This window comes from Bombina bombina, chromosome 9 (assembly GCF_027579735.1).
Source record: "Bombina bombina isolate aBomBom1 chromosome 9, aBomBom1.pri, whole genome shotgun sequence".
Lineage (NCBI taxonomy): Eukaryota > Metazoa > Chordata > Amphibia > Anura > Bombinatoridae > Bombina > Bombina bombina.
Window position 1 is genome coordinate 110153585 of NC_069507.1, and position 72089 is coordinate 110225673.

The 72089-nt window shown below is 36.7% G+C and overlaps 1 protein-coding gene across 1 annotated transcript; it reads left to right on the plus strand.

Moving 5' to 3' along the window:
- The first annotated feature begins 16159 nt into the window (after positions 1 to 16159).
- Positions 16160 to 34994, plus strand: RBP4 (retinol binding protein 4). The gene is made up of 6 exons (XM_053692319.1): positions 16160 to 16234; positions 17034 to 17181; positions 23314 to 23450; positions 27362 to 27468; positions 29366 to 29581; positions 34699 to 34994. The coding sequence occupies exons 2-6, from the start codon at positions 17065 to 17067 to the stop codon at positions 34710 to 34712; spliced, it is 591 nt and encodes a 196-aa protein (XP_053548294.1). The 5' UTR covers positions 16160 to 16234; positions 17034 to 17064; the 3' UTR covers positions 34713 to 34994.
- The last annotated feature ends 37095 nt before the right edge of the window (positions 34995 to 72089 follow it).

Below are 72089 nucleotides of genomic sequence, written 5' to 3' on the forward strand. Positions count from 1 at the left end.
ATAGCATAATAGCTTGTTCTATGGCTAGTTATCACCCAAGAAGCAGCCTCTTTTTGCCCAACATGTGTCTTTCACAGAGAAAAACTTTCCTGAAGCATATCAGTCTGATCCTGACTTTACAGTACAGTCCAGCCCCAAAATACCAGGCAATCCTTCTCTGAACGAGAGAAACAGCAAAACCCCGGACGTACGTTTCGGCCTATTGTGGGCCTCGTCAGTGAGGTGCAGCCATATCCCTCCAGGCACACTGAGCAACGGGTCCACGTCTGGATTCCCGCATCACACTTAGGGAGACTTCCCAAAATGTCATAATTTGCATAAATAAAAAGAGAGAAGCGCTCAACCTGGAAACGAACAATAGCATAATAGCTTGTTCTATGGTTAGTTACCACCCAAGAAGCAGCCTCTTTTTGCCCAACATGTGCCTTTCACAGAGAAAAACTTTCCTGAAGCATATCAGTCTGATCCTGACTTTACAGTCCAGTCCAGCCCTGAAATACCAGGCAATCCTTCTCTGAACGAGAGAAACAGCAAAACCCCAGACGTACGTTTCAGCCTATTGTGGGCCTCGTCAGTAAGGTGCAGCCATATCCCTCTAGGCACACTGAGCAACGGGTCCACGTCTGGATTCCCGCATCACACTTAGGGAGACTTCCCAAAATGTCATAATTTGCATAAATAAAAAGAGAGAAGCGCTCAACCTGGAAACGAACAATAGCATAATAGCTTGTTCTATGGTTAGTTACCACCCAAGAAGCAGCCTCTTTTTGCCCAACATGTGCCTTTCACAGAGAAAAACTTTCCTGAAGCATATCAGTTTGATCCTGACTTTACAGTACAGTCCAGCCCCGAAATACCAGGCAATCCTTCTCTGAACGAGAGGAACAGCAAAACCCCAGACGTACGTTTCGGCCTATTGTGGGCCTCGTCAGTGAGGTGCAGCCATATCCCTCTAGGCACACTGAGCAACGGGTCCACGTCTGGATTCCCGCATCACACTTAGGGAGACTTCCCAAAATGTCATAATTTGCATAAATAAAAAGAGAGAAGCGCTCAACCTGGAAACGAACAATAGCATAATAGCTTGTTCTATGGCTAGTTACCACCCAAGAAGCAGCCTCTTTTTGCCCAACATGTGCCTTTCACAGAGAAAAACTTTCCTGAAGCATATCAGTCTGATCCTGACTTTATAGTACAGTCCAGCCCCGAAATATCAGGCAATCCTTCTCTGAACGAGAGAAACAGCAAAACCCCAGACGTACGTTTCGGCCTATTGTGGGCCTCGTCAGTGAGGTGCAGCCATATCCCTCTAGACACACTGAGCAACGGGTCCACGTCTGGATTCCCGCATCACACTTAGGGAGACTTCCCAAAATGTCATAATTTGCATAAATAAAAAGAGAGAAGCGCTCAACCTGGAAACGAACAATAGCATAATAGCTTGTTCTATGGCTAGTTATCACCCAAGAAGCAGCCTCTTTTTGCCCAACATGTGCCTTTCACAGAGAAAAACTTTCCTGAAGCATATCAGTCTGATCCTGACTTTACAGTACAGTCCAGGCCCGAAATACCAGGCAATCCTTCTCTGAACGAGAGAAACAGCAAAACCCCGGACGTATGTTTCAGCCTATTGTGGACCTCGTCAGTGAGGTGCAGCCATATCCCTCTAGGCACACTGAGCAACGGGTCCACGTCTGGATTCCCGCATCACACTTAGGGAGACTTCCCAAAATGTCATAATTTGCATAAATAAAAAGAGAGAAGCGCTCAACCTGGAAACGAACAATAGCATAATAGCTTGTTCTATGGCTAGTTACCACCCAAGAAGCAGCCTCTTTTTGCCCAACATGTGCCTTTCACAGAGAAAAACTTTCCTGAAGCATATCAGTCTGATCCTGACTTTACAGTACAGTCCAGCCCCGAAATACCAGGCAATCCTTCTCTGAACGAGAGAAACAGCAAAACCCCAGACGTACGTTTCAGCCTATTGTGGGCCTCGTCAGTGAGGTGCAGCCATATCCCTCTAGGCACACTGAGCAACGGGTCCACGTCTGGATTCCCGCATCACACTTAGGGAGACTTCCCAAAATGTCATAATTTGCATAAATAAAAAGAGAGAAGCGCTCAACCTGGAAACGAACAATAGCATAATAGCTTGTTCTCTCTTTGTATGCAAATTATTATGACCCTGGGGAAGTCTCCCTATGGGTGATGGGGGAAACCAGACGTGGACTCCTTGCTCAGTGTGCTTAGAGGAATGTGGCTGCACCTCACTGACGAGGCCCATAGGAGGCCGAAACGATCGTCTGGGGTTGTCATGTTCTTTGTTCAGAGGAGAATTGCCTGGTATTTCAGGGCTGGACTGACCTTACTTAGCGGGATCAGACTGATATACTTCAGGAAAGTTTTCTTCTGTGTAAATCACACTGGTCTAAAAGAGGCTGCTTCTGGGTGGTAAATCGCCATAGAACAAGCCACTGAGCTGTTGTTCGTTCCTGGTAGAGCGCTTCTCTCTTTGTATGCAAATTATTATGACCCTGGGGAAGTCTCCCTATGGGTGATGGGGGAAACCAGACGTGGACTCCTTGCTCAGTGTGCTTAGAGGAATGTGGCTGCACCTCACTGATGAGGCCCATAGGAGGCCGAAACGATCGTCTGGGGTTGTCATGTTCCTTGTTCAGAGGAGAATTGCCTGGTATTTCAGGGCTGGACTGACCTTACTTGGCGGTATCAGACTGATATACTTCAGGAAAGTTTTCTTCTGTGAAAAGCACACTGGTCTAAAAGAGGCTGCTTCCGGGTGGTAAATCGCCATAGAACAAGCCACTGAGCTGTTGTTCGTTCCTGGTAGAGCGCTTCTCTCTTTGTATGCAAATTATTATGACCCTGGGGAAGTCTCCCTATGGGTGATGGGGGAAACCAGACGTGGACTCCTTGCTCAGTGTGCTTAGAGGAATGTGGCTGCACCTCACTGACGAGGCCCATAGGAGGCCGAGACGATCGTCTGGGGTTGTCATGTTCCTTGTTCAGAGGAGAATTCGTCAGTGAGGTGCAGCCATATCCCTCTAGGCACACTGAGCAACGGGTCCACGTCTGGATTCCCGCATCACACTTAGGGAGACTTCCCAAAATGTCATAATTTGCATAAATAAAAAGAGAGAAGCGCTCAACCTGGAAACGAACAATAGCATAATAGCTTGTTCTATGGCTAGTTATCACCCAAGAAGCAGCCTCTTTTTGCCCAACATGTGCCTTTCACAGAGAAAAACTTTCCTGAAGCATATCAGTCTGATCCTGACTTTACAGTACAGTCCAGCCCCGAAATACCAGGCAATCCTTCTCTGAACGAGAGAAACAGCAAAACCCCGGACGTACGTTTCGGCCTATTGTGGACCTCGTCAGTGAGGTGCAGCCATATCCCTCTAGGCACACTGAGCAACGGGTCCACGTCTGGATTCCCGCATCACACTTAGGGAGACTTCCCAAAATGTCATAATTTGCATAAATAAAAAGAGAGAAGCGCTCAACCTGGAAACGAACAATAGCATAATAGCTTGTTCTATGGCTAGTTACCACCCAAGAAGCAGCCTCTTTTTGCCCAACATGTGCCTTTCACAGAGAAAAACTTTCCTGAAGCATATCAGTCTGATCCTGACTTTACAGTACAGTCCAGCCCCGAAATACCAGGCAATCCTTCTCTGAACGAGAGAAACAGCAAAACCCCAGACGTACATTTCGGCCTATTGTGGGCCTCGTCAGTGAGGTGCAGCCATATCCCTCTAGGCACACTGAGCAACGGGTCCACGTCTGGATTCCCGCATCACACTTAGGGAGACTTCCCAAAATGTCATAATTTGCATAAATAAAAAGAGAGAAGCGCTCAACCTGGAAAGGAACAATAGCATAATAGCTTGTTCTCTCTTTGTATGCAAATTATTATGACCCTGGGAAAGTCTCCCTATGGGTGATGGGGGAAACCAGACGTGGACTCCTTGCTCAGTGTGCTTAGAGGAATGTGGCTGCACCTCACTGACGAGGCCCATAGGAGGCCGAAACGATCGTCTGGGGTTGTCATGTTCCTTGTTCAGAGGAGAATTGCCTGGTATTTCGGGGCTGGACTGACCTTACTTAGCGGGATCAGACTGATATACTTCAGGAAAGTTTTCTTCTGTGAAAAGCACACTGGTCTAAAAGAGGCTGCTTCTGGGTGGTAAATCGCCATAGAACAAGCCACTGAGCTGTTGTTCGTTCCTGGTAGAGCGCTTCTCTCTTTGTATGCAAATTATTATGACCCTGGGGAAGTCTCCCTATGGGTGATGGGGGAAACCAGACGTGGACTCCTTGCTCAGTGTGCTTAGAGGAATGTGGCTGCACCTCACTGATGAGGCCCATAGGAGGCCGAAACGATCGTCTGGGGTTGTCATGTTCCTTGTTCAGAGGAGAATTGCCTGGTATTTCAGGGCTGGACTGACCTTACTTGGCTGTATCAGACTGATATACTTCAGGAAAGTTTTCTTCTGTGAAAAGCACACTGGTCTAAAAGAGGCTGCTTCCGGGTGGTAAATCGCCATAGAACAAGCCACTGAGCTGTTGTTCGTTCCTGGTAGAGCGCTTCTCTCTTTGTATGCAAATTATTATGACCCTGGGGAAGTCTCCCTATGGGTGATGGGGGAAACCAGACGTGGACTCCTTGCTCAGTGTGCTTAGAGGAATGTGGCTGCACCTCACTGGCGAGGCCCATAGGAGGCCGAGACGATCGTCTGGGGTTGTCATGTTCCTTGTTCAGAGGAGAATTGCCTGGTATTTCGGGGCTGGACTGACCTTACTTGGCGGGATCAGACTGATATACTTCAGGAAAGTTTTCTTCTGTGAAAAGCACACTGGTCTAAAAGAGGCTGCTTCCGGGTGGTAAATCGCCATAGAACAAGCCACTGAGCTGTTGTTCGTTCCTGGTAGAGCGCTTCTCTCTTTGTATGCAAATTATTATGACCCTGGGGAAGTCTCCCTATGGGTGATGGGGAAAACCAGACGTGGACTCCTTGCTCAGTGTGCTTAGAGGAATGTGGCTGCACCTCACTGACGAGGCCCATAGGAGGCTGAAACGATCGTCTGGGGTTGTCATGTTCCTTGTTCAGAGGAGAATTGCCTGGTATTTCGGGGCTGGACTGACCTTACTTGGCGGGATCAGACTGATATACTTCAGGAAAGTTTTCTTCTGTGAAAAGCACACTGGTCTAAAAGAGGCTGCTTCCGGGTGGTAAATCGCCATAGAACAAGCCACTGAGCTGTTGTTCGTTCCTGGTAGAGTGCTTCTCTCTTTGTATGCAAGTTTATTTAATAGTCGCAATGTGGGTGGGCGGCAGATTAGGGGTTAATAAGTTTAATAAAGTGTTTGCGACACTGTAGGGTGGCGGTTTAGGGGTTAATATGTAGTTTATGGGTGTTAGTGTACTTTGTAACACTTAAGTTATGAGTTTTGTGAAACATTTTTGCTGCACAAAACTCCTAACTACTGCTCTCAGATGGCGGTAAGGATTGTGTCGGTATAAGCACAACCTGTAATACTAGCGCTATGAAAATCCCACGCAAAAAACTTAATTTTTTTGAGTGCGGAATGGACGTTGTGTTACAGGCTAAAATGCTTGCGGTATAGCTATACTGACACGACTCGTAATATGCGTTACTGGTTATTATGCTGGAATTGCCATTTTTTCAGCGTTAAAAGCCGTAACTCGAAACTCGTAATCTAGGTGATTCTTATTTGTGTTTGTGCTTTTTGGGATTTCATGCAAATGGAAGCTTACATTTGTATGCAATTGCTAAAATAGTTGTTATATTTAACATTGGTTGACCTTTTTTTTCGATATTACTTGTTTTTTTGTACTCCTTTAAAATATTTATTTAAAAAAAGGTGTGAATCATTATTACTAAATGTTATATAGTTAAAAGTAGAATACAAAATAAAAATTATGGCCCAGATTGCAAGTAGAATGGAAGGGTGCGCTATCAATATCGCAGGCCTGCACAAAGAATAGCGCACAATTTCCTTTTACAAGTCAATGTTAAAAAAAAAATACCAGAGAATGTTTAGTGCTCATATTACAAGTTGTGAGTCATGTGTTGAGTATGTAAAACATACTAAAATTAAGTATGATATATATAAATATATATATATATATATATATATATATATTATATATAAATATATATATATATTTATATATATATATATATATATATATATATATATATATATACAGTATATTGTGACAGTAAGTCTGGTTTGGTGATAGAGGGAGTATATATTAGACATTTTACTTTACCATTTTGCTAAGAAAGCCCAGGGAAGTGATTAGTGTTTTTAGTTGTGAATACCTTACAGCTGTTAAAGACAATTAAACTCAGGTGTGGCTCATGATTACTGCTCCAAGGGTTTAAAAGGGAAGCATTTCTCTAGGTAGATTACAGCCAGGCAGGAGGCCTGATATATAATGTGTTGTGAAAAATATGATGTACTAAACGTTTTGCTGAATTTCTGTTTGCTGTTACATTCTGTAAAGGACATTTGTATTGCTGCAGACAATGCAGACAGAGATTTGCTGTTTTGGAAGCTTGTGCAGAGACTGAATCTGTTCCTTTTGCCTTACCTGTGAACAAACGGTATGCTGCTGTTAAAGTCATCTTGCTATTTTGGAAGAAAATAAAGTTTTGAAAACTTTAACTGGATTGCCCTCTATTGCATTTAAACCCTAGAAGACAGTGGTTGCCAAAGGTTCTTGTTACATATGGTGGAGAAGGTGGGCCGCCACATTTTATGTCTGTGGGTTTTATCATTTGCAAACAGCATGGAGGAAGTTATTAAAGCACTGATTCAGTCTACCGCTGTGCAACAGGAGGCCAATAGAAAAGCTGCTGAAAACAGTGCAGCTCTGCAGCAGTTGGTGATGGCACAGGCGGAGAATGCTAGGATTATGGCAAAAACACAGAAAGAGAGTACTGAAGTGCTGGTGCAACAGATGGTCACATTTGAAGCAGAAACATTCAGGAAGGTTTGTGTTAGTTCCTAAACCGGATGGTACTTTACGATTTTGTAATGATTATCGTAAATTAAATTGTATTTCAAAATGTGATACCTACCCAATGCCTAGGGTTGATGAGTTAATAGAAAGACTAGGAAAAGCACGTTATTTAACAACAATTGATTTAACGAAAGGCTATTGGCAGGTACCCCTCACTGATCAGGCATAGGAGAAAACTGCTTTTTCAACTCTAGATGGAGTATACAGTTTTGCCATTTGGGTTACATGGTGCTCCTGCAACATTTCAGAGCATGATGGATAGAATTCTAAAGCCCCATGTTCGTTATGCTGCAGCATATCTTGATGATTTAATCATTTATAGTACAGATTGGGAATCACATCTCCCAAAAGTTCAGGCAGTTCTTGACTCCATTTTCTCTGCTGGCTTAACTGCGAATCCTTCAAAATGTACCATTGGTTTAGAGGAAGCGAAATACTTGGGATATACAATTGGGAGAGGATTAGTTAAGCCACAGACAACTAAAATAAAAGCCATACAAAACTGGCCCCAGCCCCTAACTAAGAAATAAGTTAGAGCTTTTTTGGGTTTGACTGGATATTATAAAAGGTTTATTCCAGATTTTGCTACAATAGCTGCTACTTTAACTGATCTTACATAGGCAAAATCACCAGTGATGGTTAAATGGTCTACAGAAGCAGACAAGGCATTTGAAAGATGTTTTGGTAACTCCAGATTTTTGTAAGGATTTTATAGTGCAGACTAATGCTTCTGATGTTGGTGTGGGGGCTGTTCTTTCCCAAGTGTATCAAGGGGAGGAGCATCCTGTATTATTTCTTAGTAGAAAATTAAACCAACAAGAGAAAAATGTCTCTATTGTTGAAAAAGAATGTTTAGCTATTAAGTGGGCTTTGGAGTCTCTTCGGTACTATTTGTTGGGGAGATAATTCGGGTTGATTACAGATCATGCTCCTCTCAAATGGATGAGTCAGAAGAAGGAGAGGAATGCAAGAGTGACTACATGGTTTCTTAGTCTGCAGCCTTTTCATTTCTTTGTTCAGCACAGAGCAGGTCTTTTGCAGGGCAATGCTGATTGTCTTTCAAGGGTACACTCTTTAATGTCTATGGTCGCTCACTCCACCAAGTGTAAGCTGGGGGGGGAGGAAGTGTGACAGAAAGTCTGGTTTGGTGATAGAGGGAGTATATATTAGACCAAGTTTAATACATTTCCCTTTACCATTTTGCTAAGAATCCCCAGGGAAGTGATTAGTGTTTTAGTTGTGAATACCTTACAGCTGTTAAAGACAATTAAACTCAGGTGTGGCTCATGATTACTGCTCCAAGGGTTTAAAAGGGAAGCATTTCTCTAGCTAAGTAGATTACAGCCAGGCAGGAGGCCTGATATGATGTGTTGTGAAAAATATGATGTACTAAACGTTTTGCTGGATTTCTGTTTGCTGTTACATTCTGCAAAGGACATTTGTATTGCTGCAGACAATGCAGACAGAGATTTGCTGTTTTGGAAGCTTGTGCAGAGACTGAATCGGTTCCTTTTGCCTTACCTGTAAACAAACTGTATGCTGCTGTTAAAGTCACCTTGCTTTTTTGGAAGAAAATAAAGTTTTGAAAACTTTAACTGGATTGTCCTCTATTGCATTTAAACCCTAGAAGACAGTGGTTGCCAAAGGTTCTTGCTACAATATACACACACACATACACACACACACATAGGCATTCAAAAGTTGGGGTCAGTTAGACATTTCCTTACTTATTATGAAAACATACATTAAATGAGTTTGAATTAGGACAAATAGTCATTGACAAGGTTGGAAATAATGCATTTTAAGTAAAATAATAATTGTGTCCTTCAGACTTTGCTTTCATCAAATAATCCTCCATATGCAGCAATTGCAAGCCTTTCACATTCTAGTAGACAATTTGTTGAGGTATTCTGAAAAAGATTTCACCCCATACTTTCTAAAGCACCTTCCACCTTGCGTTCAAACTGCTCCCACAATAGGGTTGAGATCTGGTGACTGTGTTGTCCACTCCATTAAAGGCAGAATACCAGCTGACAGCTTCTTCCCTAAATAGTTCTTGCATAGTTCTGAGCTGTGCTTTGGGTCATTGTCCTGTTGTAGGAGGAAATTGGATCCAATCAAGTACCGTCCACAGGGTATGTCATGGTTTTGCAAAATGGAGTGATAGCCTTCCTTCTTTAAGTTCCCTTTTACCCTGTATAAATCTCCCAGTTTTACCACCAACAAAGCATCCCCAGACCATCACATTGCCTCCACCATCCTTTACAGATGGCATCAATCACTCCTCCAGCACCTTTTCATTTGGTCTGTGTCTCACAAATGTTCTTCTTTGTGATCCAAACACGTCAAACTTAGTATCATCTGTCCATAATAGTTTTTCCAAATCTTCCTTTGTCCAGTGTCTGTGCTCTTTTGCTCATCCTAAATCTTTTCTTTTTATTGGCCAGTCTGAGAAATGGCGTATTCTTTGCAACTCTGCCTAGAAGGCCAGCATCCCAGAGTCGCATCTTCACTGTTGACTTTCAGACTGTTGTTTTGGGGGTACTATTTAACAAAGCTGCCAGTTGAAGACCTCTAAGGCGTCAGTTTCTCAAACTAGACACTCTAATGTATTTGTCCTCTTGCTCAGTGGTGCACCAGGACCTCCCACTCATCTTTCTATTCTGGTTAGAGCCAGTTTGCACTGTTCTGTGAAGAGAGTATTACACAACATTGTATGAGATCCTCAGTTTCTTTGCTTTTGGTCATATAGAATAGCCTTCATTTCTCAGAACAAGAATAGACTGCCAAGTTTTAGAAGAAAGGTCTTTGTTTCTGGACATCTTGGGCCTATAATCGAAACCACAATTGCTGATGCTCCAGATACTCAACTCATCTAATGAAGGCCAGTTTTGATGCTTCTTTAATCAGCACAACAGTTTTCAGCTGGGCTAAGATAATTGCAAAAGGGTTTTCTAATGATCAATTAGACCTTTTAAATGATAAAGTTTGATTAGCGAACACAACGTGCCATTGGAACACAGGACAGATGTTTACTGTAATAATATATATAATATTATACATAATATTATATATGTATATATTTATTTTTAAATAAACATAACATTTTCTTCTGAGTGGAGAGCAGCGCTAGTCCAACTCTTAATGCAACTTCGGCTTTAATGAACTTGACTTAGGGCACCTTTAGGTAAGTGCTCGAGTGAAAGCCAGAACAAGGTTTTGTAATGAAGTTTATAGGGAGAGGGAGTTAGCAAGGCTGTGCTATCTGACCTCCAATTGTTAGCTCGCCTGAGGCTTTACTTGTAATATGAGCCAAGAATAGGAGCACTATTGATTTAACTTGAGCAGAGTTAGCGCTCAGTAGCGCTAATATTTTTTAGCTCCACAGACTGCAAACTAAAGGTAAACAATTAAATACAATTATAACAAAAACAATATTACTTTAAAACACAGGCCTAGGTCCTGTGCTAGTTGCTATAAATACCAGTATTAAATAATCTAGCGACAGTAGATTTCTAATTGCAAACTAATCCGTAGTGACAGCGCAAAGTCGCCCTGATGTTCTAAAGCTCTCGTTTGAGATGAGAAGATATAAAATGAACCTCCAACACTGCAAGATCTCTCACAAGATTCTTAAAACGTACATTTTGCTATACTTCTCCAAGGGGTATTTCCTGCATTTTTGTATATGAAGAAGATACAAACCCAGTGCACTTTAGCACTGCATGACATGAGTTGTGCTGCATTTACACTTTGTGCTTAGTATTTTATATGACTTCATCCATAAGTTTTTAATTAAATTTATACTTTCTATTTTCTATTTTAATACATTTAGATTTAGATAGAGCAGTGTATTTAGGATTGTGATTTTACTAATTCTGACTTTGACAGTTTGTTTGCAACTTTAACAAATTAGGGTCATACTTTGTATATTAAAGGGACATACAACCCATATTTTTTCTTTCATGATTTAGAAAGAGCATGCAATGTTAAGCAACTTTCTAATTTACTTCTATTATCTAATATGCTTCATTCTCTTGATATCATTTGCTGTAAAGCATATCTAGATAGGCTCAGTAGCTGCTGATTGGTGGCTGCACATACATGCCTCGTGTGATTGGCTTACCCATGTGCAATGCTATTTATTTGAGAAAGGATATCTGAAGAATGAACCAAATCAGATAACTGAAGTAAATTTAAAAGTTGCTTAAAATTGTATCCTCTACCTGAATCATGGAAGAACATTTTTGGGTTTAATGTCCCTTTAAGTGTTTCTTTTACAAATTACATTGTACTTTGTATTTGTTCTATTTAAAATAAAACTGACATTTCCAGTTTCCCAGAGAGCTTCATTACTTTCTATGGACCCAATGATATACGATTCTCTAGTTTCAAGAGAAATTATATTGAACACTTCACAGGATCTGGTTTCTCAAATTAAATAAAATGTAAATTTGAATTGGCTCCAAAACATTCAAAGTAAGCAAGATACTTACTATAAACAGTAAGTAGAATAGGATTAAAGGGACAATAAAGTCAAAATTAAATTTTCATTATTCAGATCAGAGCATACAAATTTTAAGCAACTTTCCAATTTTCTTCCATTAACAGGTTGTGCTCACTCTTTTTATATGCACACTTTTTGAGGCACCAGCTCCTACTGAGCATGTGTAGTGGACAGGGAAATGGAGGCAATCTTTTACATTTCTCAGAAAAACTTTCTCATAACATTTTGTAATTCAGAGTAGGTAATTTTGCATTGGTTTTTATTATTGAATTTGTGAATTATGCTATTCAACTTTATTGGTCCTTTAAATAAATCAAATGTATTTAAATAATTGTATGTAGACTTGTTGATAAACTTACAGGCACTTATCTATTTAAGGGGACATTGTACTGTAAAATTATTTTCTCCCTAATGTGTTTTCAATTACTTGTTATAAAAGATGCAGAGTTTAAAATGTTTGGAAAATTGATCCTTTCGTTTTTTTGTGTATTTGAAATGACTTTTCTGTTAACTGAAACCACAACCCAATACAGTTGGCTGATCTCATTATTTACACAAAGTCCTCCTTATTTTCTTTATTACTATTTACTTAAAGGCCAGTACTTAGGCCCTGATATTCAAAGGATTCTCCAGCTTGGAGAGAAATTGCAGTTCAGACTTCATAGTGGCTGAATTCACTGAATATTCAAAAGAGAAAAGGGCGGCACTAACCAGCATTGCGAGATCTCTCTCATATTTGTATGTGATGGAAAGACAAGCCCAATGCAATATAGCACTGCATGATATGAGAGTTTTGTTTATTGTATGTCACTTTACATTTCAGATTGGGTCCTTTCAGTATTATTGTATTTAAGTTTTCTACTTTCTCATTTATATTTTAATACATTTAGATTTAGCTGTAGCAGTGATTTTACAAATTCTGATTATGTTTTAAATGTTTTTGTGCTACTTTAACAAATTAGGATAATAGTTTGTATATTTCTGTGTAACTTTTACAAATTACATTGCACCTTGTGTTTGCTGCATTCAAAAAGTTGTAAGGACAGGGCAGTTCCCTGGGTTAAACAGAGGAGTTCCCAGGGTATGTCTGAAGCTCTCTCACCAGTCTTGTGAAATTTTGTAAGCAGTTTACACAAGCTGGTCTCACTGATTGATCTCGCCAGCTGTATGCAGGTGAATTTTGCTCAAAATTCACAATACACTTATTTTAACTAATAGAAAAGTAATATATAGACAAAATAAAGTTAAATTGTAGTTTAATTTGTAATTCATGCAAACTGAGCATTTATATCAGCCCCATGTGTTCTCCATGTACCTTCTCTCTCCTATGTGACTTATTTTATCCCAAGAAATGTTCATTACTTTCTATGGAAGGCATCTCTCATCTCTCTGGGACTTCCATGTTCCTCCCCCTTTTTTTTAGAAAATGCAATCAGTTCAGCCCCTCTGAAGTCTGCTCTCTAATCTTTCTCCAAACTAGAGAATGTTTGACTATCTGGCCAATAGAAAGTAATGAGGCTCTCTGGGAAACTGACAGTTTTTCAGTTTCAATTTAAATAGAAGAAATGGAAAGTGCAATGCAATTTGTAAAAGTTACACATAAATATAAAACTATGAGACTAATTTGTTAAAGTTACACAGAAACTGTGAAAGCATAATCAGAATTTGTAAAATCACAATCCTAAATACACTGCTATATACAAAATAAAATACAAAATAGAAAGTGCAAAGTTTAAGTGTAATAAAAAGTATAAAGTGATATAAATTACAAAGCACAAAGTGTAAATGCAGCAGAACTCATATTTAATGCAATGCTATATTGCACTGAGCCCCTTGGAGAAGTAAAGCAGAAAATCAGTAAAGCAGTAAAGCAGAATCTGCCTTTTGAAAATTTCACTAGGGATCTCACAATGCTGGAGGATCATTTTAGATCATCTCACCTGAGCGGAGAGGTTTTAAATATCAGGCCCATAGAGAGAACAATGGAAAAGGGACATTTTAGTATCTCTCTGTCACAGACCCCCACTGGGAGCATAATTTTACCTAAATCTTTTTTTTCTTTTGCATGGTTTTTATGTAACCAGAGCTTAAGTTCAGAAATGTTCAGTATGGGAGGGGATATCAGCTATTTCAAGTGATAAAAGAAAAATGAAGGAGCTATCTGTAAACAATTTAATACACTCCTGTAGGTAAAATGGATCATCAGGAACACATTAAAGAGGAGAAAATATTAGTGTACACTGTACCTTCAAAGGGACAGTGTGCACCAATTTTCATATAACTGCATGTAATATACACTACTATAAAGAAGAATATGCACAGATACTGATCTAAAAATCCATATAAAACTTTTATAAAAACTTACTTGGAAGCTCTCAATTTAGCACTGTTGATGAGGAAACCCTTGAACACCTAAATTAGACTTTAATGATTCAGATAGGGCATGACATTTTAAACAACTTTCCAGATTACTTTTATCATCAAATGTGTTTTGTTCTCTTGGTATTCTTTGTTGGAATCTAAATTTAGGTAGGCTCACATGCTAATTTCTAAGCCCTTGAAGACTGCCTTTTATCTCAGTGCATTTTGCCAGTTTTTCACAGCCTGATAGTGCTAGTTCATGTATACCATATAGATTGCATTGTGCTCACTCCTGATTGGTTAAAATGCAAGTCTGTCAAAAGATCTGAGATAAGGGGGCAGTCTGCAGAGGCTTAGATACAAGGTAATCACAGAGGTAAAAATTATATTAATATAACTGTGTTGGTTATGCAAAACTGGGGAATGGGTAATAAAGGGATTATCTATCTTTTTAAACAATAAAAAGACTTTACGACGTATATGATAATTTTTCACCAAACAGATAATGAAAGAACTACTGCAGCAATGGAAAGGCTGACTGTAACTGTGCCAATATCGGTTACCATAAAGAATTATAGCAAGTCGTGTTTTGCATTTGAATATCCCTTTAATAAAATATCATTATAAATGGTGACTGAGATCCAATGTTTGTTCTGAGTATTATTGCACCCTGCTTCTATATATTATTGCACTTGAAAAATAAGTGTTGTTTTGGATAACATTTGTGAGTGGGTTAACTAATTTCCCCCAGTTACATATTTATACATGTTGAATAGCTCATACTGTTCTTGTCTATCTGTTCTACAGATGTCTTCTAAAATGGGTGAACTCCAAACCTTTTATTCCTGCTTTTTCAAATAAAGATACCTAGAGAATTAAGAAAAATTGATAATAGGAGTAAATTAGAAAGTTGCTTAAAATTGCATGCTCTATCTGATTCATGAAAGAAAAATGGCGGTTTAGTATCCCTTTAAGTATGCATTATGCAGGGCTAATGCAGTTCTTTTTGCAGGAGATACTCACTGCGTTTGGCCCTTCATAATGCAGAATTAAAGTGATAGTCTAGTCAAAATTAAACTTTCATGATTCAGATAGAGCATGCAACTTTAAACAACTTTCTAATTTACTCCTATTATCAATTTTTCTTCGTTCTCTTGGTATTTTTATTTGAAAAAACTGGAATGTAAAGCTTAGGAGTCGGCCCATTTTTAGTTCAGCACCTCGGTAGTACATGCTGATTGGTGTCTAAATGTAGCCACCAATCAGCAAGCGCTACCCAGGGTTCTGAAACAGAAATGGGTTGGCTCCTAAGCTTACATTCCTGCCTTTTCAAATAAAGATACCAAAAGAATGAAGAGAAATTGATAATAGGAGTAAAATGGAAAATTGCTTAAAATAGCATGCTCTATCTGAATCATGAAAGTTTTAGTTTGACTAGATTATCCCTTTAATTAAAGATTTCAAATCACCTACAATTCACCTGCAATTCATCTCTTTGTAAATAGAACTTATAGTATTTTCTTACAAAAATAAAATATGTAAAATGAAAGATTTAGGAACTTTACAAGCTGTGAAAACATTTATTTTTAATTACATTATAAATATATATATATATATATATATAAATATATATATATATATATATATATATATTATTATTATTATTATTATTATTATTATTATTATTATTTTTATTTCCTATTAAGGCTAACTTTGCAAAAGTATGATTTAAAGGTTGTATTCACCATACTGTTTCTATTTTTTTGCTTACAAATGCTTGTATTTTTTATGAATTCCACCAAAATTTGACAGCCTCATTTGACATTTTATGTAACCCCTCTTTGTTTATAAATTCTAGCCGCTATTACACAAGACTCATTCAAATTTAATTTGTAAGCCCTACCATTGAGTTGGGTCTTTGCCAAACACATCTCAGAACATCGCAGACTTTAGTTCCTAAATTGAAAATATGTTTTGGCAAAATTCCCTCCCCCACTGTGCCTACACAGCTTTATATTTTGTTAAATCACAGGTATGCTTTTGGTGATGACTGCGTGTGTGTGTGGGGGGGTTTCGACAAATATAGGGGTTAAAGTGCACATTTCGAGGTTACGCAATTTTTGTTGAAGTGGGACTCAATCCAGCTGGGACTGGATTTTTTTAGCTGTTTATAATATAGGTCCTTGCACTGAGTTACGAAACAGTGACACTAGCTTCAGAGAGGTATATAAAGCTACACATTCTAACATTCCCATATTTCTTACATCTGGATACGACTGGACATTTTGTGAGTAGACAGATATTGCTCTACCTTTAGAACTATTTATTTTAAAAAAAAAATAATAATAATATAAGAAAATATTTTAGATAACTAAATTATGAATGAATTAAATAACAATGCAAATATATATTAAATATAATTTGATTATTCTACCATAAAGTAGGTATACTGAAAAATAAAGGACTACAGACGGGAAAAAAGTAAGTTTTTAACATTAAAGGGATAGAAAAATCAAAATTAAACTGATTCCGATAGAGCATGTCATTTTAAGAAACTTTTAAATTCACTTCTATTTTCAAATGTGCTTTGTTCTCTTAGTATCCCTTGTTAAAAAATGAATACGCCCATATCCTACACTAGTGGGAGCCGCTGCTAATTGGTGCCTGCACACATTTGTCTTTTGTGATTGGCTGACTAGATGTTTTCATCTTGCTGCCAGTAGTGCAAAGTTGTTCCTTTAGCAAAGGATAACAAGAGAACAAAGCAAATTTGATAATGGAAGTAAATTTGAAAGTTGTTTAAAATTGTATGTTCTATCCAAATCATGAAATAAAATGTTGGGGTTTCCTGTCCCTTTAATACTAAAACAAAACATGAATGATTAACTATAAATTCTAGTTATTTTTCTATTCAGAACATTTAGTTTGTTTTAAATATGTTATATTTCTTGCTTCATTTATTTATTTATATGTATACTTTGTTTTACTGCAATTTTAAGTTACGTTATTTCTATTTGAGCAGAGAAATAGGTTAATTGTACCGACCAATTTTTGCTATATAATTTATCATTTTTCTTTTTATGTAGCAATATATAAGAAAATCTTATACAAAGGAGAATGGAACTTAAAGTGTATGGGCTATTTATTGCCCTGGGATTCATTGGAAGCTGTTTGGCTTACAGAGATTGTGTTGTGGATAGATTCAGAGTCATGGAAAATTTCGACAAGTTTCGGGTAAGCATGGTGCACCACAAAATTATTTAATATTATGTGGTTAAAGAAAAATGCACTGGAGGGAATTAGAAAAAGCCACTATATAACAAATAACATATTATATAAAGATTATTTAAATTAAAAAAAGAATTTTAATAACTCACCTTGTAATTTCCTGTAGTTTCCTCACTCCTTTCTTCTTATTGCTCTGTTTATATATACACGTGTGTGTGTGTATGTGTGCAGCTTGTGTGTGTGTTACTGCTCTGTTTGTATATACACGTGTGTATGTGTGTGGTCTGTGTGTGTTACTGCTCTGTTTATATATACACGTGTGTGTGTGTTACTGCTCTGTTTATATATACACGTATGTATGTGTGTGGTTTATGTGTGTGTTTTACTGCTCTGTTTATATATACACGTGTGTGTGTGTGTGGTTTGTGTGTGTGTGTTACTGTTCTGTTTATATATACACGTATGTATGTGTGTGGTTTGTGTGTGTGTGTTACTGCTCTGTTTATATATACACGTGTGTGTGTGTTACTGCTCTGTTTATATATACACGTGTGTATGTGTGTGGTTTGTGTGTGTTACTGCTCTGTTTATATATACACGTGTGTATGTGTGTGCGGTTTGTGTGTGTGTGTTACTGCTCTGTTTATATATACACTTGTGTGTGTGTTACTGCTCTGTTTATATATATACACGCATGTATGTGTGTGGTTTGTGTGTGTGTGTTACTGCTCTGTTTATATATACACGTGTGTGTATGTGTGTGTTACTGCTCTATTTATATACATGTGTGTATGTATATGTTACTGCTCTATTAAATTTATATATACGTGTGTGTGTATGTATGCGGTTTGTGTGTGTGTTACTGCTCTGTTTATATATATACACATGTGTGTGTATGTGGTTTGTGTGTGTGTGTTACTGCTCTGTTTATATATACACATGTGTGTATGTGTGTGTTACTGCTCTGTTTATATATACACATGTGTGTGTTACTGCTCTATTTATATATACATGTGTGTGTGTATCTGTGCGGTTTGTGTGTGTGTTACTGCTCTGTTTATATATACACGTGTGTGTGTGTATGTGTGTGGTTTGTGTGTGTGTGTGCTACTGCTCTGTTTATATATACACATATGTCTGTATGTGTGTGTTACTGCTCTGTTTATATATACAAATGTGTGTGTATGTGTGTGTGTTACTGCTCTATTTATATATACATGTGTGTGTGTGTGTATGTGTGCGGTTTGTGTGTGTTACTGCTCTGTTTATATATACACGTGTGTGGTGTGTGTGTGTTACTGCTCTGTTTATATATACATGTGCGTGTATGGTTTGTGTGTGTGTGTGTGTTACTGCTCTGTTTATATATACACATGTGTCTGTATGTGTGTGTTACTGCTCTGTTTGTATATACAAATGTGTGTGTGTTACTGCTCTATTTATATATACATGTGTGTGTGTGTGTATGTGTGCGGTTTGTGTGTGTGTTACTGCTCTGTTTATATATACACGTGTGTGTGTGTATGTGTGTAGTTTGTGTGTGTGTGTGTTACTGCTCTGTTTATATATACACATGTGTGTATGTGTGTGGTTTGTGTGTGTGTGTGTTACTGCTCTGTTTATATATACACGTGTGTGTTACTGCTCTATTTATATATACATGTGTGTGTGTGTGTATGTGTGTGGTTTGTGTGTGTGTTTGGTCTACTACTCTGTTTAAATATACACGTTTGTATGGTATGTGTGTATGGAGTGTGTGTGTATGTATGTATTGTGCATGTGTCTTTATAGTGTGTGTGAGTTTGTATGTGTTTGGTTTGTGTATGGTGGTGTGTATATGAATGTGTACTATATAGTGTGTGGCGTGTGTGTTTCTCTCTTGCTGGGTTTGCACAAAATTAATATATTTTGGCCTAGATTACAAGTGGAGCGTTAATTTATTGCCCGTTTGCAGGCGCAAAATAAATCACCAGCCATTACAAGTGGTAGCAAGTAGCGCTTATAAAATTAACCAGAGATCAGATCTCTGGTCAATTTTATAAATGTCCAACAAATGCTCCAAATATCAAGTGTAATATACTTTATTAAAAAATAAAGATAGTAGCATCTTTATTTTTACAATAAAGTAACTGCACTTAGTAGTTTTGGGGGGCTAAAGTTGGTGGGAGTCGGGTGTTAGGAAAAAAAAACACCTTTACATTGCAGTCTATGGGAACTGTGTGTTCCCTGTAAATATATATGTATATGCTTATACATATATATTTATATTAACCCATAAATATATATATATATATATATATATATATATATATATATTGTAATACCAAGGCATTACTCAGTGGAGCCCTTAGTGTTTACAAAAATGACATTTAGAGGCCTTAAAGGGACAGTCTACACCAGAATTGTTATTGTTTTAAAAGATAGATAATCCCTTTATTACCCATTCCCCAGTTTTACATAACCAACACAGTTATATTAATATACTTTTAACCTATGTGATTATCTTGTATCTAAGCCTCTGAAAACTGCCCCTTTATTTCAGTTCTTTTGACAGACTTGCAGTTTAGCCAATCAGTGCCTGCTCCCAGATAACTTCATGTGAACGAGCACAGTGTTATCTATATGAAATACATGAACTAACACCCTCTGGTGGTGAAAAACTGTTGAAATGCATTCTGAAAAGAGGTGGCCTTCAAGGTCTAAGAAATTAGCATATGAACCTCCTAGGTTAAGCTTTCAACTAAGAATACCAAGAGAACAAAGCAAAATTGGTGATAAAAGTAAATTGGAAAATTGTTTGAAATTACATGCCCTATCTGAATCATGAAAATTTATTTTGGCCTAGACTGTCCCTTTAAATGCTTTATCAAGCTAAAAGTATATCAGTGCTGGATATTGCCACTAGTCCTGGACAAGCAAAAATTGTAGTGGATAAATAATTAATTTAACAATTTCATATCTTTGATATAAAACCCCAAAAAATCTCTTTTGTGATTCAGACAGAGCATACAATTTCAAAAAAGTTTCCAAATTACTTCTAGTATCTAATTTGCTTTGCTCCCATGGTATTCTTTGTTGAAGAGATATCTAGGTAGGCATCTAGAGCACTACATGGCAGGAAACAGTGCTGCAATCTAGTGCTCTTGCATATTGATAACATTCTTGAAAAACTGCTGCCTTATAGTTCTCCAGACACGTGCACTACCCTGAGCTTACGCCCCCTGTTTCACAACAAAAGATACCAAGAGAACGATAATAGAAGTAGAATTAAAAGTTGTTTAAAATTATTTGTTCTATCTGAATTATGAATATAAACATTTGGGTTTCATAAAACTTTAAGTCTGTTCGTATGTTTTCCCCTCTGAACTAGTATTTTCTGCCCTGATTAGTAAACAATAGATATATTTTTTCACCTTGTCTATATAATTCAATATAATTTCTAGCATAATAATTAGTCAAGAAGTGACCGAAAAAAATATCTAAAAATCACTATACAAACTGAGAAAGGCCATGCTCTCTACAGGATTTACAGTAATATATTTGAATATTATATATAATATACCAAGGTATACTTAATATGTTTTAATTAATTACATTATTATATTTATCAATGAAAATAGGTATTTTTAAAAGTCACTTGAGAGGTGACATAATTACTTTTTATAAATATATTCAAGGCCCATATACAGACATGGCAGAAATTCTATTTATTCAGAGAAAATTGTTTGTAAAAAAAGTCCACAATTTAAGGCTGGAGGAAAAGAGATTTAATCTCCAGCAACGTAAATATTTTTTCACTGTAAGAGCAATCAAATTATGGAACTCATTGCCTAAGGAGGTAGTAAATGCCGATACATTAGATACCTTTTTAAAAAATGGTTTAGATACATTCCTGGGTATAAACAGAATTCATGGATATTATTGCTTGTGTTAAATGGGTCACCTTTTATAATGGGATTCATTTAAGCTCAACTGGAGCTTTTATTAAATATATTAAGATTTGTATAGGTTGAACTCGATGGACTTCTGTCTTTTTTCTACCTCATCTACTATGTTATGTTACTATAAAAAATAATAATTTAATAAAATGCTTTAAATAGATTCAGTAACTTCCTTTGTGAGACAAATACTTTCAGCTTTTGTGCTAAATCTGATTTTGTGCTGAGTACACAACACATTTACATTAGATGGAATGCATATAGGGCAGATTACGAGTGGAGCGCAAAATTATACATTTCACATTATATAATTTGCATGATATTTGCTCTCCACTTAGTAATACCAGCGCACGCATATGTATTACAAGTCGAGCACCATGCAAACGCGATGGGCAGTAAAATTTAAATATATATCTATATGTATATATACATATATATTTATATGTTAATATGTGTATATACACATATTAACACATCAATATATATGTATATAAGCATATACATATATATTTTGAGTGATAACACAGTCCCCATATACTTCAATGTAAAGGTATTTTTCAGTACCATTTTTTTTTTCTAACACCCCACATCTGCACACTTTAATCCCTAAAAACTGCTTTGTTCAGTTAATTTTTTTTTTTTTTAATGTGCTCATATTTTATTATTTTATTAAGGAACCTCATAATGAAGTTTGGGGCAATTGGAAGATATTTTTTAAATTAACCAGAGATTTGACCGCTGGTTAATTTTCAAAGCGCTAATTGCTACGGCGAACTCGCGGTAGCAATAACCAGCCACTTATAATGGCTGGTTATTTATCGTGTGCCGTAAACGGCCAAATGTATTCATTTATGGGCACACGATAAATTAGTGCTCTAGTTGTAATCTAGTCCTTTGAGGTTTATGGTAAAAATAGTTACCATGGTTAATGTAATTGATCCCTGAGTCATTAAAGCCATTTTATACTTTAAATAAATAAATGCATTCAGAGGTTTCAGATACCTCCAAATGCGGAAGGAGGCAGCCACTCGTGTGGCAGTTTCACAAGAATAAATTTAGCTCCATAAATAGCCGAGCGGCATGAGCCGTCGCCTTCTTCCACATTCGGAGGTATAGAAACATCTGAATACACATATACATATCTACGTTTGAAACAAAATCATATTCTAATTACATATTAATTTAAATAACCAAAGATCAAATTACATTTGCAAAATGTAATATGTTGGTTTTACTTCTGACTTGAGATGTTTTAACTATTTGAAATTACAAAAAAAACAACTAAATCTACTGTTTAAGTTTATCAAATTATGCTAAGGTATGATTTCACCCTTAGCAATTTAGTAAACTGTGTATGTATGTATGTATATATATATATATATATATATATATATATATATATATATGTTGTTGTTTTTATATATATGTATATATATATATAGAAGAAAAACAAGTGCAAGCAGGTATCTCCAATTCCAACCTCGATTTATTAGTTTAAAAATCCATGTGGTACATGATCAATGGAAAATCACAGGTATTACTTGACAAACAATGGCTGCTGCTGACATGTTTCGCCACTCAAGGCGTAATCATAGCTGCAGTAAAAATCCCAGTCTGCCTATTTAAGGCAGCTGGACAACTTCTATTGGTTTAAAACTTTAATTGTTGACAAGTCTCACTTGGGGATTTTTTAACCCCATATATACAATTTAAACATCAATGCCTCTAAATAGTTCAAATGTGTAATGATTCTTGTAGGTTACTAGTTTATTCTATAAATATTTATCAATGCAGAAGTCACAGCGCTAAACTAACGTATAAACTATGCAAGAAACTTGGTACGCTATGCATGAAAAATAAGAATAATACATATGCAAGGGAATATAAAAATACATATATATACAAATACACGAATACAGAAATAAATAAATATAATGAGTTAAACTTAAGCACTCTTGTGGAAACTAAGTTCTATATATTTATATAAACAAGGAATAACAGAAGCATTTGCATGTATATTTTGTTAATTCCAATTTTATATTTCACATTATATAATTTGGGGGTTATTTTGCTTTATCATAACTGTCTACAAAGATAAATATGAAAACACGCACGGGCAAACACACAAACACACAAACACATAATATCACAATATCACCTATATATAAGGAATAATTTGTAATATGTGTTACTCCTCCAGTATGCTGGCAAATGGTTTGCGATAGCTAAAAAGGACCCAGAGGGACTTTTCCTTATTGATAACATAGAAGCAGACTTTTCAATTGATGGATCTGGAAAAATGACAGCAACAGCTAAAGGAAAAGTCAGAATTTTGAAGTAAGTTATTTTTGGTTTTCAAATACTTTAGAATGTAATTTTATATTATGTAATTTGTGTGGTTTTAATAGTTGCCCAAGAAATACAGGATTCATTTAGACCATACTGGAGTCATTTGATGATCATCAAACTACTTTACAAGTCATCTGCACATCATCAGGCTTATAAAGTCATCAGCTAAGGTAAAATATTCTGGCTGATGACTTCCGAATGATTATCAGATTATCTTACTGATTACTTCACAAGCATGAACAGCCAGTGAATGACTCTAGAGTCATCATATTTAAATATTTTGGCCTGGGGGCAAACTTCAGTATTGCTTCTGATGAATCCCAGAAAATCTTCCAGCAACTTTCAAGCTCACACACTTACAGCAATATCCCAGAAAATCTGCAAGCATTTGCCCTCCCACCTGGTGTTTACCTTAATATATAAACACCTAACAGCAATTAAGTTCAGCTGTCACTAATGAACCAGGATAGAGACAATAATTCACACTCACAGCCTCTGTACTGACACGTTACCATATTCTGTTACACTTTCCCAACCCTCATTTGCTCACCACACACTTCACTCACTCTCAGTTTACCCTGCCTTATATCAGACTTATTTCCCTACCTTTTGTGTCCATTCCCTCTCCTTTAGATTGTAAGCTTAAGAGCCTTTCTACCTGCAGGCCACTTTGTATTTAAAGTGAATGTCAATTTTGATGCTAAAGTGCACGGTTTTTAAAATTTCAATTAAAAACAGGGGCACTTTAATTCATCAAAATTTACATTTCACTCCAGTTAAGAAAAAAAACTTACCTTTTAATCTTCACAGCAGCTCCAGCTTCCTCTGCCCGTCGCAAAGCCTCTTCCTGGGTCTAAAATGAGGAATCCGGCTTCCTCCAATCACGGCGTTGAATCAGACACTGATTCCCCCGGGGGGGAAGCCGTGATTGGAGGATGACCTATCCATCATTTCTGACATCAGAAATGGCTTGGCTGTGAAAATTAAAAGGTACGTTTTTTTTTTATCAACAGGAGTGAAATGTAAATTTTGATGAATTAAAGTGTCCCTGTTTTTAATCGAATTTTTAGAAACCGGGCACTTTAGCATCAAAATTGACATTCACTTTAAAGTGAACTACTACTGATTGTTCTCAAGGGCAGGGCACTCCTCCCCTTTTGTATAGCTCAATTATTGCACCTACAACTGTAATGTACCCCAATACTGTACTTGTTTGTTTGTGTAATGCACCCTGTAATGTTTTATTATTACTTGTATAGCGCTGCGTAATCTGCTGGCGATTGATAAATACCTGATGATAATAATAATATTAATAATAACTAGTCTGGAGTCATCAATTACTTCAGAATGACTCCAGGAGAATCATCTTTTTTTGACTAGGGTGACTACAAATCTGTTTTCTACAGCTCTCACCTTTTGGGACCAATACAGGATATAGTCTATTTATATATTTATCTTTCATATATTTATGTCTATTTTGCCTTTAACTGGAAAAATATCATTACAGTTCATGAAAATCTGTCACTAACTACTCAGAAGGAGGGTAAATCACTACTCTGGACAATATTATGGACGCCCGGCTGTATTTCTTACTCTTGGCTGGTCATTTTGTCCAGGCTAGTACTTACAACTATGCATTAGCAAGATATTGCAAAAGGTAGCCCTCAGTTTACGCCGGGGTTAGGTTCCAGAAGGAATGGTTGTAAATTGAAACCGTTGTAAATTGAAACCCAGTTTATAATGTAAGTCAATGGGAAGTAAGGGAGATAGGTTCCAGGCCCCTCTCAAAATTCTCATAAGTAACACCTAATACATTTTTTTTTTAAAGCTTTGAAATGAAGACTTTAAATGCTAAACAGCATTATAAACCTAATAAAATAATCACACAACACAGAATATATAATTAAACTAAGTTAAATGAACAAAAACATTTGCTAAACAGCATTATAAACCTAATAAAATAATCACACAACAGACTTCACTTGCATTTTTCTGCAAACAGTTCTTTCTATGCATTCCAATCTGGACTGATTTATAGACAGGAAGATCTTGTTCCTTTGAAATCTGCTCAATAACTCAGGTCTGGTTAAACTGATGCAACCGTTATTTTGATAATACATTTACAATGATCCAGTATAGAAAACATCAACTGGTAGGTGCACACACATTAATAACCTTTAAAATATGAAACCAGTTTACTTCTTTAAAAAATATATATGTTTTCAGTTTTTGATAGTTTTGACTGATTAAACATAAGCAAAATTCTAGGAACAGGTATTGCTATATACAGCTGACTCTTAAATAGACCAAATGCATGTTGTCTATCTAAAGGCATAGAGAAATATAAAAAAAAATATGTATTACCTAGCGAATTCTAATATCCCTCATAACCCGGGCAGCTTAGGCAGTACAACTGAAAGAATAACTTGCTTGTGTAATCAATATATGTACTTCAAGTTTAAAAACAAAATAAAAAAATAAATACTATGTTGACTCAAAGGCCAATGCATCATTATTAAAATATAATATTAAAGGGACAGTAAAGTCAAAATTAAACTCAAATGGGTTGGATAGACCACAACATTTGAAACAGCGTTCCTATTGACTTCTATCATCAATTTAGCTTTGTTCTCTTGGTGTTCTTTGTTAAAGAGTCATTTTAGGTGAGCTCATGAGTGTGCACGTGTCTTTAGCCGTGTCCTTTGCAACAATGTTTATAGAACTGTAATATGTAGTTACAAGCATTTGCTGCCATACAATGTTCGAGACATTCTACTGCTGCAGAGTGTGCAACCCAGCGTAACATTGCTATTAACATTGTTGCAATAACTCCAGCCAGATGGCTAAAGAGATGGGCACCCTCCTGAGATTACCTAGGATTTCTCTTTAACAAAGGGTACCAAGGGAACCAAACAAAATCGATAATAGAAGTTAATTGGAAAGTTGATTAAAATGGTATGCTCTATCTGAATTGTGAACTTTTCATTTTGACCTTACTGTCTCTTTAAATCTGAAATATAATTTCTCATCCAAACATAAAAATAATTGAATTTCCCAAGGTTATCTTATTCTTTAGAAAGATGTGTAAAATCTCTCTGTCTTTTCTATTTATCTTTTCAATAACAATCCAGTGTCTCAAGTGGCGCAAACTTTTATGTTAAAATTTTGATTTACGGAGAACATAAACTTGTAAATTACTTAGATTTGTTTTTTTCCTATTGATCTAGCTTAGATCCTTTGGTACCCTTTGTTGAAGAGTAATCCTAGGTAATCTCAAAAGCGTGCACATCTCCTTAGCCATCTGGCTGGAGTTCTTGTAACAATGTTAATGAGAAGCTAAATGTTGGCTTTTAAAGGGACATAAAAAAACTAATCTTTTTCTTTTGAGATTCAGACAGAGCATGCAATTGAAAAAAATAAATAAATTCCAATTTACTTCTATTATATAAATTGCTTTGTTCTTATGATATTCATTGTTGAAGACATACCTAGGTAGGTATCGTACACATGTCTGGAGCACTAAATGGCAGGAAAAAAAATCTGCTACCTAGAGCTCTTGCAAATGTATAATATTCTTGCAAAACTGCTGCCATATAGCTCCTGAGTTTAGCTCCTGCTTTTCAATAAAGGATACCAAGAGAACAAAGAAAATGTGATACTAGAAATAAATTTGAAATTTGTTTATAAATGCATTCTGTATCGTAATCACAAAAGAAACATTTTGGGATTATGTCCCTTTAATGATGCTAAACTATAGATCATTTTAAGACCCAACATAGAAACCTCCACTTTATCCAATTCTTTTATGTGTTGATAATTTGCGTTGTCTATTTTGAGAATCTCATTTCCAAGTTACTTGTAGCATTAATAAGTATATGTTTTTTTGTTTTTCTGTTCAGCAATGTGCAGTTATGTGCCAACATGGTCGGAACCTTCAAAGACACTGACAACCCTGCTAAATTTATTATGGAATACCATGGGCTTTTGTCTTATCTTGAACAAGGAAGTGAGTGACTATCAAATGTTTATACTATAGTTAATAATAATAATAATAATAATAATAATAATAATATGAATTTAAATTTTATACTGCCTAATGCATGTATGACATCTATATACTACCCAAAAATTTGAGTTTAAATTTATGGCATCAGGTCACAGTCAAGGAAACAAACCAATTAGGTGCCTTAGTACATAGTTGCTCCATTTTATATTATATCTGTTGCAGAAACGCTTAGCATTGTGTCTGCTCACTGAGCATAGTGCTTAGTTTCCCATCAGTCAAGCAGACTGCCATTTCATTGAGTTTTTGCTGACTGGGGAAAAAAAAAAAAACACGTAGATGACAACAGGTAAATGTTGACCTTGATAGATGGAATGTTTACTCAATTTACAACATTATTTTTTATTTTCATGTTATTAATGCTTTATTCTATTGCATGTCCACAAAGCAAGGAAAAAATAATATTAAGAAATTTGACAGACTAACTATAGAAGAAAGGACAGTTTAAATCTATTATGTATAAAGCACCAACATTTCTTTCAGCAATGCATGGAAGTATATTACAAATAAAAAATAGACAATAGTTGTGTTAAAGGAATATGATACCCAAATGTTGAAAGTGATGCACTATAGCTTTAAAAAATAACTATAGCATATCACCTGATCATTTCTATGCAAAAAAAGAACATATTTTATTTTACCTAAAAATTTCATCAGTAGCTAGATTACATTGTAAGGGGATACTAAATTATTCAGATCGTGCATGCAATTTTAAGCAACTTTCTAATCTACTCCAATTATCAATTTTTCTTATTGGTTGAGTGAATGTAGTCACCAATAAGCAAGCGCTATCTAGGGTGCTGAACCTTAAATGGGCCAGCTCCTAAGCTTTATATTCCTGCTTTTTAAGTAAAGATAGCAAGAGAACAAAGAAAATTTGATAATAGGAGTAAATTAGAAAGTTGCTTAAAATTTCACGATCTATCTGAATCATGAAAGATAAAATGTCGGTTTAGTATCCCTTTAAAGTGAAGGTCAACTTCACGTAACTACCCCACGGCATTGGATAGACTTTGCAAAATGAGGGTGGGTTAAATTCATCAAATTTGTTATAATTCAGTATTTTTTAACATTTTTACCTTTTGAGCGCTCTGACGATAAGCCCAGCTCTCCCGCCCGGCATTTTGTCAAATTGATTGACAGATAAAGATTCTTAAAAGGACGAATCCTTGTTTCCCCCCGGGCCGGGACGTTTATGCAAAGGGAATGAACGCCCCGGGTGGGAAACAAGGATTCGTTCTTTTAAGAATTGTCATCTGTCAATCAATTTGACAAAATGCAGGGCGGGAATGCTGCACTTATCGTTGGAGCACTCAAAAGGAATTTTTTAAAAAAAAATAATGAAATATAACATATTTGATTAATTAATCCTACCCTCATTTTACAAAGTCTATCCAATGCCGTGGGGCAGTTGCGTGAGGTTGACCTTCACTTTAAGCATCCAATCAGTCCCAATACTTGCACGGGAGTGAGCATCTGGTATGTGCAGACACCGTCATATTATTTCTAGATATGTTCATTCAGAGATTTCTGATACCTCCGATTGCAGAAGAAGATATGTAGTAGGGTTAGCCTTGAGAATGCAGCATTTTTCAGAGCTAAACTACATGAAAAGGGCTAAAAATAAATAATGAAAATGTATTGCAAAGTTATTTCATTACGCATAACTAAACAATTTATTTAAAAATCTCAAGGTTTTTACTGTCCATTTAACTCTCCAGCAGTCTGATAAGAGTCTGCTGATAATTGTTATGCTTGATATAAACCTAGCCCTGTGTTTCCATCTATTTAAGCACAACTCTAGATGGATTTTATAACATTAATGTTCTGTCTTTTTCAGCTGATGACCACTGGGTTGTTGATACTGATTATGAAAATTATGCCATCCAATACGCATGCCGCAGACGAAATCCATTTGATGGCACTTGTGAAGACAGCTACTCATTTGTGTTCTCCCGTAATCAAAATGGATTTACACCTGATATACAAAAGATTGTGAGGAAAAGACAGGAGGAGCTATGCTTGGAAAGGAAGTACAGAATCGTTCCTCACAATGGTAAGAACAGATATCCCATAAAAAATACGCAGCATTTAAAGGGACAGTCAAGTCCACAATTGTTATTGTTTAAAAAGATAGATTATCTCTTTATTACCCATTCCCCAGTTTTGCACAACCAACACTGTTATATTAATGTACTTTTTACCTCTGTGATTACCTTGTATCTAAGTCTCTTTTGACAGCCCCATGATCACATGGCTATTTATGTATTATTTATTGACTTGTATTTTAGCTAATTAGTGCTTTGTCATCCACAACCCACGTGCGTGAGCACAATGTCATCTATATTGCCCACATGAACTAGCACTCCCCTGTTGTGAAAAGCTAATAAAAATCATGTGATAAGAGGCTGTCTATAGTGGCTTAGAAAAAGGCAGATATTTAGAGGTTTAAATGTTATAAATTATATTAATATAACAATGTTGGGTGTGCAAAGCTGGGGAATGGGTAGTAATGGGATTATCTATCTTTTAAACAATAACATTTTTGGTATTGACTGTCCCTTTAACTAGATAAGAAAAAAAAGGAAGTGGACAATATTAGACATGTGCATTCATTTAGTTACAAATGCAAATTTATAACGAAAAACTGATATTTGTTTAGTTTGCAATGAAAGAATATCCGAACAAATGCACCAACTAAATTTAAAGAAAATGAAGAAATAGTGACAACATTTGTCATTATTCACTTGTTTTCTTTAAATTACCTTTAGGGGTTAAAGGGACAGTAAACTTACAAAATAATGCTATATAATTTTGCACATAGTGCAGAATTATATAACATTATCTTAGCGGCAGCTTTCTAATTTAAAAACATTGCAAGATTTTTTATTCCAAAGTTGAATTTACCTGGTCTCCGCTCCTGGCTCTACTAAGCGGGTCTTGTTTTTCAAAAGCATGTTGCGTCGTGCCCGATTGCACCATTGAACTGAATGTAGTTCGCTCCTGCTACCAGACCAGAGCGGGAGCGAGCTACATACAGTTCAATGGCGCGATCGGGTGCGCTGTGACCAGACGTACAGAAGTGCTTTTGAAAAACAAGACTCACTTAGAGCCTGGAGGGGAGACCAGGTAAGTCCAACTTTGGAATAAAAAATCTATAATGCTTTGGAATAAAAAATCAAATGCTTTTGGATTAGAAAGCTGCCGCTAAGATAATGTTTTATAATTCTGCACTGTGTGCAGAATTATATAACATTATTTTGTAAGTTTACTGTCCCTTTAAAATACTTACCTCTAGGGCATTGGAGAGCCAAGATAATCCCGACACTTCTTCTTAGAGCCTCGGGCCGCGCTAATAGGAGGCTTAGCGTGGCAGATCCTAGAGAAGGTCCTTTAGCGCAGGCCCTGGGATCTGTCACTGTAAGCTTCTATTAGGCCCAGGGCTCTAAGAAGAAGGTTCGAGATAAGTGCGGCTCTCCAGTGAGCTAAATGTAGCAAAGGAAAATTTACATTCATTTAAAGCGATACTAAACCCATATATTTTCTTTCATGATCCAGATAGAGCATGAAGTTTTAAGCAACTTTCAAATGTACTCCTATTATCAATTTTTCTTCGTTCTCTTACTATCTTTATTTAAAAAGCAGGAATGTAAATCTTAGCAGCCAGCCCATTTTAGGTTCAGCACCATGGATAGTGCTTGCTTATTGGTGGCTGACATTTAGCCACCAATAAGCAAGCATAACCCAGGTTCTCAACCAAAAATGGGCTGGCTCCTATGCATCACATTCCTGCTTTTTAAATAAAAAATAGCAAGAGAACGAAGTAAGTTGCTTAAAATTGCATGCTCTATCTGAATCATGAAAGAAAAAATGTGGGTTTAATGTCCCTTTAACAAAAACAAATGTAAATGTTCCGCGAATACTCAGCATTCATTTCCTTTAAACCAAAACAAATACTGAATAGTGCTGCAGACGAATATTTGGGGAAACTAATTTCCACGAATATTCAGTCCCAAAGATTCGGCCGAACCCAATTTTTTTTCTGCTGTATATGTCTAAATAATATTAAAAAGAGAATTTGAAGATATGGAAACACTCGGCTAGATTACGAGTTGTGCGTTAGCCTTAAAAAGCAAGGTTGAGAGGTCCCAACGCTGCTTTTTTCCTAACGCTGGTATTACGAGTCTTGCAGGTACAGGTGTACCGCTCACTTTTTTGGTCAGACTTGAAAATACCGCGAATCCACTTACGTCAATTGCGTATCCTATATTTTCAATGGGACTTGCATAATGCCGGTATTATGAGTCTTCCAAAAAGTGAGCGGTACAGCCTCTCCTGTCAAGACTGATACCGCAGTTAAAAGTCAGTAGTTAAGAGTTTTATGGGTAAACGCCGTAGTATAAAACTCTTAACTAAAGTGCTAAAAAGTACACTAACACCCATAAACTACCTATTAACCCATAAACCGAGGCCCTCCCACATCGCAAACACTAAAATACATTTTTTAACCCCTAATCTGCTGAACCGGACATCGCCACCACTATAATAAATATATTAACCCCTAAACCGCCGCCCTCCTGCATCGCAAACACTAGTTACATTTTATAAACCCCTAATCTGCCATCCCTAACATCGCCGACACCTACCTACATTTATTACCCCCTAATCTGCCGCCCACAATGTCGCGCAACTATATTAAATGTATAACCCCCCTAAATTTAAGTCTAACCCTAACCCGAACCCCCCTAACTTAAATATAATTAAAATAAATCTAAATAAAATTACTACAATTCACTAAATAATTCCTATTTAAAACAAAAATATTTACCGATAAAATAAACCCTAAGATAGCTACAATATAACTAATAGTTACATTGTAGCTAGCTTAGGGTTTATTTTTATTTTACAGGCAACTTTGTATTTATTCTAACTAGGTACAATAGTTATTAAATAGTTATTAACTATTTAATAGCTACCTAGTTAAAATAAATTCAAATTTACCTGTAAAATAAATCCTAACCTAGGTTACAATTACACCTAACACTACACTATAATTAAATTAATTAACTAAACTAAATACAATTAAATACAATTTAAATAAATTATCTAAAGTATGAAAAAAAACAGACACTAAATTACAGAAAATAATAAAATAATTACAAGATTTTTAAACTAATTACACCTAATCTAATTCCCCTAATAAAATAAAAAAGCCCCCCAAAATAATAAAAAGCCCTAACCTATACTAAATTACAAATAGCCCTTAAAAGGGCCCTTTGCGGGGCATTGCCCCAAAGTAATCAGCTCTTTTACCTGTAAAAAAAAGTACAATACCCCCAACATTAAAACCCACCACCCACACACCCAACCCTACTCTAAAACCCACCCAATCCCCCCTTAATAAAACCTAACACTAACCCCTTGAAGATCACCCTACCTTGAGAAGTCTTCACCCAACCAGGCCGAAGTCCTCAACGAAGCCAGGCAAAGTGGTCCTCCAGACGGGCAGAAGTCTTAATCGAAGCCGGGAAGAAGAGGTCCTCCAGACGGGCAGAAGTCTTCATCCAGGCGGCATCTTCTATCTTCATCCATCCGGTGCGGATCGGTTCCATCTTCAAGACATCCGACGCAGAGCATCCTCTTCAAACGAAGTCCAACTGAAGAATGAAGGTTCCTTTAAATGACGTCATCCAAGATGGCTTCCCTTAAATTCCGATTGGCTGATAGAATTCTATCAGCCAATCGGAATTAAGGTAGAAAAAATCCTATTGGCTGAAATTACCAACAAAACTCGTAATCTAGGTGACTGTTTGCTGCAAATGTATTCAATACTTAAATATGACATTGGTTAAAGGGATATGAAACCCAAACATTTTCTTTCAGGATTCAGAGCATGCAATTTTAAACACCTTTCTAATTTACTTTTATTATCAAATTTTCTTTGTTCTCTTGGTATCTTTTGATGAAAAGCAGAGACATATGCTTAGGAGCTGACCCATTTTTGGAGCACTATATGGCAGCAGTTGTGCACGAATGTTATCCATTTGCAAGAGCACTATATGACAGCACTATTTCCTGCTATGTAGTGCTTCAGATGCCTACCTAGGTATCTCTTCAACACAGAATATCATGGGAACGAAGCAAATTTGATAATAGAAGTAAATTAGAAACTTTTTTTAAAATGGTTTTCTCTGTCTAATGTTTTGGATTCATATCCCTTTAACAGAATTTATTGATATTCTAAGTGATCTTTAAGATCACAGATACTGTCTGCTGAGTAAATTTAGAAACTATTTTGCATCAAGGGATCTATCCTCTCTTAACTTATTTTAGAAGTATGTTATCTCACCCCCTTAGCAAATATCTGCAGTCCTAGAGACAACAGCCACAGCCAGTGCTTTGTAAACAATGAATTAATTAATAAATCAATTATGGATATAATTTGTTCCTTCTTTTTCATACCAAGTGTGTGTAAATAAATTTTTGTTAAAAAATTTCATCACACTTGCCCTACCCCTTGCCTCATTTAGAGGAGCCATTCCATTTTGTTTTTCTGAAATAAAGTGCTATATAAATTTCATCCATAGTACTAGTAAAATACAATGGGGACGATTTATCATGGCCTGAATGGGGCCAAATACCCTTCAGGCTCGCCGGATACAGGAGTTGAGAAGCAGCGGTCTTAAGACCGCTGCTCCTTAACTCATCCGCTGCCTCTGAGGCTCCGGACATCAATCCGCCCGATTGCATACGAATGGGTTGATTGACACCCCCTGCTAGCGACTATTCTGCAGGAGGTGGCATTGCAAAAGCAGTTCACCAGAACTGCTTGTGCAATGATAAATGCATACAGTGTATGCTTTTGGCATTTATCGATGTCTGTCAGACATGATCGCCACAGCGAATCATGTCCGCCAGACAAATGATAAATCGGCCCCAATGTCTCACACTGCTAAACATTGTCTAGACTTTACTGCTTTTTAAAACTTTCAAGCACATGCTATACAATGAACATTCCCTATTTAGCAATTTACTGTCAGAGGAATGAACGTAAAAAAACTTGCATAAAGTAATTGATAGTTGACCCAAACTTTAAACCTATTATCCTTTGTCAGGGTTGAAAAGTGCTTTTTCTACAATATTAACGTGCTATTATGCTTTTTTTTTTTACAGGCTACTGCAATTAATGAAGTGGAACAGTATTTTCCAACATAAAGTGGATTAAGAACTTGCAAGAAGGTCTGATACTAAGCAACATCCTCAGTCTTCATTTATTCAAATACATTTTTAATATCTAAGGATTTAAAAAAAATGTATTCCAATTATGATATTATCAATGTATATATTTATACTATGTTTAATTTCATCTCTGTGATACTTTAAAAACTGTTTTGATACCTTTCAATTTGTAAAAAAAATCATTTGATTTTTTTTCAAGAAATAAAACCATAAAGATGAATGCTCTAAAACATATTTAAGTGACGGCTTTTAATTTATAGACTTAAACTAGAGTGTGCAGTAATGGTGCTGGAGAAAGCTTAAATTAGGGTTTGTGAAGACAAACACTTCAAGATTGGCTGGTATAAGAATAAAGCTATTCTATGAGCTAATTAAAATGATATAAAACAGTCTGTTTTGTTGTAATACAAAAAGCACTAAGCAGTAAGTTATATTTAATAGAAATTATTGCAATATGTATTATTCATTATTTTTAAAGGATTTTAACTTGCATTTCTATTTTTTTTATTGTATTTGTGTCTATTACTTCTTGTCACAGCCCTACAAGAGGGCTGTGATTTCTACAGGAAGGCACGATAATAGTTTTTCCTTTGAAGTGTTGGTAGAAGACATCTTATCTAGCTGCAACCAGATTATTGCCCATGTTCAGTAGAGGACCTTTGCTGCAATAAATCAGATAACGACACAACCTAAGTTCTGCAATGTCTGCTTGCTTATCTAGCTGTAGGCAGTGACTACACTGAGAATTTCTAAGTGCTCACTTAAGGCTAGATTATGAGTGGCGCACTAACTGTTGTATGCAAGCGTTATGGGATAAATTGCAGGTCTTTGCGCAGGTTGTAAATAGCGCACGTATTACGAGTTGAAAGTAAATGCATTCACTTGAGCGCAATTAAATATTATGTGCATTGTATTAGCGTGACTTAAGAGCTCTGGTTAACTGTTACGCAAGACAAAAAAGTTGCACAAAACACATCAAAAATACATTTAAAAGTATAGTTACACTCATAATAACACTGTCTTATCAAAAATTTTAAAATGAATATTGCATAAAAATGTTTTAAAGGCTCAAAAATATGAGGTTTCAGGTGTTAGGAAAAAAAAAAAGGCATAAACAGGGATTTAACAAAGCGATACATACATACACTTGTCTAAATATGTATGTATATAAATATATTTATTAGTATTTATATACGGTATATAAATATATATATATGTTTATTTCTGTGTACGTATATTATTATGTATTTACAAACATATATACACATATAAAGATACATAAATGCATTGGAGCCCTTTGCAGTAAAGTAGCTGAAAACATGAAAAATCATATTTATGCACTATTCATATTTAATAAAGTGTTTAATAGTGTATTTACTGTAAATATTTCACATTCTATTGTTCTTCACATAGGGGTATATGAAGTAAGTATTTTTAAATAGATATTACTATATATTTATATATCTATATATATATATATATATATATATATATATATATATATATATATATATATATATATATACCTATATAATCATATGTATAGTTAATAATATATATTTTACCAAAAAACATCATATATATATATATATATATATATATATATATATATATATATATATATATATATACACACAAAACACAGAATGGGACTGCACTCTCAGACTGGACTGGGTACACATCCCATGAACCTGCAACATGCAAAGCCCTGGGTGCTCAATAGCACTCACACGTAGCTGTACTGTCCCCAGAGTCCCAGGCAGTTAACCCCAGACATGTCTGGGTGCAAGGCCCATAGGGAAAATTACAAAACAAATTAACACAACACAAAGAGGAATTTTAGCACTCACTTACAAAGCACTCAGCTATGATTAAAAGCAAAAATGGAAGAGTTAGTTACCGCATCTGGCCAAATGGGTTTTGGGAGAGACCTTGAATTGGTAACTGGGCTTGTCCCATTTGGCCAGATGCAGTAGCTAACTCTTCCATTTTTTCTTTTAATCTTAGCTGAGTGCTTGCAAGTGAGTGCTTGACTTCCTCTGTGTGTTATTAATTTGTTTCGTAATTTTCCCTATGGGCCTTGCATGCAGACTTGTCTGGGGTTAACTGCCTGGGACTCTGGGAACGGTACAGCTACCTGTGAGTGCTATTGAGCACCCAGGGCTGTGCATGTTGCAGGGTCATTGGATATATATCCATTCCAGTCTGAGGTTGCAGTCCCCTTCTGTGTTTTTGATATATCTAGGGTGATTACATAAGTCTGTGCACCCTTGACTTGTTCACAGTTTGTTTGATTAAGAGCTTGCATTGTTTGGCTATATTAGAGACCCAGGTTTTGGGAGAGACCTTGACATGGTACCTGGGCTTGTCCCATTTGGCCAGATTCAGTAGCTAACTCTTCCATTTTTTTCTTTTAATCTTAGCTTAGTGTTTGCAAGTGAGTCCTAGACTTCCTCTGTGTGTTGTGCTAATTTGTTTAGTGATTTTCCCTATGGGCCTTGCACCCAGACTTGTCTGGGGTTAACTGCCTGGGACTCTGGGGACGGTACAGCTACCTGTGAGTGCTATTGAGCACCCAGGGCTGTGCATGTTGCAGAGTCATAGGATGTGTACCCAGTCCAGTCTGAGAGTGCTGACCCCAGCCGTGTTTTGCATATATCTAGGGAGATTACATAAGTCTGTGAACCCTGACTTGTTCCCAGTTTGTTTGATTGAGAGCTTGCATTGTTTGGCTGTATTAGGGACCCAGGTTTTGGGAGAGACCTTGACGTGATACGTGGGCTTGCCCCATTTGGCCAAATGTGATAACTAACTCTTCCATTTTTGTGTTTGCAAGTGAGTGCTAGACTTCCTCTGTATGTTATATATATATATATATATATATATATATATATATATATATATATATATATATATATATATATATATATAATATGTATTTAAGAATAAATAGAACATATTCTGCTATGTGAAGAACATTGGGATGGGAAATATTCATATTTCATGTCGGGTTATCGTACTTGGTTAAACACAATCGGGTTTGCGGGTGAGTGTAGTTGTTAGGTTTTTTTTTCAACTTTTTGCGCTCCATTGAAGTCTATGGAGGAATACATTAACGCATTCGGGATATTCAAAGTTTGGCTTTTTGCGCACGTCAGGTTAGCGATTGTGCGAAAACTTTTTACTTTCAACTTGTAATACGCATGCTACCCGCTGAGCACAAAAAAAGCTTACTTCTAGTAAAGCTAAAGTGCGAGAGGGAGCACTAAATAGTGCACCACTTGTAATCTGGCCCTTAGCAAGAAAACAATTACATTGTTTGCTGTTTTTATGTTTTCTTTGACTTAAGATTTTTTTTCCATTAAAGGCGCACTGCTTTATATCCCTTTAAGCTTACACTTAACAGGAAATTCGGGAAGCCTTGTTTGACCTGTGGTTCTTATCTCCAATCAAAATCTATGTTTCTATGTTAAATGATTATTGATTGTAATGAATAGGAATGGCCTAATGTTGGAATCTTGATGTTCAACGTCTAGAACAAATTTTCCCCTTATCATGTGGTCTACCACTTGGATATAGTACAAATGTTAACATTAGAATGTGTGCCATTCAAATATTCAGATGTAAGATTCAAATATTTTAATTAAATTCTACTTTGAAATATATGAGAATCAACATTTGAATATAGATATATTGGCAAATGTGTTATGTTTGATAATCATGTTACATTCAGTGTAAAGGGAAAATTAACTTTTTTTGTAAACAATACCGGTGAATATCCCAGCACATTTACAACATTCTTTAAAATCAAGTAAATCAGCAATTCATTATTGTATGTGTGTTGAAACACAAAACTTTCAAATACTTAACTATTGTTCAAAAGATTGTAAATCTATGGGATTTTAAAGCTGTGAATTGTTCAATTAGTTTTATAAAGGTATCATCTACTGCAACAAAACATGATGAAAAATTAGGATAAAATACAATGTGTATATAGACTCATTTTTTAATACTACTAGCTGTGGACAGGATTGACTGGCATTAGATGTATTTTCAATGGACGACTACAGTTGGCAAGTGCACCCCAACAGGTGCAGTCAGTAAGCAGTATCAAAATCTAGCAAGTAAAGCTGAGGTTTAGAACAAAGCACTGGAAGATTTGAATGCACATTTGCGCTTATCTCTTGCTCATTCACGGTAACAAACTTCACAACTTTTTTTTTAAATATATATATACATATATATATATATACAAAACACGGAAGGGAACTGCACTCTCATACCGAACCGGGTACACATCATATGACCCTGCAACATGCTCAGCCCTGGGTGCCTATGGCACTCACAGGAAGCTGTGCTGTCCCCAGAGCCACAAGCAGTTAACCCCAGACAGGTCTGGGTGCAAGAACCATGGGGAAAATTACAAAACAAATTAATGCAACACACAGAGAAAACCCAGCACTCACTTACAAGCTCTCAGCTAAGATTTAAAAGCAAAACTGGAAAGGTTAGTCACCGCATCTGGCCAAATGGGACAAGCTCAGGTACCACGTCAAGGTCCTTTCCAATACCTGAGACCCTAAAACAGCCACACAATGCAAGCTTTCAAATCCAAACAAACTGAAAACAAAAAAAGGATGCACAGGAATATGTAATCACCCTAGACATATACAAAACACGGAAGGGAACTGCACTCTCATACCGAACCGGGTACACATCCTATGACCCTGCAACATGCTCAGCCCTGGGTGCCACTGGCACTCACAGGAAGCTGTGCTGTCCCCAGAGCCACAAGCAGTTAACCCCAGACAGGTCTGGGTGCAAGAACCATAGGGAAAATTACAAAACAAATTAATACAACACACAGAGAAAACCCAGCACTCACTTACAAGCTCTCAGCTAAGATTTAAAAGCAAAACTGGAAAGGTTAGTCACCGCATCTGGCCAAATGGGACAAGCTCAGGTACCACGTCAAGGTCCATTCCAATACCTGAGACCCTAAAACAGCCACACAATGCAAGCTTTCAAATCCAAACAAACTGAAAACAAAAAAGGGTGCACAGGAATATGTAATCACCCTAGACATATACAAAACATGGAAGGGAACTGCACTCTCATACCGAACCGGGTACACATCCAATGACCCTGCAACATGCTCAGCCCTGGGTGCCACTGGCACTCACAGGAAGCTGTGCTGTCCCCAGAGCCACAAGCAGTTAACCCCAGACAGGTCTGGGTGCAAGAACCATAGGGAAAATTACAAAACAAATTAATGCAACACACAGAGAAAACCCAGCACTCACTTACAAGCTCTCAGCTAAGATTTAAAAGCAAAACTGGAAAGGTTAGTCACCGCATCTGGCCAAATGGGACAAGCTCAGGTACCACGTCAAGGTCCTTTCCAATACCTGAGACCCTAAAACAGCCACACAATGCAAGCTTTCAAATCCAAACAAACTGAAAACAAAAAAGGGTGCACAGGAATATGTAATCACCCTAGACATATACAAAACACGGAAGGGAACTGCACTCTCATACCGAACCGGGTACACATCCTATGACCCTGCAACATGCTCAGCCCTGGGTGCCACTGGCACTCACAGGAAGCTGTGCTGTCCCCAGAGCCACAAGCAGTTAACCCCAGACAGGTCTGGGTGCAAGAACCATAGGGAAAATTACAAAACAAATTAATACAACACACAGAGAAAACCCAGCACTCACTTACAAGCTCTCAGCTAAGATTTAAAAGCAAAACTGGAAAGGTTAGTCACCGCATCTGGCCAAATGGGACAAGCTCAGGTACCACGTCAAGGTCCTTTCCAATACCTGAGACCCTAAAACAGCCACACAATGCAAGCTTTCAAATCCAAACAAACTGAAAACAAAAAAAGGATGCACAGGAATATGTAATCACCCTAGACATATACAAAACACGGAAGGGAACTGCACTCTCATACCGAACCGGGTACACATCCTATGACCCTGCAACATGCTCAGCCCTGGGTGCCACTGGCACTCACAGGAAGCTGTGCTGTCCCCAGAGCCACAAGCAGTTAACCCCAGACAGGTCTGGGTGCAAGAACCATAGGGAAAATTACAAAACAAATTAATACAACACACAGAGAAAACCCAGCACTCACTTACAAGCTCTCAGCTAAGATTTAAAAGCAAAACTGGAAAGGTTAGTCACCGCATCTGGCCAAATGGGACAAGCTCAGGTACCACGTCAAGGTCCATTCCAATACCTGAGACCCTAAAACAGCCACACAATGCAAGCTTTCAAATCCAAACAAACTGAAAACAAAAAAAGGGTGCACAGGAATATGTAATCACCCTAGACATATACAAAACATGGAAGGGAACTGCACTCTCATACCGAACCGGGTACACATCCTATGACCCTGCAACATGCTCAGCCCTGGGTGCCACTGGCACTCACAGGAAGCTGTGCTGTCCCCAGAGCCACAAGCAGTTAACCCCAGACAGGTCTGGGTGCAAGAACCATAGGGAAAATTACAAAACAAATTAATACAACACACAGAGAAAACCCAGCACTCACTTACAAGCTCTCAGCTTTGCTTTTAAATCTTACAAAGATCTTTAAAGCTCACAGAGGCACAGCTGCAAGTTGAGGCGCTTGTCTTTCCTATGCGTTCTGAGAGGGATTGTCTGATGCTGGATACCTCACAGCAAACTTTGATAGTGGGAGAGGAGCTGCAAGGCCTGCAAAGAACCCAGATTCCGGGGACACATTGGACAGTTCCGTATGTTTTATTGGGACTGTGGAAGAAGTTAGTCCTACATCATATCGACTGTTTGGTACCGACATCTTCCAGATAAGTCAAGCTTAATTTTCCTATATAAAGGTTGATCCAAATCCGGAGACATGATAGTCTTCACTTGAGCTTTACGTGAATTTTCTACACCTAAAATGGGGACACACTGGAATGTCTGATTAAACTGTCTTTTGAGTTGAAAATATAAAATATTTGGAAGTGGAACGATCTGATACTCTACTGACAACAGTGTTAACAGGTAAAAAAAAGCAATCTGGACCCTTTGTGGGTTGTCCCTATATTTTTCCCCAAGCTCGAATACTAGAGAAATATAGTGTATGGGCAGATAAGGAGAAAAAATGGAAAAGGGAGCTAATAAAATGGAGTAGAGAATTTGGGGGGTATACTATTGGAGTTGGCGTACTGAGTCTAACCCATATTTAGCTGAAGGAAAGTTTTTTCTGGACTCGGAAGTTGGAGGGTATACAGGCCTTTAATATACAATCTTCTGATATCTGGATACACAGCGCACATAGCACTATGACTCCTGAAAATGGGCGATGTTGAATTGTTCTGCTAAGGCTGTCTGTGTCTGAGTGGCAGGGTTTTCGTGTGGATTGACTGTGGAGGTATGGAGTTTCTCCCCACCAGGAGCTGAAACCAAGGAGCCTTGATTGGGGCATATATGTGCAGCCGCACAATTTTAACTATGTTAAGTCTACAGAGCTTTCGTAAGCAGAAACTAAATCTTATCCTGGCATAGAGGCCTAGTTGGTCCTTGGTGTGGTATAATTATATATACATATATACCATTAATAATTTTTTACTTATTCTAATGTCGCTGTACAAGGGAATACTTATTAAAAAATTATTTTTTTTGAGACTCTAATCCAGTTAGGAGAATACTCATTTGAATTAATTTTTGTTTTTGCTTTTGAGGGGAGTTCACGGGTGTGGGATCCCCCCTTTTTTGTTTTGTGCAATTGAGGGAAGACTATATTGAAGTCACTTCATTTTGTAATGTTTTATCATTGAAAAATGTTTTGTGTTAAAGTTGTGTATGCACGATATGTAATAACTCACAATTGAACATTGGAGTAGTTTTTTTTATGTGGGGTTCCCCCCCACATCTCCTTTTTTCTTTTTCCTTTTTTTTTTTTTTTCTTCACGGTAAATTTCTAAAAATAGACATCCAGGTTAGGGGAAACTAGTTCTCTATAGATAAATTAATTTCCCCGGCCACCCATACTAAATCCTCTACAATGGCAGGGAGAAGTAGGCACCAGGAGAAAAAACAAACTAGACGCAGTACAGAGATAGGCGTAGGCTCTCCTCAGGAGGAGGGACCTGAAACAGTAAAAAAAAAATTTGATTCTTTACAGAATAGTGTAGATGCTATCTCACAATAAATGAAACAGTTTTTCCTCTAGAGTAGCTTTAGTTGAACAATGAATAGCGGATCTAGAGGACAGAGATATTGAAAAGGATAAGGATATTGCAGGAATACCTAAGCAAGTACAATTTTTGTGCAATAAAGTTGAGGATCTAGAAAATAGATCACAGATAAATAATATAAGGGTCATTGGGGTCTCAGAAACTTTAGCAGAGAAAGATTTACTGCATTTTGCTGCAGTTCAGCTCCCCTCGATATTAAAGATCCTAACATAACTTTACCAATCTCAGTGGAGTGTGCTCATAGAATTGGCCTACTTAGAAACCAAGAGGATTTTATGGAAAAACCTAGTCCGAATTGTATTAAATATTTAAATTTTCAGGACAAGGTGAAAATCTTGCAGACATATAGGAACCAAAATAATGTGCTGTTTGAGAATCTTAAGCTGCTATTATTTCAAGATTTCTCCTATGAAACCTCTAACAGGAGAAAACTATGTGCCTCAATATGCACCAGATTAATTCAAGAAGGAAGGACAGTTAAATTGTTATACCCAGCCAGAATCAATATAAAAATGAACAAAGGTTTTAAGATTTTTGACAATCCCCAAGAGGCGGAAAGCTTCTTAAAAGACGAAAATAAGGAGGGTGAAGGCCTTAGGCATTATCAAACAAGGATTGAGCAAAGTTGAAATAAATTAAATTAGTATGAGTGGTCAAATAAATGAGAGATGTCTAATAATAGAACGGAAATCAGATCGCTTTCTCCATCTTCCATTTATTTGTTTTTTTGTTTTATTTTTTATTTTTTTTCTCTTCTTATTGGTCAGACCCGGGTTATATTGTAAATGTATATTTGGAATAATATTGGTTACGTGATGAACTATGTATCATTTTGGATCTTGGAATGTAGGGGGGTTTACCTCCTCAGTGAAAAGTAAAGCTATTTTACATTATTTAAACAAACTAAAAGTGGATATAGGTTTTATACAAGAAACCCATCTAGGGGGGTGGGTGGGAGAGGTGGTATTCGCACCCGGATCTCACAGAAAGAGAGTTGTACCTATATTATTTAGGAAGAATCGTCAGTATCAAATCATAAAGAAGGAAATAGATGACCAAGGTAGATTTATTATTATAGAAGTTGATATGGGTAGAAAAAGAATGGTACTTTGCAACGTCTTTGGCCCTAATGATAAGAAAGGTAGCTTTTGGGAATTAATACAAACAAAGCTTAAGAATTATGATCAAAATTTAATTATTGGAGGCGATTTTAATGTCTCCCTCATTTCAACTGGATAGGAAGCGAAGTGGGAATAGGCATGTGCATTCAAGAGGTAATACTAAATTACTTAAGAATTTGTGTCATAATTTTGATTTATTAGATATCTGGAGAAATTGTTTTCCACATACCAAATAATTTACATGTTTATAAACACACAAATCTCTATCACGCATAGATATGTTTTTAATCAGTAAAAAGTTATTTCCTGAAATTCATAAAGCCTCGATAATGCCAATTACCATTTCAGATCATGCCCCTATTTTATTGTCTATGATAATTAATCCAACAAATCCGTCAATAAATAAGTTTTACTTTCCTAACTACTTATATAATAATTTTAATTTTCTAAATTTTTTGGGTAATAAGTGGGAAGAATACTATAGTAAAAAACAAGAACACGGTAGACAATGTGGAAATGGTTTCAAAGCTGTAATAAGGGGGACATTTTAGTTTTCCTAGTGAAAAAGAAAAGGAAGAATAATAACTATTATATACAACTAACGAATCAGATTGTTAATGAATATCAGCGTTATTTACAGAATAATAATAGCGTAAATTGGAGAGCATATATAGAAGCAAAAAAGCAAAGGGATGCTTTTCACATTCAAAAGAAAATCCAGGGTGAGGTAAAAATAAATAGTAGATTTATGTCTTATGGAAATAAAATAGGGAAGTATCTGGTCAAATTGGTCAAGTCCCAAAATCAAAACAATATGATTACTTCTATTAAAGTTCAGGATAAGATGATAAATCAGCCATAGGATATTCTGCAAGAATTCCAAAAGTATTTTAATGAGTTATATGTTAATAAAGAAATAAGTCAGGAATATAAATACTTATTTTGGAGTAAAATTAAACTACCTCAAATATCTGTAGATAAGCTTGAATTGCTCAACTCCCCAATTTCTGTGGAAGAAATTAAAGTTGCCATTAGGAAATTGGCCCATTATAAAACTCCAGGCCCAAATGGTATACCGGGAGAGATGTATAAAATCTTGGAGGATAAAATTACCCCCCTATTGAACATTTATGTACAATACTTTTTTTTGGAAAAGAAGTATCCATCTAAATATTTTAACAAATCCAGAACGGTATGGATCTTGAAACAAGGGAAAGACTAAGATTTAATGGATTCTTATAGGCCTATATCCCTTTTAAATGTGGACTATAAAATATTAACTCAAATCTTGGCATTGAGACTCCAGTCCGTTATTGATACCCTGATCTATCCCGATCAAACTGGGATCATATGTTTACTACAATTAATAAGTTTGGAATTCAGGTTACTTTTTAAATGTTGTACATCTTTTATACACCTCTCTTATGTCTGCCCTCTGTATTAATATGTCTGTATCAGACAATATTGTTTTACATCATGGAACATGTTAGGGATGTCCTATTTCTCCTCTTTTATTTAATTTATCAATTGAACCTTTGGCCATTTTCCTCAGAAAAATGATTGATGGAATCAGTTTAGGGAATCAAGAAATCCAGCTGGCTATATATGCAGATGACATTTTGATCTTCACTCAGAATCTCCAAAATAATCTCCCAATAATCATCAAAGTTTTAGAGGATTTTCAATCTTTTTCAGGCTTCAGTACTAATAAGTCTAAGATGGAAATTTTGTGGCTGATTAAACATAAAAACTCGCCCCAAACTCCATTTAAAGAGGCTAAATAATTATTCTCATATTAAGGCCTACACCATTTAGGTCTGCACCGCAAACTCACCTTAATAAACTTAATACATTGTATAACTCGTTCTGTCGCTTTGTGCTACAATGTAACTACAAGACCCACCATTGTGACATTCTAAAAGAACTAAACTGGCTCTCGCTGGTATCCAGACGCACCCTCTATCTTTCCAGCCTTGTGTTTAAGAGCTTTTCTGGGAAGCTCCCACCCTACCTGAGCAGAATGCTCTCCCCGGCTGTTTTCACCTCCTATAACCTTTGATCCAGTACCAGCACATTATTTAGTTTGCCTCAATACAAAAATAAAGCAGCCCGATCCTCCTTTTCCTACAGAGCACCACAATTATGGAACGACCTCCCGCACACTTTCAAAACTTACCTAAGCCTAAAATCCTTTATGAGATCCCTCTCTACATATCTCAAAACAGAATGCACCTGTCATGGTTGATTATATATTTTATATATTTATATGTTAAATTTTGCATATATTATGTATTAATATTGTTTCTGTATTTTATTGTACCCTATTGTAACAATGCAATGTTTTGTGGACCCAGGACATACTTGAAAATGAGAGAAATCTCAACGTATCCTTCCTGGTAATATATTTGATAAATAAATAGGCCTAAAATTCTCACGGGATTCCAAAGCATGGTATAAATTAAATAACTTACCATTAATTACTTCTCTAAAGGAGGATATTGAAAGATGGATAAAGTTACCATTATCCATATCAGGGAGGACCCATTTAATTAAAATGATCACCCTCCCGAAATTTTTGTATACGTTTAAGGCTCTTCCTCTGCTCATATTGAAAAAAGATATAGCCACAATCAATAAATATATTAGACAATTTATTTGGAACAATCATAGACCTAGAATAGCTATAAACCACCTATATGCAGGGAAAAAGGGCTTTGGAATGGCCCCACCAGATATCAAAAGTTATAATATTGCTATAAATTCCAAATATGTAGTTGATTGTTTTTAAGAACTAGGTAATTTTTCAATTTCTGAAGTAGAAAAATCTCTGGTAGCACGCTTTTCGCTTAAGACCCTTGCTTATATACCACCAAACAAATTACCTAAAAAAAATCAATCAACTTGTGGTTATAGAACAACCTATACGGGCATGGCAGAAATTATGTTTAAAGCTTGGGATTAATTATAGGGCATCTGTATTCTTAAACTATTAGAGGGAATCTGGAATTTCCAGATGGACAGCATTCAGTATGTCAGGGTACAGGGTGTGTATGTCAAATAGGACTGGGAAATGTGTTTATGTATGAAACCATATTTTTATCAGATATTACTGAAATAGGGTTGAAATTCTGATGTCAGGATTTGATTCACAAAACCCCCACAATTTGAATACACATTTTAGGACTCAATTGCAGACAGGATGTCTCCAGAGACTTTGACACTAAAGCATTTGCTCTTTAGTTGGAAGTGCAAAAATTCAGAGCACTCTTTGCCCCAAGCTGTGGTGAGAGAGACGCTGAGTCTGTAATCAGCAGTGGAAACGCTGGTCAAAATCAGAGGGTAATGGTAATTAGCACTGGCTTGTTAATTGCCCCTAAACATCAAATACATGTCTGTATTGCTAGCTAAACAGAAAATATGTTGTATTGTGACTTTTACAACTACTCGTAAAATAATCTATGCTATTTATGAAGTCTCTATGTACAAGAAACAGACACATTGTCATTTGCAATTCCCTGTGTGGCATAAGTAAAATTAAATAAATTTTGAAAAATAAATAATGCCAATAGTTTCATGTGTGTTTGAAATAATTCAAATAACCCATATATGTATATATATGGAACTGAAACATATTATATTAAATGAAGAATTGCTGCAGTGAATAGATATATGAATAAATAAATTCAAATATGTAATAGATTAAATGGAAATTACAATAAACCCATTGTTAAAAGACAGCATAGAAATTAATACATGTGTGTGCATACATATAACCTATTTTTTTTTTTTCTATTTTTCAGATGGGGCTAGAGGATACCAGGCAGGATTGCCTGCATGGGATATCTGAATCATGTCATATGATTATATACTAGATGTTTGTGAAAGTTTAAACACAGCTCTGAAAATATAACAGATATATAAATGCTATTAATTCTGGAATCATTAGCAATATAGTTGTTTTGATATGGTATGGTGTTGAGGGCATACTGTGTTTCATGTCAAATTGATCAGAATAAATAATGTGATATAATACAGTACATATAAACATATAACTTATTAATGTAAGGAAATTATGGCATTTATTACACATTTTAAAGAAATATTTTCTTTCAATGTTGGGTAGTAAATGTATTGCTGTGTTTGTTTGTCATGTTGCATGTATTGTTGTGTTTGTTTGTCATGCTGCAACCCGGTGTTATGATGCGAGAACTACAGCCAGAAGGTTTTTTGGCTGTTTAAAAATGAAATTTCAAAGGGCCAATCCGAGACAAGGTTTCCGTTTGGGCATTTCCAACCTCACCAGTGATTAGAGAACTTTTATAAGTTAATGCAAGAGAGAGAAAAGACATAGATTGTGCTGAGCTAACTTGTAACTGGGTGCTGTGCATGAAAAATACCATTTTACTTTGGCAAAGCTGATCTATCCTTTTCTCATTGATTGCAATATATACTTATTGGTATTTCTGAGGTGAGATTAAAACCTGCTGAAAGATATTGGATATCTATTGGTGATCGTCCTGGTAATGTATTAAAAGATTTGGGGTAGATTGAAGAGAGCAAATTGTATTTTAAAGCTAGTTTTTTCATAGCCTTGTATTGTTAAACATATATCATTGATGCTAAGTAAATTATCTGTGAAAATTATGATATTTTAAAGTAGAATTGTGTTAGAGTAAAGCGTGGGTAAATAGCTGAGTATTTTACTTAAAATCCCATTGTGTTAATTGAATGAAAGGCTATTTGTAAATAAGGCTGGTTTTAAAGGTAAACTTTTATGAGTTTTGCAAGAAGTATAGCATATCTTAATAGTCTTTTTAAACGTATATAATATTGTGTCATATTCTGGTATTACAAATATATTCCAATATGCTCATAGATATTAACTAATAAAAATAATTCAGATATTTATATTAACTTTATTGTCATAGTAGATGTATATTGATTGAGGGTTTATATTTTAAAGGATAATTATTAAATGCATTGTATTATAGCCCTGCCATAAACTGATATATTATTTGAGAGCACTACTGAAGATTCTTATAAATATACTGACATATTGTAAAGAGGCACTTGCATGAGATTTATTAATATTTATCATATTGATATAATATATTTGCAGTAAATAGAAATTATTATAAAAGAGAATTTTTTTTCATTGTTCGAAATTAATATTTTGAAAATAAAAAAAGTTTTTTTTGAAGATTGAAATATTGATGTTCATATTTCGAGATTTATTTTGATATTTTGAAATATTGTTAAAGATTAATTTTTGGAAAAATTAAAAAAATATAAATTTTTCATATTCCAAAATTAATCAAAAATATAAATTTTCATATTTCAAAATTAATCAAAAGTATTATTTATTCATATTTCAAAATTCATAAAAATATACATTTTTCATATTTCAAAATTCATAAAAATATTAATTTTTCATATTCATAAAAATATTAATTTTTCATATTTCAAAACTAATAAAAAAAATTTTAATATAATTTTTTTTTTCTTCTCTCTTTTTATTGGTAAAAATTGTATTAGCATTTTAATTTAACTAAATACTATACCAATATAATACTGTCTGTAGCCAGAAGTGACTCATTTAATTCTGTACACAGCGTTGAAAACGGTCCCATCACAATACCCATTACTAGAGGTCAGGTCCTTAAGAAAGATATCATAAGTCACATTAAAGAGAAGTTTAATATTGCGGGTGAATTAAATGATTTTATGGATATGCTTGAAATTAGGGCTAAAAATATTACCGTTAATAATAATATGTGGAATGAAAACAATGATTTTTTCCAAGAATTATTAATGAGTAATCAATGCAAGACTCTCAAAAAGTGAGATGAACTAATACTAAAATCTTGGCCCCTTATGATATGCATTATTGACGAAATGTCGCTTTGTGTCATAGACAAACAATTGCAGATGCAGGAGCTAGAAAGTAGTATTCGTTCCTCACGCAGATGCGAAGAGGATTTAAAAATAGCCAAAAATAAAATGGATAAATTTGTCCAAAACCTAACCGCCTTAGATAAGCATAACATAGACTTACTCGCACAGATACAAGAATTAAATAAACAGCTTGCGCAAAGCCAGAGAGAATTAAGTCATTTAAAAAGGTCATATCGCCATAATTAAAACCCTTATATTAACAGTGAGAATAATGCAGATAATGCTAACTCCCTTAGAGAACGCGTCAGGAACGAAGTGCAAAAATATATGGAAGAGTATAGACAAATGACCCCTAATGGGTCAGAAATAGATTTCCCAAATAGGCAGTCACCTCATGATGTAAATCCAGGAAAGTGCTGTAACTCAGCCGGTGCGGGTGAGGGAAACTCTAATGGAGAATCCCAAAATAAGTCTAATAAGGTATATGATTCCCATAAGATAGTTACTTTCATACAGGGTGCAGTACCTATATTCTCCAATAAGGGAACAAAATCTGTAATTGATCACTTAGAGGCTTTTGAAAATGCATTAGCTATAATGAATGTAACAAGTGAGAAAATAAAAATTGAATTTCTGCCCTGGGTATTTGACAGTAAACATCACAAATTCTTTACTTCACTAAAGGATATGAATATTCATTCCTGGTGTGAAATAAAACGACAATGCAGAAAAGAATTCGGGCAACATCACACTAAAACTGCTGCAAAAATAGCGGTATATGGTTTAAAATGTAGTGCAAATCAGAGTCCAATCGAATTCCTTTCTGAATTGAAAAATGCATAAAGTATGGTTGAAGATAACCCCAGATTTGATTGCTCATAATTTGTAAATTTATTTTTTGAAGCACTGCCTACCTCCATCAAAATTAACTTAGCTAGAGATTTTGATGAGGACTGCTCATTGGAATGGCTGATCAAAGACAGTACAAAATTATACTCTATTCAGCAGTCCAGTGAGCAGGGGGTTAAAATAGAATCAAAACCCAAAATTGTGGCAGAAACTAGGGTGTCACCTAAGCCCCTCAATTTGGAGTCTAAAAAGAAAACCTACGCGGAGGTGGCCATTCAAAACAGGCCATCTTCACAAAGGCTTAACTCTGCCCCTTCCCCTACACGGGCTGAGGCGCAGAGAGACTATAACCAAAGTGGGGGACATAATCAGGTGAATAATTACTCACAAGAGAATACTCACCAAATAATTGGTATGCGTGCAAAGGTAGATACAATAGATGGCGAAGATATTCTCAGGGTAACCAGACACCCCAAGTATATAATGCTCCCCAAAGTACTAATACTGAACAAGCTGAACCCCAGGGGCAACCACACCAAAATAGAAATAGCGGCCCTGATTCTGAGGGAACCCAATGGTCCAGGAATCATTATTATGGGGCATCAAGAGATAGGCCCAGGGGTAGGGTAACTTGTACAATCAGGTAGATATGCTTTTTACCCAGTTAAATCGGTTGAGCGAACAATTCGCTAATATGAGTCAACCTTCTATGGCTCAGCAACCGAACAATACTGTTTTAGGGGTACAGCCAGTGGTCAGCAGTGGACCACAGGCACAGTCATAAATACTGCAGCATCACCTGAAAGGGAGGGGAGAGATATACAAAATGTAATAATAAATATCAATGATACTAATCATGTTCTCTCCCCACAGACCGGAAACAGACGATTTAGCTCTGATGACAAGCAACCTCATACGGGAAAAATTAACAAATCTCTTCCTTTGCAGCACTCTTTTAACCTTATTTCCACAGATGCAGTACACAAGAATCCAGCCAACCCTGTCATAAAGGAGACCAGTAGGTATGAAAGTCCTTCTGCATGGGAAAACATGGCGGATTCAGGTAACATGTGGCGCAGCCCACAGATGTACAATAATGCAAATTTTATGTGTGAAATGACAGAAACTGCAGGGAGATATTATGTATTAGCCGAGCTGCAAGATTCAGTCTCCAAACCTATCATGGGATTAATTGATACTGGGTCACAGGCAACTATTTTATCCCACAGGTACTACACACAGCTAAATGAACTAACACCCCACAAACCTAAAATAAAAGAATTTGATGGTTCTCTAATAGGAGTTGGGGGTGACTCCCTAAAAGTTTATGGTACTGCCTGGTTAAAGTTTAAATTGGGGAACAGGGTCATAAGACACCCTGTCATTATAGTGGATCTGCCAACTGATCGTTTAATTATTGGTAGTGATCTCCTGAAGCGATTAAGCACCATAATTGATTGCATAAATAATGTAATTTGGTCACAAGTTAAAAGGAATATCAATTATGAGAAATCTGGTATATCTCGCCCCCGATATAACTGTCACGTGGTGGAAGAGAAACCAGATGCTGTGGAGATTCATTTCAGGAATAACTCTGTACCTGAAATCACTATTTTACAAATAGATGATCAGACTCCTTTAAGTGGCTCTGATGGTAATACTTTTAAAATTTCGCCTGGAAAGATTGCAAATATTTCTTTAGATGGCGATGTATTAACCATATCTCTCCACAAGGGGATCATAAAATCCCTAAGGGGGGAGGCCACGCTCAATACCTCACAGGTATTGAGAGAGTTAAAGAGGATCTATTTATCCCTATACAAGTGCATGACCTTGGTACAACAAATATGCCAAATTGAAATTAAAACAGGAAGCTAGCTATATAAGTGAAGGCTTATTAGCGCAGATAGCTGAACCTAAAGTGATTAAATATCTTTCTCCCCAAGACCACTGTTTCCACATCCTAGATTACAGGTTTGAAAGCTATAACATCACAGCTAAGTGCTTATTATCTATCTCTATAGGTAATAAGTCAGTGAAGCACCTGTTTTTAGTTTTAAATACTCATAGTCAAAAATACATTGGCAATGATATCTTACATAGTTATGCTATACAAATAGATTTGATTAACTCTTGCCTCTGGAGCAGGTTAAAGGGGGACCCTGAAGTATTTCAGGATGAAAATGCAGCCCTGAAATCAAGCCAGCAATTGCCATATGCTGTGAATATGCAGGTGTCTAGCGATGTTATAATTCCTGCCGGGGCTGATAAATTTATTTTACCATTACAGGGAGGTCAGAAATTAAAAACTTCTGAAACACTAATTTGCCTCTCCCATAGAATACAATGACCTACACTCCTTTGGTAAATATTGGAACCATTCCAACATATGTTGTTGTGAATAACATGACCCCACAGGATATAACATTATCCAAGGGGACTACCATAGGATACGCGCTGGAATCAAGTTATTACACTTTTGGATTACAGAATAATGTAATTGGGCTAATACCTGAAGGGTACTTAACTGAAGAACAATTAATAGAACAATCCTTTACATCTATGCCAGAGGGTCTATTTAATATTCAGTCTATTTATCCCTTCAGCTCAGAGGAAGGCATCTGTAAAATTGAAGAAGCCTCTCTAGTATTTGATCAGCCGATCAAACAGCAAGATTACCCCAATACCCAGAGTCATGGGGGCAATGTAAATTATAATCAAGGGGATCTCACCTCTAGGTTGGAAGAAGCCTATGAAATAGGACAGCCTGAAATCTTTCCAGGATTTCAGCAAATAGTGGAAGAGCAAATATCCTTCGCTAATGGCTGTTCCAGCGATGATGAACGCCAACAGCTGCGAGAACTCCTAATGGAGTACAAGGATATTTTTGCTAGGGATTCTTATGACTGTGGTACTAAAGACTTGCACATTGCAAGAATACAAACAGATCCCACTGCACCACCTGTTTTTGTTAAACAATACAGACTTCCTTTAGCCTCATATGTTTCTCTTGCAGAAATCATAAGGAACTTGGAAGAAAGGGGTATTATCCGACAGGTGCACAGCTCTTATAACAATCCTATCCCAGGTGTTCTTAAGCCCAATGGACAATGGCGTTTGTGTGCTGATTTAAGACAGCTAAACAAACGAGTGTACATGTCTGGCTGGCCTGTACCATACATTGACCAGTGCCTTGCACAGATGCAGGGATCCAAAATATTCACTGCCATTGATTGTGCACAGGGATATTGGACCATAAAGGTACATGAGGAGGACCAGTATAAGCTGGTATTCTCATTCCAAAAGGTCCAGTATGCATTTCAGAGACTTCCTTTTGGATACATAAATTCTGGACATGAATTTGCTGTATTCATGCATAAGGCCATGCCTGGTGCACTGGAAAGGGGGGCCTTATCTTATGTTGATGATGTTTTAATCAAAAGCACAGACTTTGAAAAACACATTGCAGAGCTTAAACACGTCCTCAGCCAACTTAAAAGGGCAGGTGTCAAATTATCCCTACAAAAAGCTCAATGGTGCCGCACTCGTGTTAACTTCTTGGGACATGAAGTTACTTCTGAAGGACTAAATCCTCAGAAGAAAAAGGTGGAAGCTATAGTAAATTCTAAAAACCCAACTAACTTAAAGGAATTGAGATCCTTCCTGGGTATGACAAATTATTCTCGCAAATTAATTGATAATTATGCAGAATTAGCTAAACCACTACTACTTCTTCGAAAGAAGGATGTGAAATGGCACTGGAGTGAGTCTCAAGAGACCGCCATAAAACAGCTGAAGAGAAAACTCACACAAGCACCTTGCTTAGCATACCCTGAAGGTGGTAAACCTTTCTTCTTAGAAACAGGGTACACATATATAAGCATGAATGCTGTTTTATACCAAAAACATGATGATTTAAGCAAAGCCATAGCCTATGCGAGCAAAACTCTATCCCCAGTAGAAATAAAATTTAGAGATTGCGAAAAGCCCTCTTATCTACTGTATGGGCTCTACAAAATTTCCGCAGGTATATACAGGGCGAGAAAATTATTGTAGAAACGGCCCACCAGCCTTTGCTATATTTGCAAAGTGAAAGAATAAGAGATGGGAATTTTTCAAATAGCCGCATAACAGCGTGGACTCTTTCCTTACAAGGCTGGCCATTAGAAATTCGCTACAAGCAGAATAAAAAGAATCCAGTCGCACAGGGGCTTGCTGAGCTCCATGACTGTGCTGCTATAGATCCTGGGGAAGAATTATCAGAAGATGATTTCCTGGAGGAACAATTGCTTTCCCCATATAAAATATACGAGGACAATTGTCAAACATTACCTTGGGTATATGTTGATGGTTGTTCTTACCATGCCACTATTGATAATGAGCACAGATTGGTCGCTGCCATTGGTATAACTTGGGCAAATGGATTCCCAAATATATCTATAGGTTTCAACATTGGACCAAGATCCAGTCAAGTTGCAGAACTCACTGCTGTTCTAAAAACCATTGAAATGGCTATTGAACATGGTATTCACGAATTTGTAATCATAACTGACTCAAATTATGTGCGTGACAGTTTTGTTGAATACCTGCCAACTTGGAAAAGAAATGTCATGCAGAAAAGCAATAACAAACCAGCCAAGCATGGCAAGTTGTTCTGCGAGATTGATAATCTGGTGGTATCCAATGATTTAACCATACACTGGAAAAAGACCAAGGGTTATTCCAGGGTTCTAGGCCCAGATAAAGAAGGCAATGATCTTGCGGATTCATTAGCCAAACAAGGAGCCATAACTGGAGAACTCCTTAGTATTGACCACTTAATGGGTGCAATTCAGATAGAAGCCATTACCAGAAACCAGGCAAAACAACAGAGTGAGTCTAACTTGGTACAATGGAGTCAGGATTCTCCTAGTGAGGACCTGATCACTAGTCAAAAAGAAGAACCCATTGTAGGCACCTTCTATAAACACATAGAAGATCCTGAAAGCAACCCCATCTCAAAAGATGATTGTATTGGCAAAGAAGATCTTAGAATCTTAATGAAATCCAGATCACATTTCAAGTTACGAGATGGTTTGTTAATTAGAACCTCCAAAACTGGCATTCAGCAATGGGTAGTACCCACTAAGTTCAGAAGTCTAATGCTTCAACATGCCCATGATGCTCCCACATCTGGTCATCGTGGTGCCAAACTCACGTATGAAATGTTGCGTGACTACGATTTTTGGCCACACATGTTGAAAGATGTTCAAACCTACTGTCAAGGGTGTTTAATCTGTCCACAGTTCCAACCCACTGCGCCAACGCATAGAGCGCCATTGCAGAAAAGGGGGATGGTAATGCCATGGTCAGATATACAAATTGATTTTATTGGTCCAGTAACTAGGTCATCAAGAGGTAACAAATACATGTTAACAGTGACATGCCTGTTCACTAAATGGGTAGAGTGCATCAGTGCACCTAACAATAGTGCTGAAACATGTGCAGCATTGCTCATCAACCACGTATTCTCCAGATTTGGTTTACCCCAAAGAATCGAGTCAGATCGGGGAACCCACTTCACTAGCGAAGTGATGACAAAAATGTGGAAAATACTAGGGGTAAAAAGAAAGCTCCATATTATTGCTTATAGAGCTGCCTCAAGTGGTGGTGTAGAGAGTTACAACCAGTCCATTGTTAAAATCCTCAAAAAGTTTGTGAGTGAAACGGGTAAAGACTGGGATGTAAAACTACCTCTTGTCTTAATGGCATTAAGAGCAACTCCAAGTAGTGCTACCAAGATGTCACCTTTTGAACTGATGACTGGTAGAAGAATGGTTCTAACTCAGCATCTGCTGTACCGTACATCAGACCAAAATTTGATAAACGCTGCCAATACACATCAATATGTGGAGAACCTAAGAAAGCACCTGCAATATGCCTTTGCATTTGCTCAAAGGAATTTAGAAAGAGCCGCAACTGCCACTAAAACCTATTATGATCTCAAAACGTCCAAAAAGGAATATGAAATAAATGATAAAGTTTATCTCTATAATTTTGGAAGAGATCAGGTTAGGGAGAAGAAATTTCTTCCATCATGGAAATCACCTTTTGTCGTTACTGACAAAATATCTCCAGTGGCCTATAAAATAAGAATCCCCAAAAATGAAAGTTTCATAGACAAATGGGTCCATATCAATCAGCTGCGAGCATGCCATCCTAGGTCCCAACTACAAGTCATAGAGGGAGAATGAAGTGTCATATCCCCAAATGAAATAAAGACATAATGTAGCTTAAAGATGCCTAGCTGATAAACATGAAGGCTCAAAAATGACGGACTTTCTACTTAAAGGACTGTCTATGATGTATACGGCAACATCCTCACCGAGTACCACTGACTGTGATCCAATTCAAATACATGTGTCCTACATATATTTGAATTTGAAAGGGGGAATTATGTCAGGGTACAGGTAAATGACATATATATATATATATATATATATATATATATATATATATATATATATATATATATATATATATATATATATGTATGTCAATAGGACAGGGAAATGTGTTTATGTATGAAACCATATTTTTATCAGATATTACTGAAATAGGGTTGAAATTCTGATGTCAAGATTTGATTCACAAAACCCCTACAATTTGAATACACATTTCAGGACTCAATTGCAGACAGGATATCTCCAGAGACTTTGACACTAAAGCATTTGCTCTTTAGTTGGAAGTGCAAAAATTCAGAGCACTCTTTGCCCCATGTTATGGTGAGAGAGACGCTGAGTCTGTAATCAGCAGTGGAAATGCTGGTCAAAATCAGAGGGAAATGGTAATTAGCACAGGCTTGTTAATTGCCCCTAAACATCAAATACACATCTGTATTGCTAGCTAAACAGAAAATATGTTGTATTGTGACTTTTACAACTACTCGTAAAATGATCTATGCTGTTTATGAAGTCTGCATGTACAAGAAACAGACACATTGTCATTTGCAATTCCCTGTGTGGCATAAGTAAAATTATACATTATACATTTTGAAAAATAAATAATGCCAATAGCTTCATGTGTGTTTGAAATAATTCAAATAACCCATATATGTATATATATGGAACTGAAACATATTATATTAAATGATGAATTGCTGCAGTGAATAGATATATGAATAAATAAATTAAAATCTGTAATAGATTAAATGGAAATTACAATAAACCCATTGTGAAAAGACAGCATAGAAATTAATACATGTGTGTGCATACATATAATAATTTTTTTTCTATTTTTCAGATGGGGCTAGAGGATACCAGGCAGGATTGCCTGCATGGGATATCTGAATCATGTCATATGATTATGAAAGTTTAAACACAGCTCTGAAAATATAACAGATGTATAAATGCTATTAATTCTGGAATAATTAGCAATATAGTTGTTTTGATATGGTATGGTGTTGAGGGCATACTGTGTTTCATGTCAAATTGATCAGAATAAATAATGTGATATAATAAAGTACATATAAACATATAACTTATTAATGTAAGGAAATTATGGCATTTATTACACATTTTAAAGAAATATTTTCTTTCAATGTTGGGTAGTAAATGTATTGCTGGGTTTGTTTGTCACACTGCCCCCTGGTGTTATGATGCGAGAACTACAGTCAGAAGGTTTTTTGGCTGTTTAAAAATGAAATTTCAAAGGGCCAATCCGAGACAAGGTTTCCTTTTGGGCGTTTCCAACCTCACCAGTGATTAGAGAACTTTTATAAGTTAATGCAAGAGAGAGAAAAGACATAGATTGTGCTGAGCTAACTTGTAACTGGGTGCTGGGCGTGAAAAATACCATTTTACTTTGGCAAAGCTGATCTATCCTTTTCTCATTGATTGCAATATATACTTATTGGTATTTCTGAGATGAGATTAAAACCTGCTGAAAGATATTAGATATCGATTGGTGATCGTCCTGGTAATGTATTAAAAGATTTGGGGTAGATTGAAGAGAGCAAATTGTATTTTAAAGCTAGTTTTTCATAGCCTTGTATTGTTAAACATATTTAATTGATGCTAAGTAAATTATCTGTGAAAATTTTGATATTTTAAAGTAGAATTGTGTTAGAGTAAAGCGTGGGTAAATAGCTGAGTATTTTACTTAAAATCCCATTGTGTTAATTGAATGAAAGGCTATTTGTAAATAAGGCTGGTTTTAAAGGTAAACTTTTATGAGTTTTGCAAGAAGTATAGCATATCTTAATAGTCTTTTTAAACATATATAATATTGTGTCATATTCTGGTATTACAAATATATTCCAATATGCTCATAGATATTAACTAATAAAAAGAATTCAGATATTTATATTAATTTTATTGTCTTAGTAGATGTTTATTGATTGAGGGTTTATATTTTAAAGGATAATTATTAAATGCATTGTATTATAGCCCTGCCATAGACTGATATATTATTTGGAGAGCACTACTGAAGATTCTTATAAATATACTGACAAGTAAGATTTGGGAGATGGTCTCAATTAGGCATAAAATATATAGTTCAGCTATTCGATATTGAAAACAGTAGAGTAAAAACTTTTAATAATTGTAAGGAGGAGTTTGGGATTGCAAATAAACAATTTTTTTCATGTCTTCAGCTTCATCATTACCTTAACCAGTTACTAAAATATAGTAACATAGACTAGGATAACCCAATTATATGTCATATAGTGTTGTTATTTCAACAAGGGAATTTTTCTATTACTACAACATATACTTCTTTATTAAAATCCCAAGAAGATAGTAATTTGAGATTTCTTACATTCAAATGGGGCAGAGATGACTCAAATCAGGACAAAATTGATTTAATGCTGAGTTCTGGTACAAGGGTAGCTAAAGCTATTAAGGGGGGATATTATAGAGAACAACAAATTAATATAGTATGTCAGACCTTTATTACACCAAAATTCCTTTCACAGTGGTCAACAGAACAAGATAAAATATCATGTATAAAATTTAATTTTGTATGTGCAGATATGCTACACTATTTTTGGTATTGTCCAATAATTCAGAGGTTCTGGGGTAAAATCGTTTTGGCAATTAAAATTCTGAACCACAATAACATAAATTATGCTTACCAGATAATTTAGTTTCCTTCTGTATAAGGAGAGTCCACAGCTTCATTCCTCACTGTTGGGAAATACTGAACCTGGCCACCAGGAGGAGGCAAAGACACCCCAGCCAAAGGCTTAAATACGTCTCCCACTTCCCCTCTCCCCCAGTCATTCTGATGAGGGAACAAGGAAAAATAGGAGAAATATCAGGGTATAAAAGGTGCTAGAAGAGAAATATAAATTTAGGTGGCCACCAATCTGAGAAAAACGGGAAGGGGCCGTGGACCTTACACAGAAAGAAATTAAATTATCTGGAAAGCATAATTTATGTTTTCCTTCTTAAGGAGAGTCCAAGGCTTCATTCCTTACTGTTGGGAAACTTATACCCAAGCTCTAGAGGACACTGAATGATAACGGGAGGGACAAAAAAGAGGTGGACCCTAATCTGAGGGCACCCCAGCCTTCAAAACCTTTCTCCTGAAGGCTATTTCAAACATCAAACATGTAAAATTTAGAAAAAGTGTGTAAGGAGGACCAGGTAGCAGCCTTACAAACCTGATCCATAGAGGCCTCATTCTTAAAGGCCCAAGAGGAAGCCACTGCTCTAGTAGAATGAGCCTTATTTCTCTGAGGAGGTCTTGGTCCCGCTGTCTCATAAGCTAAGCGGATAAGACTCCTCAACCAAAAAGATAAGGAAGTCGAAGAGACCTTCTGACCCTTAGGCTTCCCAGAATATGACACAAACAAGGAAGAAGTTTGTCTAAAATAATTAGTAGCCTGAAGATAAAACTTCAAGGCACGAACCACGTCCAAATTATGAAGTAAACGTTCCTTCGAAGAAGAAGTATTAGGACACAAAGAAGGAACCATAATCTCTTGATTGATGTTGCGGTCTGACATGACTTTAGGGAGAAACCCTAACTTAGTACATAGGACAGCCTTATCCGAATAGAACACCAGATAAGGAGGCTCACATTAAAATGCAGCAATTTCAGATACTCTGCTCGCAAAAGCAATAGCCATTAGAAAAAAAACCTTCCAGGACAACAACCTTATGTCAATTTCATGCATAGGCTCAAACGGAGCCCATTGCAAAACTTTAAGAACCAGATTCAGACTCCAAGGGGGAGCAGAAGATCTGAACACAGGTCTGATCCTAATCAGAGCCTTAACAAAACACTGAACATCTGGAAGCTCAGAGAGCCTCTTGTGCAGTAAAACAGACAAGGCCGAAATCTGCCCCTCAGGGAACTGGCCGAAAGACCCTTGTCCTGTCCATCCTGGAGAAAAAATAGAATCCTGGCAACCTTAACCTTATGCCAAGGAAATCCACGCTCTTCACACGAGAATTAGTAGGTTCTCCACACCTTATGATAGATGCGACGAGTAACTGGCTTACAAGCTTGAATGAGAGTATCAATAACTCTCTCAGAAAACCCTCTCTTGGCAAGGACTAATCATTCAATCTCCACACAGTCAGCCTCAGATAATCTAGATTTTGATGAACAAAATGACCCTGTTCCAGCAGATCCCTGCAACAAGGTAACTTCCATGAAGGAGAAGATGACATCCTTACTAGATCCGTGAACCACGTCCTTTGCGGCCACAATGGAGCAATCAGTATTACTGACGCCTGCTCCTGCTTGATGCGGGCCACTACCTGAGGAAGGAGTGGTAATGGCGGAAAAAGGTAGATTAGACTGAACCTCAAAGGCACAGCTACTGCATCTATTAGCTCCACCTGAGGCATCAAGCGTCCCCCAATTGTTGCATATCTCTGAAAACACTTTGGGATGGAGAGACCATTCCCCTGGATAAAAGGATTGTCTGCTTAGAAAATTCGTTTCCTAGTTGTCCACACCCGGAACATGGATCTCTGACAGTGAACAGCTGTGGGCCTCCTCCCACTCCAGAATCTGATATACTTCCTTCATTGCTAGGGAGCTTCTCGGTCAACACTGAGGTTATATTGTCTGATTGGAATCTGATAAACCGGGATGAACCCAGAAGAGGCCAAGCCTTCAGAGCATTGTAGATTGCTTGAAGTTCTAGAATGTTGATCAGGAGGGAGCTTTCCTCCTGAGACCACAGGCCCTGTGCCTTCTTGGCACCCCAAACAGCTCCCCATCCTGATAGACTTGTGTCCGTAGTCACAATCTCCCAGGATGGTCTTAGAAAGGATGTCCCTCGGGACAGATGATCTGGACAGAGCCACCAAGAGAGTGATTCTCTCGACCGGCTGTCCAGGGAAATCTGTTGAGACAGATCCAAATGATCAACGTTCCACTGTCTCAGCATGCACAGCTGTAATGGTCTGAGACCGAACCTGGCAAAGGGAATTATGTCCATGCTGGACACCATGAGACCAATCACCTCTATACACTAAGCCACAGATGGCCTTTAGGAGATCCGGAGGGCAAGACATGCTGAAGCTAGCTTGCAACGTCTCTGGTCGGTTAGAAATATCCTCATGGATACTGAGTCTATTATAGTACCCAGGAATTCTACCCTGGGGCTTGGAATAAGAGAACTCTTCTTTAAGTTTATCTTCAATCCATGTGGTCGAAGAAGGGAGAGAAGAGATACTGAATGGTCCTCTTTCAGATGAAAGGATGGTGCTTGAACCAGAATGTCATCCAAGTAGGGAGATGCTGCTATATCTTGCATTCTGGTGACGGCCAGGAGAGCCCCTAGAACCTTTGTAAAGATTCTTGGAGCAGTAGCTAGACCAAATGAAAGTGCATGAACTGGAAGTGCTGATCCAGGAATGCAAATCTTAGGAAATGGAAGTGGTCCCTGTGGATTGGAATGTGAAGGTAGGCATCTTTCAGATCTATAGTGGTCATGAACTGTCCTTCCTGAACTAGAGGATGGATGGAACTTATTGTCTCCATCTTGAATGAGGGGAAATTTAGAAATTTGTTTAAGCACTTTAGGTCCAGAATAGGGCAGAAAGTTCCTTCCTTCTTTTGGACCACAAACAGGTTTGAGTAGTATCCAAAAACTCTTTCTGCAATAGGAACCGGGACAATGACCCCTAAGGAGCACAGATCCTGCACGCACCCCACGGGCTTCCCTCTTTTCTGGTTTTGAAGACAGGCTTAAGAGGAGAAATCTGCCCTTGGGTGGATGAGATTTGAAACCTATCTTGTATCCCTGAGCTATGACCTCCAGGACCCACGGATCCTGCATGTCCCTGAACCAAGCGTCTGAAAACATCAACAGTCTGCCCCCCTATACGATCCCGCACCGGATCGGGGGCCGCCCCTTTATGCCGACTTATTCTCAGCGGGCATCTTGTTCTGCTTGGATTTATTCCAACATTGAGTCTGCTTCCAAGTGCTCTTGGTTTGCTCGGGTGTAGAGGAGGACTGCTGACGTTGGGACTTTTCAGAATGAAAGGAACGAAAATTAGATCCTTGTCCTTTAGATTTGTTCTTTTTATCCTGCGGTAGGAAGGCACCCTTGCCCCCTGTAACCATGGAGATAATGGAGTCCAGGCCTGGACCAAATAATATATTTCCCTTAAAGGGGAGGGAAAGTAGTCTAGACTTATAAGTCAGTTAAGTAAACTGCCAAGATACAGCGCTACAATACCCCTGATGGGGGATATGTGGCTTAAGATGGTGTCCACGATCAGTATATAAGTAAAATGGATAACTAGTATATCCTGTAGTACATGAAGTATATATCCAATCGATAAAATACAATCAAAAAATTGTGTGAGTAGAATATAACATTTAATAAGTTACAATATAGAGTAAATTTACAATATAAAATGAAAATAGTAAAAACACAAAGAGTAAAAAGAAATATATATATATATATATATATATATATATATATATATATATATATATATATATATATATATATATATATATATATATGTATATATATGGGGGCTATTGAATACTATACTATACACAAACCTCTATAGTGGAGTGGGTGTTCTGTAGAAGCTAATCTGGATATTTAACTAATTGACAATAAAAATGATAATAAGCAGATAGGAATCGGTTGTGTGTTAAATAGATCAGATAATTCTGATGTTATAGTCCTGTTAAATGTCCAAATGAAGAAGTGGATGTGTGATGATCCAAAAGGTGCCCAATCCTATTTGAGCTAGTTTAATGTCCAATCCTATTTGGGATAGTTCAGTGTTGGTGTTAACTGTGTGGGTGATTCAAAAATTAGAATTCTCACATAAACTCCAAAAAGAAAACATGAAAAAATGAAGAGATGCAAAAATGGAAAAATAATGAAAAAATAAAGTGATCACAATATAAAAAATCTTTTAAAAATTGAAAAAATTGAAAATGCAGTGATTAAAAGCAAAAATATGAGTGTGTGTGAAATGTGATAAAAAATACAAATCAGCAAGAAAAAAGAAAAAATGAAATAACGAGGTGTACACCTAAAAAAAGGTCCCTAAAAAATATCCTTTCAAATCATCCTTAAAATTAGTCCTTAGTGATAACCCAAATTAAGTGTTCCAAAATGGTGTGGTTAGAGATAACCCAAATTAAGTGTTCCAAAATTGGTGTAGTTAGATTTTCTTAGATGATGGTCCTCTTCCCAAAATGTATATCAGTAATTATGATGCCATCATGAACCTATAGAAATATACAAAAAACGAACATAGTGCAATAAAGCTGCTAAAAATGGAGGTATAAGTGTTCTACTCACCATATAAGAGCCTGAGCCGTAATACCAGTATATAGCCAACGCGTTTCGGTCCGCAGGGACCTTTCTCAAGTCTGGTAACGGCTATCTTACACTCACACCTTAAATGTGTTTTTTTAGCCAATAAGATGATTCAAAATAGGCGCCTTAAAATTCCCCAAAAAAAAAAATTAGCGCCAAAAAATAATAATTATAATAGAGTTCCGGTTTATCCCATTCATAATGTGTCTTGGATGCCCCGGATGTTATAGGTATGGTGGATTGTATAAGTATAGTGGATTATATTTGTCCCTTGTTTACTACAGGATCCTTCTCCGTGTGCGCCAACTTACCGGATGTTTATGCCGGATGTCTGATCTGACCGGAAGTTACGTTGTATTGTGTGCGTACACTTCCGGTTTGGCGCCGTATATGCTTATGGCATATGGTGTGAATATATTGGCGGTAATGAGCATATGGCTGAGATATGCGGGGCTAAAAGGAGAGAATAACGAATATAATGATCTATATTGAAATCTGTATAAAATTATAAAGATATGAAACAGTGCAAAAACAATATATACAAAAAATGGGTATGGTATTATTGGCTCAGGTTCTCTGGTATAAATACAAATATAAGATAATTCAAATATAAGATAATGCATATGTTTATCTATAACGAGTTGTAATTTATTTAATAAAAATGGGTATACATATATTGGCGTAATGGTATATACTTCATATTTAACTTATTGATGAATTGATTTATATACATAGAGGAATATTACACTCAATAATGGATTGATAGTCTATACTTGAAATTTGAAGTGATTAGTATCAAAATTGCTTATTAAAAATTAATGGTTAAAATATAGTAGAAGATATATATATATAAAAAATATATATATAAAAAAATATATAAAAAATATATGTAAAAATCATGGAAGTGGGATATATATGTCTGAAATCGATTGTATCCCTTAGAGAGAAGATAGGAAATGGTATAATGATCTATTAATAGGTTAAAAAATGGCACTTTCTAACAATGTAGGAAATAAAATGGAAATGAGATAAAATATGTATATATATATAAAATGTATAAATGACATAATAATGGAATACATAGAAAACAAATCAGTGTTATAGATAATGACATAATACCCCCATATTTTCTGTGTATCATAAGTAAAGGGGTGTGTGGAATATCTAAGCATCAAAATGTTTTATATTCCCAATCCAGGAGTTTTGTGAAGTGGAGAACAATAATGGCTACTACCTTCTCACCTAACACCACTGAGGCTGGCAATATACTGAGAAGACATTGGCCAGTGGTCCAATCAGATCCCAAATTAAGGTTCGCACACAATCTAACACCAATGATTGCCTATCGAAGGGGCACCAATCTAAGAGACCTCTTAGTAAAAATGGACCCCAAAAGATGCTACTTGAACAAAGTGAACGTCAACATCAAAGGCTCATATCGGTATCTAGGCTGCACCACATGTAATGGTCTGATAACCACCAAAACATTCCACCACCCACACACTAATCGAGTGTACCATATCAAGTATTCCTTATCATGTAATACAACACATGTAATCTATCTACTGTTTTGCCCATGTGCCCGGTTTTACATTGGAAAAACCAGCGGCACACTATGAGAAAGGATGGCCAATCACAGGCGAGCAATACGTTTGGCACTCGATACAGGGGAGTCTGACCAGCCTGTAGCCAGACACTGTGCACAAAGGCTACACCAGGTATCTAGTATAAGATACATCCTAATTGATCACATCCCCCAGTTGGAAAGAGGAGGAGACCGCAACAAAGCCCTACTCAGGAGAGAGGCGGAGTGGATGTACAAATTAGGAACGATACATCCTGGAGGACTCAACTCGGCACCAGATTTTAAGGCTCTGATATAGGTGGAGATACATACTAGGGTACGCCACTAAGGTACAGTGCTCCACATCACGGGGGGATAGGGATGCAGACCCCATGGGGGGTAGTATCCTCTTTCATACTCCGATGATATGAATGAGGGGGGACATGGAAGTGACTCCCACCATTCATTGGATAAGACACACACCGGGTTAGTTACCAATACAATTACCCTCCTAAACCTATACACACAGCAGCCAACATGAAAGGAACTATACAGCATATATGGACACTATACGACTCTGAGATGAATGGAAGGAATCACACAACAGCCTAAGGAACACAGGAATTGAGTGGAAATAAAGACCCTATACACGGGGAACCAGAGGCAAAGCCAACCCTAAGACTTGAGAATGCTGAGAATTCTCACACAAATGGCCATAAGGGTGGCAAGCATATAAGGACAATAAGAACTGTCTAGAATATATCATCCAGTTACTAGCCAGATGGCATACATAAATATAAGGTCTAAGTAGCAATAGCAGATTAAAATAGTCATATGCAGGTAGCATATTAGCTAAAATGTAGCATTTCGTTTAGTTTTAACTATATGTTTTATAGTAGTTTTATCTCTGGGTACTAATGTAGAAAATGTTTAGACCAATTAGATGAAACCAGATTTTTGGTGCATATATGATGTGTAATAGGCATAAGCACAGATACAGTAGGGACAATAGTAATGAATGTAAGATTAATTTAGATAATCTTTAAAAAATTGGGCAATAGTAGCTAATAGGTGATTAAGCCAGCAAATATAGCATAGTACAAAATGTATTAACAGCGAGCGGAAGATGACAGGCTGCAAACAAACGGCAAACCGATGTTACCATGGTAACCCAGATAAACATTGGGTTATTAAGCAGCCCGCACACGATGTGATATAGAATGCACCTTCCAATACAAATGTATATAGCAAAGAATGCCCACACAACACACTATGCACACAATAAATAGACAAGGCAATACAGATGTGTTGCAACACTATACATGATGAAGGCTGAAGTAAAAGCCTGATATGCGGGGTAACAGTCTGAGTGTAAATTTGGTAACAACACTTGGAGAGACACATAGAGATAAAGCAATTGCAATAACAGATATTTGACACTTGTAAAAACATTGTGGTTTGAGTTTATTCACAATTATGATGTATATTATTTATGTGTAATGTATAATAACATAAACCGGAAGTCATGTGATGGTTGACACTTCCAGTTCAAGTCACTGGAACGCAAGCTGCGCTCCACACACAAATGATTGGCGGTTTTTTGGATCACTGGAGGTACACAGATATTTTGTATTGATGTAATTTACATTTTGGTATATATATATGAGTTGTTTTTGACACCACTGTTATGCTGATGACGGGGACTTGCTCCTTGAAAACGTTTCATTAAAAGAGGCTTTTTTGTTCTCCACTTCACAAAAGACCTGAGAGTGCAGTTTCTTTATTGGTGATATTTGTTGTATTGCTGCACCCAGGCAGACGACCTTAGGAGGGTATATCCTGTGCAAGGGACGGTATTATATTTTTTATATATATATATCTTCTACTATATTTTAACCATTCATTTTTAATAAGCAATTTTAATACTAATCACTTCAAATTTCAAGTATAGACTATCAATCCATTATCGAGTGTAATATTCCTCTATGTATATAAATCAATTCATCAATAAGTTAAATATGAAGTATATACCATTACGCCAATATATGTATACCCATTTTTATTAAATAAATTACAACTCGTTATAGATAAACATATGCATTATCTTATATTTGAATTATCTTATATTTGTATTTATACCAGAGAACCTGAGCCAATAATACTATCCCCATTTTTTGTATATATTGTTTTTGCACTGTTTCATATTTTTATAATTTTATACGAATTTCAATATAGATCATTATATTCGTTATTCTCTCCTTTTAGCCCCGCATATCTCAGCCATATGCTCATTACACACCATATGCCATAAGCATATACGGCACCAAACCGGAAGTGTACGCACACGCTACAACGTAACTTCCGGTCAGATCAGACATCCGGCATAAACATCCGGTAAGTCGGCGCACACGGAGAAGGATCCTGTAGTAAACAAGGGACAAATATAATCCACTATACTTATACAATCCACCATACATATAACATCCGGGGCATCCAAGACACATTATGAATGGGATAAACCGGAACTCTATTATAATTATTATTTTTTGGCGCTAATTTTTTCGGGGGGGAATTTTAAGGCGCCTATTTTGAATCATCTTATTGGCTAAAAAAAATTTTAAGGTGTGAGTGTAAGATAGCCGTTACCAGGCTTGAGAAAGGTCCCTGCGGACCGAAACGCGTTGGCTATATACTGGTATTACGGCTCAGGCTCTTATCTGGTGAGTAGAACACTTATACCTCCATTTTTAGTAGCTTTATTGCACTATGTTCGTTTTTTGTATATTTCTATAGGTTCATGATGGCATCATAATTACTGATATACATTTTGGGAAGAGGACCATCATCTAACAAAATCTAACTACACCAATTTTGGAACACTTAATTTGGGTTATCTCTAACCACACCATTTTGGAACACTTAACTTGGGTTATCACTAAAGACTTATTTTAAGTATGATTTGAAAGGATATTTTTTAGGGACCTTTTTTTAGGTGTACACCTCATTATTTCATTTTTTCTTTTTTCTTTTTTCTTGCTGATTTGTATTTTTTATCACATTTCACACACACTCATATTTTTGCATTTAATCACTGCATTTTCAATTTTTTCAATTTTTAAAAGATTTTTTATATTGTGATCACTTTATTTTTTCATTATTTTTCCATTTTTGCATCTCTTCATTTTTTCATGTTTTCTTTTTGGAGTTTATGTGAGAATTCTAATTTTTGAATCACCCACACATTTAACACCGACACTGAACTATCCCAAATAGGATTGGACATTAAACTAGCTCAAATAGGATTGGGCACCTTTTGGATCATCACACATCCACTTCTTCATTTGGACATTTAACAGGACTATAACATCAGAATTGTCTGATCTATTTTACCACACAACCGATTCCTATCTGCTTATTATCATTTTTATTGTCAATTAGTTAAATATCCAGATTAGCTTCTACAGAACACCCACTATAGAGGTTTGTGTATAGTATAGTATTCAATAGCCCCCATATATATACATATATATATATATATATATATATATATTTATTTTTACTCTTTGTGTTTTTACTATTTTCATTTTATATTGTAAATTTACTCTATATTGTAACTTATTAAATGTTATATTCTACTCACACAATTTTTTGATTGTATTTTATCGATTGGATATATACTTCATGTACTACAGGATATACTAGTTATCCATTTTACTTATATACTGATCATGGACACCATCTTAAGCCACATATCCCCCATCAGGGGTATTGTAGCGCTGTATCTTGGCATTTTACTTAACTGATCTATCGGAATCTGGTTGGGAGATTTCACCTATTTTGAGGTATAGCCTGTATGGTTGTTTATTGTGGCGCTGTAGGATAAACATGTCATTGTCTTAGACTTATAAGTCATGTCCGCAGACCAGGACTTCAGTCAGAGCGCCGATGGGTCTGTACTGAGAAACCAGAGATTTTAGCATTCAGGAGAATAATCTGTATGTTTTCATCACCGATAAAAGAATTAGCAATTCTCAAAGCTTTAATTCTTTCCTCCACCTTGATTAAATCCGCTAAGGAGTCACACCAGTATGCCGCAGCTCCAGCAACTGAGGCAACAGCCGATGCCGGTTGAAATAAATATAACGTATGCTGAAACATTTTCTTGAGAAAAGTTTCCATCTTCTTATCCATCGGCTCTCTGAATGACGAGCTATCCTCAAGATGGATAGTAGTATGCTTAGCTAACGTGGAGATAGCACCATCCACCTTAGGGACGGAACCCCACTACTCTAGCTGAGAGTCCGGGAAGACAGACAAAGGTGAAAAGGAAGATACAATTCTATCCCACTCATTCTTAATGATGTTTGCCATTTTCACAGGTACAGGAAAATTTAGCGGCGCTACCCTGTCCACGTACACTCTGTCTAATTTAGGAATCAAAGGTTCATCAGGCAACTTGGCCTCTGAAACCTCTAATGTCAACAGAACCTCCTTTAGAAGAAATCAAAAGTGTTCAATTTTAAATCTAAACGCTGGCTCCTCCGCAGCCGGAGGCCTAGAGGTAGCAGGCTCTGATCCAAAAATTTCTCTCTCTGAAGACTCAGAGCGTGACCCATCCTGGGATACTTGAAAGGCAGACAAATCTAATAAATCACTGGATGTCCCCTGGACCGGAGAACTATATTTAACCTTTTGCTTGGCAGGGCGAGGTAAAGCACTAAGAGCCTCAGACGCCACCATATTTAACTGCGCGGTAAAGTCCGATGGTCCAGACGAAGGATCAGGCATGCTACGGAAAGCTGCATGTGACAATGGAGATGACTGATGGGTATGCACCTCACGGGATGGCGAGTCCTCAGAGGTGGAAGGCTCAGTAGTACTAAAGGGGTTAACCTTCTTAGAAATAATAACCTTGTTGATGCATATGGAACATAGTTAAAAGGATGGGTACACCAAGGACTCCTCACAATATAGACAGGTATTACTACTAGGAATAGAGGGAGCACCCTTAAGCATATCAGAATCCTACATAGCTTGCGCTAACAACAGTAGGACACAGAATAAATTATCTTTTTATTTCTCACAAAAACGGCACCTTTATACCAATGACTGGGGCACTCACCACCTCCTAGACCCAGGCAAACAGAGAAACAAGTGTCTTCTCTGACAGCTAGCTCAGTCAGGAAAGAGAAAACGAAAGTGTGACCACATCCGGTCAAGTGGCGTGCAAGGCAGGACCGCCCCTGCTATGAGAAAAAGTGCGCCAATCTACAAGCTGCGCAGCATTCAAAGTGAAAGTAAAAGCCTGTATGTTCCGTTACCGCATAACAACAGTCTATGAGCCCAAAAAAATCTCACATAAAGAAGCATAAAATCAAAGAATCACATTTGATTAATTCCCACTGTTCAATAACCTCCCTCAGGAGATATTAACTCATGATTCTTAAGGAGCTGTTAGCAGGCAGTCTGGATGGGTTCGCAGGAAGACTCTCCCTGCATCTCCAGACTCTAACTTTCTTCAGTGCTCTCACTGAGAGGCTGACAAGACTACTTAAAACTCTAGTCCCATATCGAAGGGCAAATACCCCTCCTCAGGAACAACTCTGAAATCTTCTGACACTTCTATGCCATCCTCCTGTGACGAAAGGCAAACAATGACTGAGGGATAGGGGAAGTGGGAGAGGTATTTAAGCCTTTGGCTGGGGTGTCTTTGCCTCCTCCTGGTGGCCAGGTTCAGTATTTCCCAACAGTAAGGAATGAAGCCGTGGACTCTCCTTATATTAAGAAGGAAATATACTTCTTGAAACATAATGACCTTTAAGGAAACTGGTAGTAATGTTCATCTGTTAAATACAACCATTCTTCTTGGT

Bases quoted from the DNA above. Each gene is read 5' to 3' on its own strand.
- RBP4 (XM_053692319.1), top strand. From the start codon at position 17,065: ATGGAACTTAAAGTGTATGGGCTATTTATTGCCCTGGGATTCATTGGA. The intron at 17,182-23,313 runs GTAAGCATGGTG...TTACTCCTCCAG, and splicing joins AAAATTTCGACAAGTTTCGG to TATGCTGGCAAATGGTTTGC. The intron at 23,451-27,361 runs GTAAGTTATTTT...TTTTCTGTTCAG, and splicing joins GGAAAAGTCAGAATTTTGAA to CAATGTGCAGTTATGTGCCA.